Genomic DNA, 72,089 nt, shown 5'->3' with positions numbered 1-72,089 from the left:
TACTAGGGTCAGCTCCCTCTCCACACACACGTTGGGCCTAAAGACACACACACACACACACTGGGTGAGCTATAGGTTGGGTTGTCAATACGGTGGCACATTAACTGAAACTTTGCTTCAACATTGTGTGTCCAGAAACATTACAGTTTTTCTCAATCGGGTCAAAGCATTTTCTGGAACAAAGCTATCGGTTTTCAGAATAGAGTCCACAAGACACAGCACTCAGTGGCCTTTTGTAAAACAGTAAATGTGTTTTTAAAATGTAGTTTCCTTCTCAAAACATAAGACTGTTAAATTGCTAATAACTACTGCTCCCCTCTCTGCTCTCCCCCAGACTATCCACACTGACTTTATTCCCATCCACAGGTCTCTACCCACTCAGAACGCACACCTTCACTGTCATTATTTCACACACACACACACACACACACACACACACACACACACACACACACACACACACACCTATGATGCTGCTAAATTTTTTTATTGATTATATTTATTATTACCATTACACTGCTGTTCATTGATTATTGTTTGCCATTACTATCTATGTATTTAACCTGCTACTATTCACTATTACTTCTGGGCAATTCCACGATAACGAATTATGCTTTCAGATTTCTCACTTTAACCCTTAGCCTACAATTTCCGTGGCCCCACGGAAATCTAATTCACAATTAAAAAATCCCCATCAAAATCTGTCTGTTTAAGCTAGAGATATCTGTTTTTGTGTATGGGCTACATCTCAATCCACTGCATCCGCCGATATGGCCCTTCTGCATCTGCGTGGAAAGGTGACAGAGCTAGAGCTGTGTTTGTCTGACCATGAGACATCCCGAAAATTGTCCTCAATTGGCCTAGAACCTAACCACTCCGGAAAGATGACTCTAACAAACACGATGGTGTTCTCCTTTTTCCTCTTCTGAAGTTGGTGCAGCCTCTTCTGTGTATAGCGTCCAAACAGTTTGGGCTACACACTAATGTGATCATTTTGTGGAAAGGTGAGACTCTCACGAACACGTTCAATTAAATATCCAGTTTGTCAACAATTGAATAATTGAAATGTCCAACTCAACCAAAAAATGTAAATTAAAGAATAGGACTAAATCTAATTAAACTTTAAATGCACTTTGATTTGATTCTTTAACTTAGATTTTTGGTTGAGACGGAGACATGAATCCAACATATTAATGATTAACTTGAAGATTGAATGATTAATCAACCAAAGCTTGAAACCCTAGGCCCATATGTAATGTACATTTTTGTTGAACCCTGGGATGAATTGAAACAGCAGCTGTTGATTACTATAGTTACATGACTTCGATAGCAACAGTGAATATATTTATTTTTAAGAGATCTTTCAATAATCATTCTCACGATGGCACATTGGTAGTATTCAGTGACAGTGACGCTGGACTTGGTTAAAATCCTGGATGGGAGGGAGACCTAATAGTTGTAGATCACCTCTCCAGCAGGAGGTGCTGCCCAGCCTATTGTTTCGTTTTTCTAATAGTGGATATAACGTTGAATCTGACAAGGTCTGACATAGTTTCAAACTTACACATTCAACAACTTTTATACAAGTTTTGCATATGTTGAAAATTGGTTGCAATAATGACATAATCCTGTGGTTTAAGATATTTTCTAATCTCTCCCTCATCAGGGAGGATAATGTAAGTTCACAGAAGTAACAAGGTAGCCTTACCAATTAGTTAGTGTTTTTACTAATATCAAGTTTGTTTATGAATTATTATGTGATTAAATCTCGCAATTCTGTTACCACATTTGTAATGGAATTACTGAAATTGAATTGGCTAAAAGGGGAAATTATAGTAGTCGCAAACGACAGTTGGGTCACCTGCTACTGTCCTCCCTTCCACTGGGATACTGTTATGTTCAGCTCATAGTGTCTCCTGCTAATGTCCTCCCTTCCACTGGGATACTGTTATGTTCAGCTCATAGTGTCTCCTGTTACTGTCCTCCCTTCCACTGACATACTGTTATGTTCAGCTCATAGTGTCTCCTGCTACTGTCCTCCCTTCCACTGGCATACTGTTATGTTCAGCTCATAGTGTCTCCTGTTACTGTCCTCCCTTCCACTGGCATACTGTTATGTTCAGCTCATAGTGTCTCCTGTTACTGTCCTCTCTTCTACTGACATACTGTTATGTTCAGCTCATAGTGTCTCCTGTTACTGTCCTCCCTTCCACTGACATACTGTTATGTTCAGCTCATAGTGTCTCCTGTTACTGTCCTCTCTTCTACTGGGATACTGTTATGTTCAGCTCATAGTGTCTCCTGTTACTGTCCTCCCTTCTACTGGGATACTGTTATGTTCAGCTCATAGTGTCTCCTGTTACTGTCCTCCCTTCCACTGACATACTGTTATGTTCAGCTCATAGTGTCTCCTGCTACTGTCCTCCATTCCACTGACTGTTATGTTCAGCTCATAGTGTCTCCTGTTACTGTCCTCTTCCACTGACATACTGTTATGTTCAGCTCATAGTGTCTCCTGTTACTGTCCTCCCTTCCACTGACATACTGTTATGTTCAGCTCATAGTGTCTCCTGTTACTGTCCTCTCTTCCACTGACTGTTATGTTCAGCTCATAGTGTCTCCTGTTACTGTCCTCTCTTCCACTGACTGTTATGTTCAGCTCATAGTGTCTCCTGTTACTGTCCTCTCTTCCACTGGGATACTGTTATGTTCAGCTCATAGTGTCTCCTGTTACTGTCCTCCCTTCCACTGACTGTTATGTTCAGCTCATAGTGTCTCCTGTTACTGTCCTCCCTTCCACTGACATACTGTTATGTTCAGCTCATAGTGTCTCCTGTTACTGTCCCCCCTTCCACTGACATACTGTTATGTTCAGCTCATAGTGTCTCCTGTTACTGTCCTCCCTTCCACTGACATACTGTTATGTTCAGCTCATAGTGTCTCCTGCTACTGTCCTCTCTTCCACTGACATACTGTTATGTTCAGCTCATAGTGTCTCCTGTTACTGTCCTCCCTTCCACTGACATACTGTTATGTTCAGCTCATAGTGTCTTTCTGTTACTGTCCCCCCTTCCACTGACTGTTATGTTCAGCTCATAGTGTCTCCTGTTACTGTCCTCCCTTCCACTGACATACTGTTATGTTCAGCTCATAGTGTCTCCTGTTACTGTCCTCCCTTCCACTGACATACTGTTATGTTCAGCTCATAGTGTCTCCTGCTACTGTCCTCCCTTCCACTGACATACTGTTATGTTCAGCTCATAGTGTCTCCTGTTACTGTCCCCCCTTCCACTGACTGTTATGTTCAGCTCATAGTGTCTCCTGTTACTGTCCTCCCTTCCACTGACATACTGTTATGTTCAGCTCATAGTGTCTCCTGTTACTGTCCTCCCTTCCACTGACATACTGTTATGTTCAGCTCATAGTGTCTCCTGTTACTGTCCTCCCTTCCACTGACATACTGTTATGTTCAGCTCATAGTGTCTCCTGTTACTGTCCTCCCTTCCACTGACATACTGTTATGTTCAGCTCATAGTGTCTCCTGTTACTGTCCTCCCTTCCACTGACATACTGTTATGTTCAGCTCATAGTGTCTCCTGTTACTGTCCTCTTCCACTGACATTCTGTTATGTTCAGCTCATAGTGTCTCCTGTTACTGTCCTCCCTTCCACTGACATAATGTTATGTTCAGCTCATAGTGTCTCCTGTTACTGTCCTCCCTTCCACTGACATACTGTTATGTTCAGCTCATAGTGTCTCCTGTTACTGTCCTCCCTTCCACTGACATACTGTTATGTTCAGCTCATAGTGTCTCCTGTTACTGTCCTCTTCCACTGACATTCTGTTATGTTCAGCTCATAGTGTCTCCTGCTACTGTCCTCCCTTCCACTGACATACTGTTATGTTCAGCTCATAGTGTCTCCTGTTACTGTCCTCCCTTCCACTGACTGTTATGTTCAGCTCATAGTGTCTCCTGTTACTGTCCTCTCTTCCACTGACTGTTATGTTCAGCTCATAGGGTCTCCTGTTACTGTCCTCCCTTCCACTGACATACTGTTATGTATAGCTCATAGTGTCTCCTGTTACTGTCCTCCCTTCCACTGACATACTGTTATGTTCAGCTCATAGTGTCTCCTGTTACTGTCCCCCCTTCCACTGACTGTTATGTTCAGCTCATAGTGTCTCCTGTTACTGTCCTCCCTTCCACTGACATACTGTTATGTTCAGCTCATAGTGTCTCCTGTTACTGTCCCCCCTTCCACTGACTGTTATGTTCAGCTCATAGTGTCTCCTGTTACTGTCCTCCCTTCCACTGACATACTGTTATGTTCAGGTCATAGTGTCTCCTGTTACTGTCCTCCCTTCCACTGACATACTGTTATGTTCAGCTCATAGGGTCTCCTGTTACTGTCCTCCCTTCCACTGACATACTGTTATGTTCAGCTCATAGTGTCTCCTGTTACTGTCCTCCCTTCCACTGACATACTGTTATGTTCAGCTCATAGTGTCTCCTGTTACTGTCCTCCCTTCCACTGGGATACTGTTATGTTCAGCTCATAGTGTCTCCTGTTACTGTCCTCCCTTCCACTGACATACTGTTATGTTCAGCTCATAGTGTCTCCTGTTACTGTCCTCTCTTCCACTGACATACTGTTATGTTCAGCTCATAGTGTCTCCTGTTACTGTCCTCCCTTCCACTGACATACTGTTATGTTCAGCTCATAGTGTCTCCTGTTACTGTCCTCCCTTCCACTGACTGTTATGTTCAGCTCATAGTGTCTCCTGTTACTGCCCTCCCTTCCACTGACATACTGTTATGTTCAGCTCATAGTGTCTCCTGTTACTGTCCTCTCTTCTACTGACATACTGTTATGTTCAGCTCATAGTGTCTCCTGTTACTGTCCTCCCTTCCACTGGGATACTGTTATGTTCAGCTCATAGTGTCTCCTGTTACTGTCCTCCCTTCCACTGACATACTGTTATGTTCAGCTCATAGGGTCTCCTGTTACTGTCCTCTTCCACTGACATACTGTTATGTTCAGCTCATAGTGTCTCCTGTTACTGTCCTCCCTTCCACTGACATACTGTTATGTTCAGCTCATAGGGTCTCCTGCTACTGTCCTCCATTCCACTGGCATACTGTTATGTTCAGCTCATAGTGTCTCCTGCTACTGTCCTCCCTTCCACTGACATACTGTTATGTTCAGCTCATAGTGTCTCCTGCTACTGTCCTCCCTTCCACTGGGATACTGTTATGTTCAGCTCATAGTGTCTCCTGTTACTGTCCTCTCTTCCACTGACATACTGTTATGTTCAGCTCATAGTGTCTCCTGTTACTGTCCCCCCTTCCACTGACTGTTATGTTCAGCTCATAGTGTCTCCTGTTACTGTCCTCCCTTCCACTGACATACTGTTATGTTCAGCTCATAGTGTCTCCTGTTACTGTCCTCCCTTCCACTGACATACTGTTATGTTCAGCTCATAGCGTCTCCTGTTACTGTCCTCTCTTCCACTGGCATACTGTTATGTTCAGCTCATAGTGTCTCCTGTTACTGTCCTCTCTTCCACTGACATTCTGTTATGTTCAGCTCATAGTGTCTCCTGCTACTGTCCTCCCTTCCACTGACATACTGTTATGTTCAGCTCATAGTGTCTCCTGTTACTGTCCTCTCTTCCACTGACTGTTATGTTCAGCTCATAGTGTCTCCTGCTACTGTCCTCCCTTCCACTGACATACTGTTATGTTCAGCTCATAGTGTCTCCTGCTACTGTCCTCCCTTCCACTGACATACTGTTATGTTCAGCTCATAGTGTCTCCTGCTACTGTCCTCCCTTCCACTGACATACTGTTATGTTCAGCTCATAGTGTCTCCTGTTACTGTCCTCCCTTCCACTGACATTCTGTTATGTTCAGCTCATAGTGTCTCCTGCTACTGTCCTCCCTTCCACTGACATACTGTTATGTTCAGCTCATAGTGTCTCCTGCTACTGTCCTCCCTTCTACTGACATACTGTTATGTTCAGCTCATAGTGTCTCCTGTTACTGTCCTCTTCCACTGACATACTGTTATGTTCAGCTCATAGTGTCTCCTGTTACTGTCCTCTTCCACTGACATACTGTTATGTTCAGCTCATAGTGTCTCCTGTTACTGTCCTCCCTTCCACTGACATACTGTTATGTTCAGCTCATAGTGTCTCCTGTTACTGTCCTCCCTTCCACTGGGATACTGTTATGTTCAGCTCATAGTGTCTCCTGTTACTGTCCTCCATTCCACTGACATACTGTTATGTTCAGCTCATAGTGTCTCCTGTTACTGTCCTCCCTTCCACTGACATACTGTTATGTTCAGCTCATAGTGTCTCCTGTTACTGTCCTCCCTTCCACTGGGATACTGTTATGTTCAGCTCATAGTGTCTCCTGTTACTGTCCTCTCTTCTACTGGGATACTGTTATGTTCAGCTCATAGTGTCTCCTGTTACTGTCCTCCCTTCCACTGGGATACTGTTATGTTCAGCTCATAGTGTCTCCTGTTACTGTCCTCTCTTCTACTGGGATACTGTTATGTTCAGCTCATAGTGTCTCCTGTTACTGTCCTCTCTTCTACTGGGATACTGTTATGTTCAGCTCATAGTGTCTCCTGTTACTGTCCTCTCTTCTACTGATACTTATGTTCAGCTCATACTACATACTGTTATGTTCAGCTCATAGTGTCTCCTGTTACTGTCCTCTCTTCCACTGACATACTGTTATGTTCAGCTCATAGTGTCTCCTGTTACTGTCCTCTCTTCCACTGACATACTGTTATGTTCAGCTCATAGGGTCTCCTGCTACTGTCCTCCCTTCCACTGGCATACTGTTATGTTCAGCTCATAGGGTCTCCTGCTACTGTCCTCCATTCCACTGACATACTGTTATGTGCAGCTCATAGTGTCTCCTGTTACTGTCCTCTCTTCCACTGACATACTGTTATGTGCAGCTCATAGTGTCTCCTGTTACTGTCCTCCCTTCCACTGACATACTGTTATGTTCAGCTCATAGTGTCTCCTGTTACTGTCCTCTCTTCTACTGACATACTGTTATGTTCAGCTCATAGTGTCTCCTGTTACTGTCCTCCCTTCCACTGACATACTGTTATGTTCAGCTCATAGTGTCTCCTGTTACTGTCCTCCCTTCCACTGACTGTTATGTTCAGCTCATAGTGTCTCCTGTTACTGTCCTCCCTTCCACTGACTGTTATGTTCAGCTCATAGTGTCTCCTGTTACTGTCCTCCCTTCCACTGACATACTGTTATGTTCAGCTCATAGTGTCTCCTGTTACTGTCCTCCCTTCCACTGACATACTGTTATGTTCAGCTCATAGTGTCTCCTGTTACTGTCCTCTCTTCCACTGACATACTGTTATGTTCAGCTCATAGTGTCTCCTGTTACTGTCCTCCCTTCCACTGACATACTGTTATGTTCAGCTCATAGTGTCTCCTGTTACTGTCCTCCCTTCCACTGACTGTTATGTTCAGCTCATAGTGTCTCCTGTTACTGTCCTCCCTTCCACTGGGATACTGTTATGTTCAGCTCATAGTGTCTCCTGTTACTGTCCTCCCTTCCACTGGGATACTGTTATGTTCAGCTCATAGTGTCTCCTGTTACTGTCCTCCCTTCCACTGGGATACTGTTATGTTCAGCTCATAGTGTCTCCTGTTACTGTCCTCCCTTCCACTGGGATACTGTTATGTTCAGCTCATAGTGTCTCCTGTTACTGTCCTCCCTTCCACTGGGATACTGTTATGTTCAGCTCATAGTGTCTCCTGTTACTGTCCCCCCTTCCACTGACTGTTATGTTCAGCTCATAGTGTCTCCTGTTACTGTCCTCTCTTCCACTGACTGTTATGTTCAGCTCATAGTGTCTCCTGTTACTGTCCTCTCTTCCACTGACATACTGTTATGTTCAGCTCATAGTGTCTCCTGTTACTGTCCTCTCTTCCACTGACATACTGTTATGTTCAGCTCATAGTGTCTCCTGTTACTGTCCTCCCTTCCACTGGGATACTGTTATGTTCAGCTCATAGTGTCTCCTGTTACTGTCCTCTCTTCCACTGACATACTGTTATGTTCAGCTCATAGTGTCTCCTGCTACTGTCCTCCCTTCCACTGGGATACTGTTATGTTCAGCTCATAGTGTCTCCTGTTACTGTCCTCCCTTCCACTGGGATACTGTTATGTTCAGCTCATAGTGTCTCCTGCTACTGTCCTCTCTTCCACTGACTGTTATGTTCAGCTCATAGTGTCTCCTGTTACTGTCCTCTCTTCCACTGACATACTGTTATGTTCAGCTCATAGTGTCTCCTGTTACTGTCCTCCCTTCCACTGGGATACTGTTATGTTCAGCTCATAGTGTCTCCTGTTACTGTCCTCTCTTCCACTGACATACTGTTATGTTCAGCTCATAGTGTCTCCTGCTACTGTCCTCCCTTCCACTGACTGTTATGTTCAGCTCATAGTGTCTCCTGTTACTGTCCTCCCTTCCACTGGGATACTGTTATGTTCAGCTCATAGTGTCTCCTGTTACTGTCCTCCCTTCCACTGGGATACTGTTATGTTCAGCTCATAGTGTCTCCTGCTACTGTCCTCTCTTCCACTGACATACTGTTATGTTCAGCTCATAGTGTCTCCTGTTACTGTCCTCTTCCACTGACTGTTATGTTCAGCTCATAGTGTCTCCTGTTACTGTCCTCCCTTCCACTGGGATACTGTTATGTATAGCTCATAGTGTCTCCTGTTACTGTCCTCCCTTCCACTGACATACTGTTATGTTCAGCTCATAGCGTCTCCTGTTACTGTCCTCCCTTCCACTGACATACTGTTATGTTCAGCTCATAGTGTCTTTCTGTTACTGTCCCCCCTTCCACTGACATACTGTTATGTTCAGCTCATAGTGTCTCCTGCTACTGTCCTCCCTTCCACTGACATACTGTTATGTTCAGCTCATAGTGTCTCCTGTTACTGTCCTCCCTTCCACTGACATACTGTTATGTTCAGCTCATAGTGTCTCCTGCTACTGTCCTCCCTTCCACTGACATACTGTTATGTTCAGCTCATAGTGTCTCCTGTTACTGTCCTCCCTTCCACTGACATACTGTTATTGTTCAGCTCATAGTGTCTCCTGTTACTGTCCTCCCTTCCACTGACATACTGTTATGTTCAGCTCATAGTGTCTCCTGCTACTGTCCTCCCTTCTACTGACATACTGTTATGTTCAGCTCATAGTGTCTCCTGTTACTGTCCTCCCTTCCACTGGGATACTGTTATGTTCAGCTCATAGTGTCTCCTGCTACTGTCCTCCCTTCCACTGACATACTGTTATGTTCAGCTCATAGTGTCTCCTGTTACTGTCCTCCCTTCCACTGACATACTGTTATGTTCAGCTCATAGTGTCTCCTGTTACTGTCCTCCCTTCCACTGACATACTGTTATGTTCAGCTCATAGTGTCTCCTGTTACTGTCCTCCCTTCCACTGACTGTTATGTTCAGCTCATAGTGTCTCCTGTTACTGTCCTCCCTTCCACTGGGATACTGTTATGTTCAGCTCATAGTGTCTCCTGTTACTGTCCTCCCTTCCACTGGGATACTGTTATGTTCAGCTCATAGTGTCTCCTGTTACTGTCCTCCCTTCCACTGGGATACTGTTATGTTCAGCTCATAGTGTCTCCTGTTACTGTCCCCCCTTCCACTGACTGTTATGTTCAGCTCATAGTGTCTCCTGTTACTGTCCTCTCTTCCACTGACTGTTATGTTCAGCTCATAGTGTCTCCTGTTACTGTCCTCTCTTCCACTGACATACTGTTATGTTCAGCTCATAGTGTCTCCTGTTACTGTCCTCCCTTCCACTGGGATACTGTTATGTTCAGCTCATAGTGTCTCCTGTTACTGTCCTCTCTTCCACTGACATACTGTTATGTTCAGCTCATAGTGTCTCCTGCTACTGTCCTCCCTTCCACTGACTGTTATGTTCAGCTCATAGTGTCTCCTGTTACTGTCCTCCCTTCCACTGGGATACTGTTATGTTCAGCTCATAGTGTCTCCTGCTACTGTCCTCCCTTCCACTGACATACTGTTATGTTCAGCTCATAGTGTCTTTCTGTTACTGTCCCCCCTTCCACTGACATACTGTTATGTTCAGCTCATAGTGTCTCCTGCTACTGTCCTCCCTTCCACTGACATACTGTTATGTTCAGCTCATAGTGTCTCCTGTTACTGTCCTCCCTTCCACTGACATACTGTTATGTTCAGCTCATAGTGTCTCCTGCTACTGTCCTCCCTTCCACTGACATACTGTTATGTTCAGCTCATAGTGTCTCCTGTTACTGTCCTCCCTTCCACTGACATACTGTTATTGTTCAGCTCATAGTGTCTCCTGTTACTGTCCTCCCTTCCACTGACATACTGTTATGTTCAGCTCATAGTGTCTCCTGCTACTGTCCTCCCTTCTACTGACATACTGTTATGTTCAGCTCATAGTGTCTCCTGTTACTGTCCTCCCTTCCACTGGGATACTGTTATGTTCAGCTCATAGTGTCTCCTGCTACTGTCCTCCCTTCCACTGACATACTGTTATGTTCAGCTCATAGTGTCTCCTGTTACTGTCCTCCCTTCCACTGACATACTGTTATGTTCAGCTCATAGTGTCTCCTGTTACTGTCCTCCCTTCCACTGGTCTCCTGCTACTGTCCTCCCTTCCACTGGCATACTGTTATGTTCAGCTCATAGCGGTTTTATTTCTCTTTCTGTCATCTGGTGGTCAAAGCAAGACTGTGAAAACAGTCTAGGTGACATCCTACTCTGCCACTCTCTCTTCAGTTAAAGTGGAAATCCAGTCTCCTTTTCACATCAATGAACACCTGATTTACTTGAAAGGTCTCAATAGGTGGTCCAGGTATGTCATCATGACCAGTGGAGGCTGCTGAGGGGAGGACGGCTCATAATAATGGCTGGAATGGAGTCAATGGAATGGCATCAAATGGAAACCATGTATTTGATACCATTCCACTCATACTGCTTCAGCCATTACCACGAGCCCGTCCTCCCCAGTTAAGGTACCCCCAACCTCCTGTGATCCTCGAATGCCCTACTCCTTGAAGTTTGCAGTTGTGTCTAATAAAACACTATTTTGCTCAACACGTATGTTTTTTTAAACCCTGTGTGTACTTTACTGTATATATATATACACTTGGGATTTCGCTTTTCAACAGTAAAAGTAGAAACAACTCACTGGTGACGTCTTTAATGTCCCCTCTCGCAACTCTTACTGACACCTACCACGACACCTACCCTCTATCCATTGACTGTAACCAGCATCCTCACCCACTGAGCACCAGCATCCTCACCCACTGAGCACCAGCATCCTCCCCCACTGAGCAACAACCCACACCGGATGTCCATGGACGTTTAAAAGTAGTTGACATTTGGTCATTCCACTCTGGCCTGGACCAAATCTGAACCAATCATAGACATCTATGTTTCACAAGTTTGGACAGCACAGTAGAGAACAGTACAGTAAAGAAAAGTACAGTACAGTAGAGCACACTAGCCTAGAGTACAGTACTCTGCTGTACAGTACTCTAATGTACTCTACTGTACAGTGATGAACATATCTACTGTACTCTATTTTACTCTGCTGTACTGTGATGTCTATGACTGATTCAGATATAGGTCTGTATCAACCAAGTGTGGTCATGTTTGGGGGCGAAGCTCAATAGAATAATAGCCAGTGTGTAGTATAATATCCAAGTATGAAAAAGGATATTATACCCATAATGCAATTTCATTACCCTAATTCCGTTGCCAGATGTAAATCCACTTCCCCTAGGTTTCATGTGATAGCTGACACCCCATTATTTCTGCAGACATCTTTGAATATTAAATTGGAACAGATATTTAACAGAGTTTTTGGGAAACGTGGTAGCATAAAAAACTGATTATGTTACCAAACTTTGCGTCTGCAATGTTCTTCCAGTAATTGTATTTTTGTAAAATATTCTGTGTAAATTGTTCAAAGTAGTCATTCTGTGGTTTGCTAAACTTTCAAATCAATGTTTTTTGTTTCGCATACATTTTAAGTTACTGTATAAATACAAAATATCTGACATTGTATTCCCATTTGAACTTTGTTCCATTTTGGGCCATAGGATCATGGGAACCATAGTACAGATACTTGGACACATCAGAGAACTATGTATTTCACCAAACCTGCAACATGAAGTTAGAATTAGGTAAAAAATAAATTAACCCTAGCATGTGTTTTAACTGAACAAATGTGTGTTTTGACTTGTCAAAGACTCCAGTCACCCAAGTCATAGACTGTTCTCTCTGCTACCACACGGCAAACGGTACCGGAGCGCCAGGTCTAGGTCAAGAATTTATGACCATCTATGTTATCTACATTAATAAGTGTCCATGTGGGCTGTGTTATGTAGGTAAAACCTCTCGTTCTCTCAAACAGAATTAAGGAACATAAAAGTTCAAATCAGGAGAAATGACAGATTATCCAGTCGCAGTATATTTAAATGACCAAAAACATAACATTTCTACCTTTAGATGTGGCATAAAGAAAGTCAAGATATCAGGACAGGGGAGGTGATATAAATAATACTCTGAGCAAAAGATTATGTTTTGAGATTTTCATCCTCCAGACATTCCCAGAAGCTCTTAATGATTAAGACACACTATGCTGCAATAGTTTGTGTCGGGGGGCTAGGGTATTCTCATATCTGGAGTATTTCTCATGTCTTATCCGGTGTCCTGTATGAATTTAAGTATGCTCCCTCTAATTCTCTCTCTCTTCTCTAGGACCATGCCTCAGGACTACCTGGCCTGATGACTCCTTGCTGTCCCCAGTCCACCTGGTCATGCTGCTGCTCCAGTTTCAACTGTTCTGCCTGCGGCTATGGAACCCTGACCTGTTCATTGGATGTGCTACCTTGTCCTGGAACTGCTGCTTTCGACTCTCTCTCTACCGCACCTGCTGTTGGCTATGAAAAGCCAACTGACATTTACTCCTGAGGTGCTGACCTGTTGCACCCTCTACAACCACTGTGATTATTATTATCTGACCCTGCTGGTCATCTATGAATGTTCGAACATCTTGGCCATGTTCTGTTATAATCTCCACCCGGCACAGCCAGAGGAGGACTGGCCACCCCTCAGCCTGGTTCCTCTCTAGGTTTCTTCCTAGGTTCCCACCTTTCTAGGGTGTTTTTCCTAGCCACCGTTGTTCTACATCTGAATTGCTTGCTGTTTGGGGTTTTAGGCTGGGTTTCTGTACAGCACTTTGTGACATCAGCTGATGTAAAAAGGGCTTTATAAATAAATTTGATTGATTAAATGCCCATGCATGTTATGTTGTAAATGTGAACATGAGTTAAGGCTGCCACTTCAGACTACTCTGACGTTTTTTCTTGCACCGTATCCAATGATTTATGAAAACTTACTTGATAGGTCGATGTCCTCATTGAGGTTTTACAGACTTGTTTAATGCGTTTTATGTACACACTTTATTAGAATACTTTTGAATTGTTATATTTGGTAACACTTGCTTATTTTCCCTCGACTGATACCCCATTCGATGCATTGAACGGATGTGGGTGGAGCAATGTCTACATAAGGGTGCAAATTATAAACACTCACAAAAGCTCTAAGGAAGGCCTTGAGGCCAAGACATCGGGCTTAATAAAGAGCAGTAATACTAGCAAGAGCAGTGTGCTTTTTTCTTATTATTTTCTCATTGTGTTGAGTGACAAAACTGCACTATTAACAGTGGCCTTTTATTGTCCCCAGCACAAGGTGCACCTGGGTAATGATCCTGCTGTTTAATCTGCTTCTTGATATGCCACACCTGTCAGGTGGATGGATTATCTTGGCAAAGGGGAAATGCTCACTAACAGGGATGTATACAAATTTGAGAGAAATAAGCTTTTTGTGCATATGGAAAATCTCTTTGATCTTTTATTTCAGCTCATGAAACATGGACCAACACTTTACATGTTGGGTTTATATTTTTGTTCAGTATAATTTGGTTGTTTTTTAGATGGATGAAAGCATAGTGATAACACATTGGGACTTCTATCTTTTGAGTGGGTGAATAAAGGTCAGTAGAAAACTGATTGATCAATCTCAACCAAATATCACAAAAATGTCCACGTCGAAATGACAGTGTGCCCAGTGGGCTAAGACATTATTTTTGACAGGGATCATTGAATCATTGTTTGAAAATACATGCAATGCATGAGTGATGTGGTCTAGGCTACTGTATCACAGAAAATAAGCTAATAGTGTTGTGTTATTTCTTTACTTACCTATTGTTCACCTAACACCTTTCTTGCACTATTGGTTAGAGCCTGTAAGTAAGCATTTCACTGTTGTATTCGGCGCACGTGACAAATAAACTTTGATTTGATTAGCAATAAATGCAATAAAAATAGTTTCAAAGTGATTGTAAAATAATGATGCTATTGGCTCTACCATGCCCGTCTTGGACCAGTGGAGATTGCACAGCAGTGTTTTAAAAATAATATATTGGGTTGAGCCATGTATGCATATTTTGTAGCCTATCATAATATTATGAATAATGAAGTATGGTTACTCACATGAAAGGTTGAAGATCTCCTAATTTTCTCATTGACGTGAAAACAATGCTATTTTCTCCTAATCACACATTTTTTTTTTACACGCAAAGCCATGATGTCCGAAATATTGTCCAAACTAACAAATGTCCAAAAGTTTACCCAACCTTAAAAACACTAAGTTTGCGTATTTACGCTATTGCAGAGGTCTTCCAGGTGCACCGTTGTGCCATGCGCCACCTCCAAAAGCACCTAGCCTACAACTTTTTGACTTGGAGGATTAGTTGATGTGTAAACTGGAAAAAATGGTGTTTCACCAGATATAATGCTATTTTACAGTAAACAAATTGACAACAGAATTTCAGCATGCTTATAGGGAAGGACACTCAACAAGCACTTACACAAATGACTGATGATTGGCTGAGAGAAATTGATAATAAAATGATTGTGGGGGCTGTCTTGTTTGACTTCAGTGCAGCTTTTGACATTATCAATCATAGTCTGCTGCTGTTTAAACATATGTGTTATGTCTTTACACCCCCTGCTAGAATGCGGATAAAGAGTTACTTGTCTAACAGAACACAGAGGTTGTTCTTTAATGGAAATCTATCAAATATAATGCAGTTAGAATCAGGAATTCCCCAGGGTAGCTGTTTAGGCCCCTTGATTTTTTCAATTTTTACATAGTCGGGTGACACAGACAGTTAATTAACTGACAAGTGAACAGTATTTATAAATTTAGGCAGTTTATACAATTTTAAAACATTACAATACATGAACAGATTTCACAACACACTGTGTGCCCTCAGTCCCCTACTCCACCACTACCACATATCTACAGTACTAAAGTGTATGTATAGTCATATCTTATTGTGTGTGTATGCATGTGTCTGTGCCAATGTTTATGTTGCTTCACAGTCCCCGCTGTTCCATAAGGTGTTTTTTTTAATCAGTTTTTTAAATCACATTTTACTGCTTGCGTCAGTTACTTGATGTGGAATAGAGTTCAATGTAGTCATGGCTCTATGTAGTACTATGTGCCTCCCATAGTCTGTTCTGGACTTGGGGACTGTGAAGAGGGACTCTTGTGGCATGTCTTGTGGGGTATGCATGGGTGTCCATGCATGGGGTGCATTCAACATGTTAACACCTCTCATATATAAAAGTAGTGATGAAGTCAATCTCTCCTCCACTTTCAGCCAGGAGAGATTGACATGCATATTATTAATATCAGCTCTCTGTGTACATCCAAGAGCCAGCCGTGCTGCCCTGTTCTGAGCCAATTGCAATTTTCCTCAGTCCTTTTTATTGGCACCTGAACACACGACTGAACAGTAGTCAAGGTGTGACAAAACTTGAGCCTGTAGGTCCTGCCTTGTTGATAGCGTTGTTAAGAAGGCAGAGCATTGCTTTATTATAGACAGACTTCTCCCCATCTTAACTTTTACTGCATCAATATGTTTTGACCATAACAGTTTACAATCTAGTGTTACTCCAAGCAGTTTAGTCATCTCAACTTGCTCAATTCCCACATTATTTATTACAAGATTTAGTTGAGGTTTAGGGTTTAGTGAGTGTTTTTTCTTCCAAATACAATGCTTTTAGTTTTAGAAATATTTAGGGCTAACTTATTCCTTGCCACCCACTCTGAAACTAACTACAGCTCTTTGTTGAGTGTTGCAGTCATTTCAGTCGCTGTATTAGCTGACGTGTATAGTGTTGAGTCATCCGCATACATAGAAACTCTGGCTTTACTCAGTCAGTGGCATGTCGTTTAGTAGGTTTTGGGAGGAGGAAGAGAGGTGGAGGGGCACCAACCCAAATAGTTGATTTTCAATTTCATTTTGTATTGTGTTTAGCACCCTGGGGGGGGAGAAAGCTAATACAGGGGGGGAGAAAAAAACACCACTAAAACATTACATGTAGGTGTTTACAGAGTTAGACCTACAATTATTTTTAGTTACATTACCAATTAATGAATGTGCTCTCAATCATATCTAGTAGCATTTACATTCGATAGATTTAGCATTTTTTTTTGCATAATGATCCTTTTATACTTCACTGTATCTTTCATGAGGACATACACACACTGACCCACAAGCACACACACCATTTCATTTAGGTCCTCTAGGTCAGTGTCAGCATAGCAACATTGCACAATCAGTTGAAGCCTACTTTAATGTGATGGTGGATGTGAATTGTATTATGGGCTCATGTTAGGGCTAGAAGTTTATACTGGCCATAACCTGGCCTCGAAAGAATTATGCCAATTAACTGCTGCTGTGATAATAGCATATCCCACTGCACTCTATTTCTTTCTCTCTCACACACACACACACACACACACACACACAGTCTTGCATTTCTAACCAATTTAGACTCCTCACATTTACATACCTTTTTAGGACCCTGCTTTCCAGACATCATAGAAGCACAGAAATTACACTCATGAGCTAGAAAAAAAATCTAATATGAGGAAATCACCGAAAGTTGCTGACTTCTTGAAAAAAGTTCACTTGTAATTTTACCACCTACTTGAGACCGCACATTGCAAATCAAATCAAATCAAATTGGTCAAATACACATGGTTAGCAGACGTTAATGCGAGTGTAGCGAATTGCTTGTGCTTCTAGTTCCGACCGTGCAGTAATATCTAACAAGTAATGTAACAATTTCACAACAACTACCTTTTACACACAAGTGTAAAGGAATGAATACGAATATGTGCATATAAATATATGGATGAGTGATGGTACAGAACGGCATAGGCAAGATGCAGTAGATGGTATAGTGTACAGTATATACATATGAGATAAGTAATGTAGGGTATGTAAACATTATATAAAGTGGTATTGTTTAAGTGACTAGTGATACATTTATTACATTGAATTATTAATTATTAAAGTGGCTAGAGATTGAGTCTGTATGTTGGCAGCAGCCACTCAGCCATCGAGAGAATGCCTCCTATAAAATCTATAAAAGCTATCCAACTGCCTACATTGTACCTAATGGAAGCGTAAAATAATTAACAAGTTTAAATTCTCGATATTTGATGCATTCATTCTATTTTATGACTGAAAATATTGCATGTAGAATGCCACAATGATGCAACACGGATGGCAATTCAACGGCTGTAGTGTAGTTCTACTGTAGTGTAGTTCTACTGGAACAACCATTTCAGTAATGGAGTCATTATATCCAAGTAACAGATTAATAATTTAGAAAAATGTATTTTATTTTTCTGTAACATTCAAAGTCAGCAGGCTTTGTATTCTTGAGACCTTAGTCACTCCAAAAGTGAACAACCCACCTGGGAAAACTTCCCCCAAACAGAGTGAGATGGAGGACATTCATCAACTGCCTATGAGCTTAAGTCAAGTAAATCCCATTAAATCCTCAGAGGTACACCAAGATAGAAGCATCCATTTATTTTCTCTGATCTGCAACTATTCTGTTGTGTACATAGAACTTTACTGCTCTTCAGTCCCTGTTTACTAGCGCTTGGCCAGAAGCAGCAATGCATTTCTCACAGTCTTGTTTTCCAGGCGTTTTTCCCAGTCGGATAAAATTCATCAAGGTATCTTCAACTGCATCCACCTCTATTGTCGACCAAAACCTTTTTGTTCCTTTGGCACCTTTGGAAAGAGATGACATTATGAATGACTACATTAAATAAAGGTTGACTACAATACAGTACTTGAACATCTCTCTGTATTAACTCTACCAGGTTGCAGCTGTATCTGCAGAGAGTGTTGAGGTTAAACTAACAATCCCAACTAAATAACTACATAGAGAAGGATGTGAGAGAAGAATGTGCAATGCTGACATCAAGGCAGATTCAATCTGTATGAAATCTAAGCCCATCAAAATGTTTGCAATGTAATCCTTCTAATAAAAGCAATACTTATTAAATTAAGTTCCCTCACCCAGGAAAAACAATGTAAAGTGTGGTAATCCTTCTGTGTTATCATCTATCCTGACACACTAGTTCCAGATCTAACGTCTTGACTTGTGTCCAATCCAAACTGATCCGTTCTGTGTTATCATCTATCCTGACACACTAGTTCCAGATCTAACGTCTTGACTACAATCCAAACTGAACCGTTCTGTGCTGGCATGGTTGGAAATACACTAACTGATGAAGACAGGATTGATCTGGACCAGCACAGCACCATAAATTGACACTACAGAGTGAAAACGCACTGACTGAAGGCAGCAGGAAACATGCTTACTGTGTGAGCCTCTCCTTTGCCCCAGCTTTCCCTTGGTCATTGGCTGTTTGGCCCGAATCTCTCTCTCTGACATCTCTCCTGGAAAACATCAGTGGAAAACATGTCGAAAAGGACATTGTAATTAAGAATACGTCCATGTCTATGTAAGGTGTAGGCATACCGGTCAGATTTTCTTCATAGGATTCTTCAGACGACTCCTCTCTCTCAGAGTCATTCTCTGATGAACTATCAGTGGCCGCTGCATCCATTTATTCAGACATAACAGTTTGTAAAAGACAATAAAAACAAAATCAAATTGCAGCAAGTTAAATCAATGCACAACCAATTAGAGTCAGCATTTTTCCCAGAGGGAAAATGCACTGACTGAAGACAGCAGGAAACATGTTTACCGTGTGAACGTCTCTTTTGTTCCAGCTTTTCCTTGGTCATTGGCTTTTTGGCCCGAATCGCTGACATCTCTCCTGGAAAACATCAGTGGAAATCATGTCAGTTTCACCCAATCCAACCTATCAACCAATCCATAAGCGATAACTGTTGGAAAAACTCAAAATGCAGGTTTATAACAGCTGTGCCATTCAAGCCTATTGAATATGGTATGAGAGGGACGGCTACAGCCACCCAAACCCTACAGATACAGCCATGTATTGAGAGGGGAAAGCACAATACCATGCTGAAATGAAGGCAGACTCCATCCTAACCTTTTTCACACCACTGTACAATCCAAACTGAACCGTTCTGTGCTGGCATGGTTGGAAATACACTAACTGATGAAGACAGAACAGATCTGGACCAGCACAGTACGGCCAGAATACTTATGGCACCGACAGAGATGGTCGCCTCGCTTCGCGTTCTTAGGAAACTATGCAGTATTTTGTTTTTTAATGTGTTATTTCTTACATTGATACCCCAGGAAATCTTAAGTTTTATTACATACAGCCGGGAAGAACTACTGGATATAAGAGCAACGTCAACTTACCAACATTACGTCCAGGAATATGACTTTCCCAAAGCGGATCCTCTGTTTCGACTACCACCCAGGGCAATGCATCAGATCCCAGCCGGCGACCCAAAACAACGGCGCCACAGAAGGGGCAGATGGCGCGGTCTTCTGGTCAGGCTCTGTAGACGGGCACATCGCCCACATCTCACGAGTATACTACTCGCCAATGTCCAATCTCTTGACATCAAGGTAGACTAAATTCGAGCAAGGGTTGCCTTCCAGAGAGACATCAGAGATAGTAACATTCTCTGTTTCACGGAAACATGGCTCACTCGGGATACGTTATCAGAGTACGTAGTCACCCGGTTTCTTCACGCATCTCAGAAACAAACATCTCTCTGGTAAGAAGAAGGGCGGGGGTGTATGCCTTATGATTAATAATTCGGGGTGTGATCATAACAACATACAGGAAACTCAAGTCCTTTTACTCACCTGACCTAGAATTCCTCACAATCAAATGCCGGCCGCATTATCTACCTAGAGAAATCTCTTCGATTATAATCACAGCCGTGTATATCCCCCCCAAGAAGATACCTCGACGGCCCTGAAAGAACTTCATTGGACTCTATGTAAACTGGAAACCACATATCCTGAGGCTGCTTTTATTGTAGATGGGGATTTTAGCGAGGCTAATCTGAAAACAAGCTCCCTAAATTTTATCAGCATATGGAATGCGTGACCCGGGATGGCATGATTCTGGTTCATTGCTACTCTAACTTCTGCGACGTATACAAAGCCCTCCCTCGCCCTCCTTTCGCAAATCTGACCACGACTCCATTTTGTTACTCCCAGCCTATAGACAGAAACTAAAACAGGAAACGCCTGTGCTCAGGTCTGTTCAACGCTGGTCCGACCAATCTGATTCCACGCTTCAAGATTGCATTGGTCACGTGGACTGGGATCGAGTTTATTTGAAAGTGCATCAGTGATGTTGTACCCACGGTGACTATTAAAACCTTCCCCAACCAGAAACCGTGGATTGATGGCAGCATTCGCGCAAAACTGAAAGCGCGAACCACTGCTTTTAATCATGGCAAGGCGACCGGAAACATGACCGAACACAAACAGTGTAGCTATTCCCTAGGCAAGGCAATCAAACAAGCTAAGCGTCAGTATAGAGACAGAGTAGAGTCGCAATTCAACGGCTCAGACACGAGACGTATGTAGCAGGGTCTACAGTCAATCACGGATTACAAAAAGAAAACCAGCCCCGTTGCGGACACCGATGTCTTGCTCCCAGACAAACTAAACAACTTCTTTGCTTGCTTTGAGGACAATACAGTACCACTGACACGGCCCGCTACCAAAACATGCGGGCTCTCCTTCACTGCAGCCAACGTGAGTAAAACATTTAAACGTGTTAACCCTCACAAGGCTGCTGGCCCAGACGGCATTCCTAGCCGCGTCCTCAGAGCATGCGCAGACCAGCTGGCTGGTGTGTTTACGGACATATTCAATCAATCCTTATCCCAGCCTGCTGTGCCCACATGCTTCAAGAAGGCCACCATTGTTCATGTTCCCAAGAAAGCTAAGGTAACTGAGCTAAATGACTATTGCCCCATAGCACTCACCTCCGTCATCATGAAGTGCTTTGAGAGACTAGTCAAGGACCATATCACCTCCACCCTACCTGACACCTAGACCCACTCGAATTTGCTTACCGCACCAATAGGTCCACAGACAATGCAATCGCAATCACACTGCCCTAACCCATCTGGACAAGAGGAATACCTATGTAAGAATGTTGTTCATCGATTACAGCTCAGCATTTAACACCATAGTACCCTCCAAACTCGTCATTAAGCTCGAGACCCACCGCCCTGTGCAACTGGGACCTCGACTTCCTGACGGGCCACCCCCAGGCGGTGAGGGTAGGAAACATCTCCACCCCGCTGATCTTCAACACTGGGTCCCCACAAGGGTGCGTTCTCAGCCCTCTCCTGTACTCCCTGTTCACCCATGACTGCGTGGCCATGCACTCCTCCAACTCAATCATCAAGTTTGCAGACGACACTACAGTGGTAGGCTTGATTACCAACAACGATGAGACGGCCTACAGGGAGGAGGTGAGGGCCCTCGGAGTGTGGTGTCAGGAAAATAACCTCACACTCAACATCAACAAAACAACCTCAGGAGGCTGAAGAAATTTGGCTTGTCACCAAAAACACTCACAAACTTTTACAGATGCACAATCGAGAGCATCCTGTCAGGCTGTATCACCGCCTGGTACGGCAACTGCTCCGCCCACACCGTAAGGCACTCCTGAGGGTAGTGAGGTCTGCACAACGCATCACCGGGGCAAACTACCTGCCCTCATGGACAACTACACCACCCGATGTCACAGAAAGGCCAAAAAGACCATCAAGGACAACAACCACCCGAGCCACTGCCTGTTCACCCCACTATCATCCAGAAGGCGAGGTCAGTACAGGTGCATCAAAGCTGAGACTGAAAAACAGCTTCTATCTCAAGGCCATCAGACTTGCACTGACTGAAGGCAGCAGGAAACATGCTTACCGTGTGAGTCTCTCCTTTGCCCCAGCTTTCCCTTGGTCATTGGCTTTTTGACCCGAATCACTGACATCTCTCCTGGAAAACATCAGTGGAAAACATGTCATTTTCAAACAGGACATTGTAATTAAGAATAGGTCCATGTGTATGTAAAGTATAGACATACCTGTCAGATTTTCTTCATAAAAATTGCCTTCCTCTGATGATCCTGGGACATAACCATCTTCACTGTTGTCAAAGCTGGTTATTGAGTCATCAGTCTTGTATCCAAGCATAGCTTTGGTCAACTGTATTGAAGAAAAAAATTATATTGGATAACTAGACAGATGACAAAGTATTTGGACACCGGCACATTTTGATTAGTTACGACTGTGCTCCTCTACTTGTTTATGTTATAATACTATGAATATGGGATGAAAGTGCAGACTTGCCCATCTTTGATTTACAAAGCTGATTCACAAGAACTTACAGTATGTGCTGGTGTTGAATGACACTTTAACTTACGTATATACTGTCTGTTCTGAACAACGGTGGTGCATCATCCAACACATTGACTATCGACCCAGAAGTACTGGCAGCCTCAGAGGTACTGGCAGCCTCGGTGTCTGACATCTAAGGATACAATAAAATGATATTAGTCATGTGCAAATTAGGCAATAGGATATGATAACGATTCAACCATCCCCAGTATCCTCATTCTAAACAACTGACAAACCTGCGCTTCGGGATTTATCTTTTCCTTTTCAAATCTGGCCTCACAAGTTGAACTATGCTTCTTTAGATTTTCCATGCGCCTTCTTAGCCTCTGCAGTGCCTTTGTAAAGGAAGACAAAAAGAATAGTTGAGACTTAATAGAATGACAAGATTGCTCGGCACACAACAGGGGATGGGCTGGGGGACACCAATGACTGTTATCATTGACTAATAGAGGTCCAACAAACATCTATTACAATTTCTGTTTTTTAAAACTACTTTCAAGGTAAAAAAGCAAGTATAAGCATAACATAAGCACATTATGCAAGTTCCTGCATGCAATCAGTATGATTGGTTTGGCTAAAGCAAGGCAAGCGTACTCTAAATACTAGGCAAATCAGAAAACATACCGCATTGGTTACTTTGTAGCTTCCTGGACTCTTATCTTCCATTATGTTTTAGATCTTAAAAAATGTGTGTAAGAAATAGGGATTTGGTTAAAGAACCTGCCAATATATGTATGTATTGTATGTATGTATTTTTCAAGACAGTGAATTGTCACAGTCCTACCAAAATGGACACTTTCCACAACCCTTATTCTTGTTGTGGTGTTTCACTCTTTTATGTGCAAAAAAAAGAAGAACTAGGAACCCCACCACGCCCCTCCCCCCACCCAAACTAATGTCCATGGTTTTCAATAAAAAAAATCTGGTCACTTATTTCTTAATTAGTTTAACATATTTCTTTTCATATTTCTTTTCATCTGAATTATTTCAATGTAAAAAACGGTATTTGGGTAAGAAAGGGCTATAAAAAACGGGCGCAACTTCAATACATGAATTTAATGAGGGGGTTTAAATATTTTAACACGCATACAGGCTTATAACTTGACAAAATAGATGAAAAGGAACTGGCTTTTCTTGCTAGCTTGTTACACTATAGCAATATTATTTTCCAATGCATGTAACATTGTTAACCACAATCATGTATTCTGAATCAAAGACACGTTTACCAATTATGCTAAACTTATTAGCTAGCTTGCAACCATAGCTAGCATATAATTTTTTTTAAACTAGCATGGGTAGCATGCAAACCGTTAGCTAGCACGCTAACCGTTAGCTAGCACGCTAACAGTTAGCTAGCACGCTAACAGTTAGCTAGCACACTAACCGTTAGCAAGCCACAAATAACTATAAGGTAGAAACATGCAAAGTAACAATTGCGCATTAATGAATTGTTTGGATAAACCTGCCAATTTCAATCTGTCATGACGCAGTATATCTGACACAATGCAGCTTTCAGACATGTCAATGCATGTTGGATTCCACCGAAAGACATACATGACTGACATTAATTCATTAAAAATAAAGACAACGAGAACATGCATTGCTTGTCAATACACCAAATACAATTTTAGCTAAAATATTGGTTAACAGTTTAGTTAATAGCTTACCTTCTTGCATGAATGCAAACATCTGCAACCATCCTCCTCTTCCTTAAAACACGTGCTGCACAGCTACTTCAGTGGTGATCACGCTCAGGCAGGGACAGGCTTGCCAGGTCAATTTCAAATTTCTAGGAGTCTGCTCAAAACCAGACTTCAAAACCCACCTTCACTAGCACAATTTTAGCAGAATACAGGGAAATTAATGATTTTTTTAAAATGCCATGTTGGTAACGTTGCAATATAGAAGTAGTATAACAACTTCCACCTAGCGACCAAAACCTTTCACCTGCCGCAAAGTTTTAAAAGTACATCAATAAACCACAAAATAGTGTACATGGCAACCTTGGGCAGAGATTTATGCTGCAACATGGGGGAGGGGGAACTGTGTATCTTTTATTATTATTATATTTTTATTAACAACAAATCAATACAGGAAGTACATATGGGAACACAAGTATATATAAATAATATACAAAGGACAGGGGAGGGGGGAGACTGTGTTGACCTATAAAACCTTTGATAGTTTGGTACTTTTGTGCACTTTGCAGTGGGGGAGGGGCAGGACCTCAAGCGGAAATTATGGCCAGTAGATATGCATAACAATGATTCCATCAGCCCAGATTTCTGAATATGTCTGCAATGTTATTACTGTTAGCCACATTTCCTTAGACAATTTGGGTTTGTAGCTTACACAATCAGTATCAGTGAGGTGTTAAGTGCGGCTACTTGAATGGTCTGTACATGAGAGATGGAGTGGTGGATATGTACATTTTTCACTGGGGAGACTTGCTGACACAAAAGTAGCTTATGGCAGGTTAATATTCGATCTAGCAACCTAACCCATCAGCAATCAGATTAATTACCTGCCCACAGACCACTCAAACAGCCTACTGATATTAACAACAGAGAGTTATGGGGAGGGAGGTATAATCAAAATGTCTGCTTAATGCTTTTGAGGGAGCAGCAGAAAAGTGTACCCAACCTGGGGTACAACTTGCTAGAATTGGTAGTTGAAGCAGTAGTAGTAGCCATGCAATGGCAGTAGTGTTGTAGTTGAGTCACAAAAGTCAGAGTCAATTCACAAGACCCTATGGCTACTCTGAGTTGAGTCAAAGTCACCAATGTTGGAGTCAGGAGTCGAGTCACAAGTCCCTATGGCTGAAATCAGAGTCCCACTGTTTGGTCCAAGAGTTCAAGTCTAAGACAATGGGTCCATATTAACTTAATATGAAGTTATTAACCCAGTCAGATAGTGGCAGGAGGAATTTGATCAATCATTTTTCATATCCCCTTTCTTTCTGTGCCAACAAATGTTTATATGCTACAGGTCAACCAGATTGTCAGCTAGCTAGCTAATTAGGTAACATGTTGAACATGGTGTGGCTGCACAGCTTCTTCATATTTGATGTAGTCTAAATAGAAACTGAAAGACACAGACAGACAGATACACCTCTATAAACTATACTGATGTCAGATATTAGTGGCTAATGGAGGTCAACTAGATCTGTTAAAAGGTCTACAGCAACAACAACAACACATTTTATGTTTGTGTTAGAGAGCACATAACATGCCTATCTGAATTTAACTTAATCATTTGAAATCACATATTTCAATGTTAAGCTTTGATTTGTAACATATTAACTGTTTTTCAGTGCATAGTAGTCTACAAGAGTCTGTAGAACAGGTTCATATTAGTGGTACAGTTGAGTGAGAATTCCAGCCAGCAGTTGAAATTTTGATACATTGTATGACACACCCTACACTACAGCCAATCATTGAGCAGCCTCCCATCCCCTTCTCTGCTCCCATCCCCCTCTCCTTTACCAGGTCATATGCTGTATATTAAGGCCACATATAAGTATTAATGAACAAACAGCTATAGACTGTACTGAAGTCAGATATTAGTGGCTAATGTTAACATTCTGTGGAGGTCAACTGCTCCTAGATCTGTTAAAAGGTCTACAGCAATAACAACACATTTTATGTTTGTGTTAGAGAGCACATAACATGCCTATCTGAATTTAACTTAATAATTTGAAATCACATATTTCAATGTTAAGCTTTGATTTGTAACATATTAACTGTTTTTCAGTGCATAGTAGTCTACAAGAGTCTGTAGAACAGGTTCATATTAGTGGTAGAGTTGAGTGAGAATTCCAGCCAGCAGTTGAAATTCCCCCCCCCACACAACCACAGTCATATACACTGCTCAAAAAAATAAAGGGAACACTAAAATAACACATCCTAGATCTGAATGAATGAAATATTCTTATTAAATACTTTTTTCTTTACATAGTTGAATGTGCTGACAACAAAATCACACAAAAATGGTCAATGGAAATCAAATTTATCAACCCATGGAGGTCTGGATTTGGAGTCACACTCAAAATTAAAGTGGAAAACCACAATACAGGCTGATCCAACTTTGATGTAATGTCCTTAAAACAAGTCAAAATGAGGCTCAGTAGTGTGTGTGGCCTCCACGTGCCTGTATGACCTCCCTACAACGCCTGGGCATGCTCCTGATGAGGTGGCGGATGGTCTCCTGAGGGATCTCCTCCCAGACCTGGACTAAAGCATCCGTCAACTCCTGGACAGTCTGTGGTGCAACGTGGCATTGGTGGATGGAGCGAGACATGATGTCCCAGATGTGCTCAATTGGATTCAGGTCTGGGGAACGGGCGGGCCAGTCCATAGCATCAATGCCTTCCTCTTGCAGGAACTGCTGACACACTCCAGCCACATGAGGTCTAGCATTGTCTTGCATTAGGAGGAACCCAGGGCCAACAGCACCAGCATATGGTCTCACAAGGGGTCTGAGGATCTCATCTCGGTACCTAATGGCAGTCAAGCTACCTCTGGCGAGCACATGGAGGGCTGTGCGGCCCCCCAAAGAAATGCCACCCCACACCATGACTGACCCACCGCCAAACCGGTCATGCTGGAGGATGTTGCAGGCAGCAGAAGGTTCTCCACAGCGTCTCCAGACTCTGTCACGTCTGTCACATGTGCTCAGTGTGAACCTGCTTTCATCTGTGAAGAGCACAGGGCGCCAGTGGCAAATTTGCCAATCTTGGTGTTCTCTGGCAAATGCCAAACGTCCTACACGGTGTTGGGCTGTAAGCACAACCCCCACCTGTGGACGTCGGGCCCTCATACCACCCTCATGGAGTATGTTTCTGACCGTTTGAGCAGACACATGCACATTTGTGGCCTGCTGGAGGTCATTTTGCAGGGCTCTGGCAGTGCTCCTCCTACTCCTCCTTGCACAAAGGCGGAGGTAGCGGTCCTGCTGCTGGGTTGTTGCCCTCCTACGGCCTCCTCCACGTCTCCTGATGTACTGGCCTGTCTCCTGGTAGCGCCTCCATGATCTGGACACTACGCTGACAGACACAGCAAACCTCCTTGCCACAGCTCGCATTGATGTGCCATCCTGGATGAGCTGCACTACCTGAGCCACTTGTGTGGGTTGTAGACTCCGTCTCATGCTACCACTAGAGTGAAAGCACCGCCAGCATTCAAAAGTGAACAAAACATCACCCAGGAAGCATAGGAACTGAGAAGTGGTCTGTGGTCACCACCAGCAGAACCACTCCTTTATTGGGGGTGTCTTGCTAATTGCCTATAATTTCCACCTGTTGTCTATTCCATTTGCACAACAGCATGTGAAATTTATTGTCAATCAGTGTTGCTTCCTAAGTGGACAGTTTGATTTCACAGAAGTGTGATTGACTTGGAGTTACATTGTGTTGTTTAAGTGTTCCCTTTATTTTTTTGAGCAGTGTATATTAAGGCCAAATATAAGTCTTAATGAAGAAACTGCTATAGACAATACTGAAGTAAGATATTAGTGGCTCATGTTAACATTATGTGGAGGTCAACTGATCCTAGATCTGTGACTTTAAGTGCCTAAAGCCAACTCTAATATACAGTACCAGTCAAAAGTTTGGACACACAAACTCATTTAAGGGTTTTTCTTTATTTTTACTATTTTCTACATTGTAGAATAATAGTGAAAACATCAAAACTGAGAATAATACATATGGAATCATGTTGTAACCAAAAAAGTGTTAAACAACTCAAAATATATTTTATATTTGAGATTCTTCAAACCCTTTGCCTTGATGACAGCTTTGCACACTCTTGGCATTCTCTCACCCAGCTTCACCTGGAATGCTTTTCCAGCAGTCTTGAAGGAGTTCTCACATATGCTGAGTACTTGTTGGTTGCTTTTCCTTCACTCTGCGGTCCAACTCATCCCAAACCATCTCAATTGGGTTGAGGTTGGGTGATTGTGGAGGCCAGGTCATCTGATGCAGCACTCCATCACTCTCCTTGGTCAAATAGCCCTTACACAGCCTGGAGGTGAGTTTTGGGTCATTGTCCTTTTGAAAAATAAATGATATCCCCACTAAGCGCAGACAAGATGGGATGGTGTATCGCTGCAGAATGCTGTGGTAGCCATGCTGGTTAAGTGTGCCTTGAATTCTAAATAAATCTCTGACAGTGTCACCAGCAAAGCACCACCACACCTCCTCCTCCATGCTTCACGGTGGGAACCACACATGCATAGATAATCCGTTCACCTACTCTGCGTCTCACAAAGACACAGTTGGATCCAAACATTTCAAATTTGGACTCATCAGACCAAAGGACAGATTTCCACCGGTCTAATGTCCATTGCTAGAGTTTCTTGGGCCAAACAAGTCTCTTCTTATTTTTGGTGTCCTTTAGTAGTGGTTTCTTTGCAGCAATTCGACCATGAAGGCCTGATTCACGCATTCTCCTCTGAACAGTTGATGTTACTTGAACTCTGTGAAGCATTTATTTGGGCTGCAATCTGAGGCTGGTAACTCTAATGAACTCATCCTCTGCAGCAGAGGTAACTCTGGTTCTTCCTTTCCTGTGGCGGTCCTCATGAGAGCCAGTTTAATTATGGCGCTTGATGGTTTTTGCCACTGCACTTGAAGAAACTTTTAAAACGTTATTGACATTTTCCTCATTGACTGACCTTCATGCCTTAAAGTAATGATGGACTGTTGTCTCTGTTTGCTTACTTGCGCTGTTCTTGCCATAATAGGGACTTGGTATTTTACCAAATAGAGCTATCTTCTGTATACCACCCCTACCTTGTCACAACACAACTGATTGGCTCAAACGCATTAAGAAAGAAAGAAATTCCACAAATGTACTTTTAACAAGGCACACCTGTTAATTGAAATGCATTCCAGGTGACTACCTTATGAAGCTGTCTGAGAGAGTGCCAAGAGTGTGCGAAGCTGTCATCAAGGCAAAGGGTGTTTACTTAAAATAATCTCAAATCTCAAATATATTTTTATTTGTTTAACACTTTTTTGGTTACTACGTGATTCCATATGTGTTATTTCATAGTTTTGATATCTACAATATTATTCTACAATGTAGAAAATAGTAAAAATATAGAATCCCTTGAATGAGTATGTGTGTCCAAACATTTGACTGGTACTGTATATATATTTTGCGGTTGGCTAAAGACTCAAGTATGAAGGTAGGGTGGCCACGCCCATCTCGTTTATGAACTTTATGGGGCCTAAGGCCATTTCTAATATATAGATGCTGCTATTGGCTCAGTATTTAAGTATGATGTCGGGAGTGCCACGTTGTGCCACCCAGTTAAGTTACAAGTGTCCAGGGGCAAGCCTTCTTATATCAATGGTCTGATTAGCTCGAGACTCACATACGCATCTCCCCTCATTACCATAGACATGTTTAAGCTATGACCCCCTAGACAAATCCCCTCAATAGCTTTGAAGACTAGAAATGTATGAATACCCTTAGTTAGATTTGTAAACGTTCCAAAAAGGGCCAAACAAAACAGATAAAAATCTGTTTTTATAATATGTACCGGTTCATGAGGGTTGCCTAATCACACACATGACATTTTAGAAAGATGTGACCTTTTTAACCCTTTGAAACAGCCCCTATGACCCCAATTCAAGGCACTTCCGGTTGTCACAGGAAGCTGAAAATAAACACATATCCTCAGTGGGGTAGGCTTTTACAGAATCCTGAGTTTCAAGTCTTTACGTTAAGAACTGACTGATTTACAGAGGGTTGAACTCAGTGTTTATACAAACTGCAGGTTGGGTATATCAAAACCACGTTTAGGGTCCCTTCTTGCTTCTCCTTGCTTGCTTTGTCAGTAGCAGTTGGTGACAGCATAAAAAACTCTCCTTTCTATGCACATATGCATGTTGACGATCGCAAAAAATCTACAGTCAAATCAGAAAAATCAAGATGTTCTCTGCCATCCAATGAGTTTGCTTACCGCCCCAATAGGTCCACAGATGATGCAATCGCCGTCACACTGCACACTACCCTATCTCAACAGGACAAGAGGAATACCTATGTAAGAATGCTGTTCATTGACTACAGCTCAGCATTCAACAACATAGTACCCTCCAAGCTCATCACTAAATTTGAGGCCCTGGGTCTCGACCCCGCCCTGTGCAACTGAGTTCTGGACTTCCTCTCAGCACCCTCCTGTTCACCCACGACAGTGGTGGGCTTGATCACCAACAACGACGATACAGCTTACAAGGAGGAGGTGAGGGCTCTTGGAGTGTCGTGTCAGGAATATAACCTCTCACTCAAGGTCAGCAAAACAAAAGAGATGATCGTGGACTTCAGGAAACAGCAACGGGTGCACCCCCCTATCCACATCAACGGGACAGCAGTGGAGAAGGTGGAAAGTTTCAAGTTCCTCAATGTATATGTCACCGATAAACTAAAATGGTCCACCCACACAGACAGTGTGGTGAAGAAGGCGCAACAGCCTAAATACAGCGTTCGCCACAATCGCAATAACATCTGCTAACCATGTGTCTTTATATACGGTATGTTATACCATATATGGCATCTTGCCTATGCCACTCGGTCATTACTCATCCATATATTTATATGTACATATTCTATTCCATCCCTTTACTTGATTTGTGTGTATTAGGTAGTTGTTCTGGAACGGTTGTTGTTGAATTGCTAGAATACTTGTTAGATATTACTACACTGTGTCCTAAAATGGTTACAAATACAAGACTGTGTGTGTGTGTGTGTGTGACAAGAACATTTGATTTGATTCGATTTGATACGCTGCAGTATGGTATGTTACCACCAGGTGGCTTACAAAAATACCCCCTTCTTAGGACCCTGACAGTTTTATGTGATTTTCAAACCAGGCATATTAGCATGCTATTTGCAGGCTATTCCAATGGTTTCCCTAGTGAAGACCATGGTTTTGGACCTAACTTGGTCAAAGGTCCTAATATGGAAGGTGTTTATATAAGTTGAGGTCCTAATACGATCTCAAAAACGAGAACACACACACACACACACACACACACACACACACACACACACACACACACACACACACACACACACACACACAAGTAAAGCAAAGAAAGAGACAGTGTGATGTAATGAAAACTAAATAAAGCGGGATCCATTTAAATAATATAAGACTGAATATATTCTCTGGAAGTCTAAATTGCCCAGTCTATGGCTGCTCTCACAAAATACATACTCAAGACTACACTACCACCTTGTGGACAATGTCTTAGCCAGGTTCAGCATTTTGTGAGAGCAGCCATAGACTGGGCAATTTAGACTTCCAGAGAATATATTCAGTCTTATATCAGGGCATCAGTGTTGTTGAGAAAAGCAGCAAAACCTTTGCAGTTCTCAATGGCTGATGTTATACACTATATATACACACAAAGGTATGTGGACATCCCTTAGTGGATTCAGCTATTTCAGCCACATCTGTTCCTCACAGGTGTATAAAATCAAGCACATAGCCATGCAATCTCCATAGACAAACATTGGTAGTAGAATGGCCTTACTGAAGAGCTCAGTGACTTTCAACATGGCACCGTCATAGGATGTCACCTTTCCAACAAGTCAGTTCGTAAAATGTATGCCCTGCTAGAGCTGCCCCGGGCCAAATGTAAGTGCTGTTATTGTGAAGTGGAAACGTCTAGGAGCAACAACGGCTCAGCCGCGAAGTGATAGGCCACACAAGCTTACAGAGCGGTACCGCCAGGTGCTGAAACGAGTAGCGCGGAAAAATCGTCTGTCCTCAGTTCCAACACTCACCACCAAGTTCCAAAGTGCCTCTGAAAGCAACGTCCGTCCGGATAAGAACTGTTCGTCGGGAGCTTCATTGAATTCTTTCCATGGCTGAGCAGCCGCACACAAGCTTAAGATCACCATGTGCAAAGCCAAGCGTCGGCTGGAGTGGTGTAAAGCTCGCCACCATTGGACTGGAGCAGTGGAAACGCCTTCTCTGGAGTGATGAATTACGCTTCACCATCTGGCAGTCCGATGAACGAATCTGGTGCCCTACCTCACTAATGCTATTGTGGCTATAGTCCCCACAGCAATGTTCCAACATACAGTAGCTTGCTTTCACCTGGATTCACCTGGCCAGTATACATCATGGACAGAGCAGTTGTTCCTAATGTTTTGTACACTCAGTGTGTGTGTGTGTAGATAGATAAATGGATAGATAAACACAAACACACAAAACATTAGAAACACCTACTCTTTCCATGACGTAGACTGAACAGGTGAATCCAGGTGAAAGCTACTGTATATTCCGGACTCTGACATTGCTCGTTCTGATATTTTTGTATCGACCACAATCATGTCGGACTACGACTTCCCACTTGAATGCCCCATCAATCTGTCTCAAAACGTTTTATCATCAGCGACAGAAGATCAGAACCCGGTTCATAAGAAGCAGGATCTAGGGATAAATGAGTCTCGAATACCGATTAACTTCATCTTCTATGAGGTATAACATCATTTGGCATCCAATTTGTTGCATTACCGCCACCTACTGGACTGGAGTACAACTCCCTTATACTTTACTTGAAAAAGAAAAATGTACTTAATAAATACCCTACCATCTAACACTATACTCACTAATTTCAAAATTATGTAAAATAAAATTAACACACCCCTACTCCACTAATTAAATGTATTTATTCCTGCCTCAAGCCATCACCCTGAAAGGATGGGACATCACCACTTAACACATTCTGTAACTCTTCTGCTGTCAAGTCTCGCACACCCAAAAACCTCTCTGCAGCTGCCACCACAACCTCAATTTTCTGAGACTTCCGATCCATCCCTGTAGTACAATTAATAACCATTGCTATAAATCCAATCTTACTGAAACTTATTTCACTTTTTGGCCTATCCCTCTGTACTGGTATATCTCTACTACTCTCACCTTAACCCATCTTCCTCTACTTTCTTCACTGCCTCAGCATATGACAACTTCTGCTCTACTCTAACCCTGGAAACATCAACCTGCCTCTTTCTCACAGGACATTTCTGATCCCCAGCTACATGGGCACTGCCTACAATTAACACATTCCACTACTTTCCCCAATACTACACATTCCTTTGTCTCATGCCCTTCGGCACATTTCTCACACCTTGGACCCTCTCTCCTACACACTGCTGCCACATGCCCATAAGCTTGACACCTGTAACATCTTAATGGATAACTAATATATCCTAACTTCACTTTGTCAGGCAAAGACTCAACTTTAAAACTCAAAAAGAACAGATAACGACTCGTCGGTTTCACCACTCTTACCCCCCTGTCTGCGTGCTTCAAACGACGAGCATCACATACACCGGGAATATTTTCCCTCACAGCTAGTCAACGTGTATATCTACTGCTACCCCAGTTATCACTCCTTTCATTGGTGCCCTTTTCTTGAGAACGAAACAATTCACTTTCCTTGCCCCCATTGGTTTTACTTCGAGCGCATTCTTCCTCTGCCCAACAGAAACACAAACAATTATCACTAGACCAACTTCTATTTACCCTAGACCAACTTCTAGTTACCCTCACCGATTCTACCTGACCCAACACTTTTCCCCCCATAGTGAAACCACAAATGGATCAGCCAAAAGGCAAGAGTTCACCTTTTCCACTTCACTCCTGTCACATACTCTTCTTCATCCTGATCCTCGTGTATACCACGGTCTCCGATAACTTTACCGTATCTACCACCTCCGATACTTCACCCTCATTCACTTCCATTTCTCCTCCTGTCTACCATTCTTCTTTGACAAACCATCTCCCTTTTCCCACAATTTCTATCCGACTCAAGCTCACCCTTTTCTAAACTCACCCTCTTCTTCCCTCACTCTTAGACCTCTTCTCTCTCTCTTTTTCCCTCCATTCCTTCTCCGTTTTCCAAGTACACATCTCCTTATGATAATACTGCCGCTCCATCCCTGACACCCATCTGGTACTTGCTTTCTCTAGGGACTCCATTTTCCCCTTCCGGAGTTCTGCTCATATCCCCAATAACGTGCATACAACAACCCCGATTAACTTCAGTTCAGACACAAACGTGACAATTTATAACTTTCTAGCTAATAAAAAACACCTTGTCGTAAAAATTCTCAACTAATTCCGACACTTCCGGTGCTATCATCCAACGTGATTTGCGGTAATTTCAGTAAACCAATGCAGAAGTGTCAACGATAGATTGGTGAGTTGCTTGAAAAGTATTCCACCTCAAAAAAGAATGAAATCCCAACTGCTAGACATAAGCGACAAATGAGCAACAATTGCACTTAATGGATTTATTGCCACGATGTGAGAAACAAATGCAGTGTCGCCTAACTAGCAGCGCAATGCTAGTTTGCAACCACCATAACTTAGCTAGCTCGCTAGGTACGTTAGCTCACGTAGCTTGTTTTGGTTAGCTTGTTAGCATGCTAACTGGTTAGATTTGACAGCAATCAAGGTTTGACATGGACATTTTAGCTAAGGTGCTGTTAGTTGGATAGCAACACAGTAGCTTGTTAGCTATACAATCTTTGAGTACCAGGTTATTAGCATCGCTAGTTAACGTTAGCTAGCTAGGTAAAGTTAGCTTAGCTACCGTGTGCATTGCTAGCTACTATAGTTGTCAACAGGAAAGACTTCCTACAAAAATAACTCAACTTAAGCGGTCATCTCCTAGTCTAACGTTGATATTGGTTAGAGAGAATGGAGAACCACCTTTGACGGTCCTGTTTTGTTTTGTTATACTGTTAATTAGGTACTATAGCTAACTACTCAAATTGCAATCTTGAGTTATAGTGACTCTAAAGCATAAATACAATGTGGCTCCAGCAAAGACTAAAGGGCCTACCAGGTCTGCTGTCAAGCAGCTGGGCTAGAAGAATGCTCATTGGACTGCTGTTTTTCCTAATCTTCTACTGGTACCTTAGCTCAGACGGCGCTTTGAGGTTGTTCAGTGGCTTAGGCCAGTCGGGCGGGCCAGCTGGACAATGCCTCCAGACTGAGATCCACAGGTGGAAGTCACTGGTGGACCGGGGCGAGGGAATCTACACTACTCCCCAGGAGAAAGCGGTCACGCCTTTCATCTCAGGTAACGGCCATTTCCTGGTGGACATTGACTCCAACAGACTGTGGGTGGCCTCGTCCTCCCAGCCCGGCTCGGCCCCAGTTTACCAGACTGAGTACTCACCCATAGTGGGCATCCACGTCCCGGGGAAGCGGGCCGAGGCGCGGGCCATCATGCTCTGGTTCCGCAAAGGGGCTGTCCTGTCCGTCCGCTGCGTCCTCCCAGGGGGAGGCGGCAGCTCCGGATCAGCCCGTCACTGCCTCATCATCCGAGAAGAGTTCATCGCCCACCGCAGCCGGCCCAATGTCTTCCTCCAGAGGATCCACATCAACAACCCCTCTGAGCGCGCCGCCACCCTGGAGGTGTCCACCGAAATGCCTTCGTTCGGGAGCAAGTTCTCAGCCGGTGTGGAGAAGGTGGAGGACAAGGAGGTAGTGCTGTCGTCGGGCCGCGTGGTTCTGCCGGAGAAGAACCAGATAGTGCTGGTGGTGGTGGCCACCAATAAGCTGGGCAGCCGCATCCAGGTGGCTGCCAAGTCAGAGTTTGCCGAGAATGTGTTGTCAGTGGTGTGGATGTCGGAGCCCATTGAGTCGGCCAAGCTGGAGGAGACCTTCACCAGGCTCCGAGACGGGGCCAAGAAAGAACTGGGAGAGCTGCTGAGGGCCAACATAGAAGATCTGGTCCAGGACCACCAACAGGCCTGGATGGACCTCTTCATCTCTGGTGAGTGAATACAAAGTCGAGGCTGAGATGCCATGCCTTTTGTGTTGCAGTGCAGAATGACGTTGTGGTATTTAGATAACTCTCACATGCTTTCTCATAGACTGTACAGGATGAAACAATTATTGGATGGTATTTGCATGCTACCTGATTATGATGAATGACTTGGCTAATGAATGATGTAGTTCTAGATCAAATTACTATAGAGCTGGGCGATATGGACAAAATTCCATATCGTGGTAAATCAAAGAAAAAAATAAAATAAATTGCGATGCGATACATTAAAGAGATATCACAATAAATGTTACTATTTTGCTCAATAACAAATACAATGCCATTATTTTGAATGGACATTTACAGGGCTCTAGACAATTTTTTGCCCCCAGTGCCAAGTAAGACTGAGATGGTAGCCTATGATTAAAAAAAAGTCTGCTTAAAAAATATTAAAATAACACATAGTGTTGATCCCATGTTTTATGGGCTGAAATAAAAGATCTCATAAATGTTCCATATGCACAAAAAGCTTATTTCTCTAAAATGTTGTGCACAAATTTTGTTTACGTCCCTGTTAGTGAGCATTTCTCATTTGCGAAGATAATCCATCCACCTGACAAATGTGGCATATCAAGAAGCTGATTAAACAGCATGATCATTACAAAGGTGCACCTTGTGCTGGAGACAATTAAAGGCCACTCTAAAATGTGCAGTTTTGTCACACAACATAATGCCACTGATGTCTCAAGTTTTGAGGGAGTGTGCTATTGGCATGCTGACTGCAGGAATGTCCACCAGAGCTGTTGCCTCCAGCGTTGTTTTAGAGAATTTGTCTGTACGTCCAACCGGCCTCACAACCGCAGACCACGTGTATGGCGGCATGTGGGCGAGCAGTTAGCTTATGTCAACGTTGTGAACAGAGTACCCCTATGGTGGCGGTGGGGCTATGGTATGGGCAGGCATGAGCTACGGACAATGAACAGAATTGCATTTTATCGATGGCAATTTAAATGCACAGAGATACCGTGACGAGATCCTGAGGCCCATTGTTGTGCCATTCATCTGCCGCCATCAAATCATGTTTCAGCATGATAATGCACGCCCCCCCCAATACAATTAATTCCATTCCCCACCCCCAAGAACCCCCCAATGCACCAACAACCAAGAGAATGAACTAAAGAGAAAAAAGGAAAAGACAGAAGAAAACAGCAAACAACAAAGCAATTTTCTTTTTACAAAATAATACATTTTAAACTAAGGACATCAAGGACAACTGAAATCTAACAGCAATGGCAACTGTATATGTTTGTGTGCATGTCTGGCACTATTACATGTATGTGTGTGTTCTTGTATGTGTTTATTTGAATGAGAGTGTGTGTATATTGTGACGGCCCTGAATTCTTCTGAACCGTCTGTGCTTCTCCTTCCAATAGGGCGCTTCCCCTTTCATTCCCAATTAAATATCCAGCATCAGCTGCCCAAAAGTGGGGTTGTGATGGAGACGTGAATGAGGATGTGTTCAACCCTCAGTTCCGAAGCTTCTCTATTCCGTTTGTTTTGTTGCTTTTAAAAGTGTGTTTTGTAGCCTAATAGCAAGTTTACCCAGGATCGGATCCACTCTTTGCATCCGTGGACTACACCTCTCCGTTGTTCTTCGTGGCCTTGTTGTTCTTCGTGGCCTTTCTCCGCTGGAGATCTGTTGGCGGATTGGATTGTCTGACTGACTGACTGACTACAACCTTTTTGTATACATTATTTCATTTGTTTTGGTGTGATGTATACCCTGATGATTTATGTAGTTAGTTGTAGTTGAGGACATATTAAGAGTTGATACGCTTGATAGTTGTGTGATAAAATAATTGTTATTTTGATTGTATGATTTGATACTGGGTTCACGCTACACTTTTATGAACGGACAAAGATTGCGTGACTAAGGTCACTTGAGTTCCCTGAACTTCTTTACCGGGCTGGACTCTTTTAGGCCCGAGGTACAGGACTTTTCTGGAGGAACCAGAGCTCATTATTTGTTATATTGTTATGTGTGTGTGATCATTTATGTTGGTAATACAACCCACGCAAAAGAATACAGTTGTTTTTGAAGTTCTATTCAATGTTTTAAGGGTTTATGAAAAGTGTATTTCCATCCTGACTTTTACATAAGTCTTTTGTATTGGTGTAGACTTGACGGACCAGATGGGACTCATTCCCTCCCAAACCAAAAGCAGAACCCAATGTTTTCTCTGGTAGGCACAACCTACCTGGCACCCATATAAATAATAACCTCAAGTCAAAACCGTTACATAAAAAATGGCGCCCCAGATGGGACCTAAACATTGAGAACTAACCAAAGCAAATATTTTGTGTGGAATTAAAACAATGGATTCACCCCAAGAAAATGTGCTCATCCATATCCTACCTGTCAATGGGAATACACAGGGCCATTCTGACCATCAAGCTGACAATACAAATCATAATGTGAATGGAGATAATGTAGTTTATTTGGGCCAGAGCCCTGGGAATCTGAATGCTCGGTCTGGACCACAGGCCACAGGAGGTCTAACCAGTTACTCACTTATTGACATGGATCTGTGTGGAAGTACTGAGCTAGCCCTCCCTCTGACGCCCACCCTTCCTCCATTGTCTGGTTTATCTCCAGAGGTTGTAGTCTTACAACTTCAAGGTGACATCCTTGATATTCGTCGGACTCAACATCTCAACTCTAATCCACCATAAATTCAAATGTCTGAGTGAAGAGCAACAACAGAGTGCCATGGAATTCAGAAACTCACTGAGCACTCTAACCCACTTGCTGACAGAGCTCAGTGAGAGTGGAAGACGGGATGTTACTGGTGCCATGGGTAGGCAGTTTGACTATCAACGAAACCAACTCACTGCCACTCTCCAGTGGCGCCTCCAACATCATCACACTGAGGACGTTAATTCTGTTTTTTCTCCCCTGGTTAAAACTGTAGACCACTTGCAGACAGAGCTCTTTAATTGTGTTGAAATGTTGGATGTGTCTGACATGGCCTCCATTAGGCACAACTCCTTGCACAGAGTTTCTCTGGTGTCCACTTCTGTTCAGACCACTGAGGGCCAAGCTGGCACCTCAGAACAGCTAAGACAAGGCCATGCTGCAGCCACACCTTGCAGGATGCAATCCACCATGCATCCTGGTGTTCATTTTCATGGTCCGATAACTCCCTCACCCTCTACTTCCTCAATCCCTCCTAGTTCTTTTGTTCATGGTGATTTGAGTAGACGTCATGTGGGAGCAATGCCCATTAAATTGCAATTTCCCACCTTTGGGAAAAAGGATGACAGTCCTGATCCGCAAATGTATCTGGAAAGATGTTGTGACTTTCTTGCACTCAATCCCCTGGCTGACGAAGAACTCCTTGCCACATTGAGGAATGTGTTGCATGGGACAGCTCGAGACTGGTGGGATGTGGCCCGTCTCACCACTACCTCCTGGGCTGACTGAGGCCAAGTTTTCCTCTGCATTTCTGTCTGAGGACTACACAGATGAGCTGGCAGACAGAGTCAGAAATCAAGTGCAAAGAGAAAGAGAGTATCCGTGACTTTGCATACGGTTACCACTCCCTGTGCAGAAGGTGGAAACCTGGCATTGAGGAGGAAGAGGTCATTAAGTTGATCTTGAAGAACATCAACCCACTACTAGCCAGTCAACTCCGAGAAAGAGTCACCACTGTCGATGGACTGGTTCGACTGGGACAGCAGTTCGAGGAGGACAGAGAATGCAAACAGCAATATGAACAGAGAAAGAAACAGACACCCAAACAGTTACCCAAGCCAGACCATAAACAGCCAGATTCTCCAGCCAAGACCCCTCCCATGTTCTGTTGGAGATGTAGCCAAAAGGGACATTCTTCAGCCACATGTCCAAGATTGTATCAAGTAAACCCTTCCAGAAACCACAAATCACAACAGGCCAACACACCGAACTCCCTTCGCAGGAACGACCATCCTACTCTGGGTGCTTTGACCAGAGCTGAAATCCCAAGAGTCACTGCCTACGCCCCCCCCCCCCCCCCCCCCCCCGCCATCCCCTTTTCAGTTTATACCACACCAACTGGTGTTACCCCTGTCCATAGGCCCATGGACAGGAAGAGCCATCCTGGACATCGGGTCATCCTACACACTGCTCAATGAGAAACTGTGGAAGGAGGTTAAAGGTCCACAATACAACTTGAAGCCGTGGACAGAAGGTCCACTGTATCTGGCTGACGGTGCCTCTAACGAGCCTCAACCCCGGATCCGGGATCACCCCCCACCCCCCCCACACTGATTAGCATCGCTAGCATAGCGTCACAATTAAATAGTAGCATCTAAATATCATTAAATCACAAGTCCAAGCCACCTAATGAAAGATACAGATCTTGTGAATAAAGCCACCATTTCAGATTTTTAAAATGTTTTACAGGGAAGACACAATATGTAAATCTATTAGCTAACCACGTTAGCAAAGGACACGATTTTTTTACTCCCAACAGCTTTTTCCTGCGTCAGTAGCTATCACTAATTCGACTAGATAAAAATATATATAGCCACTAACCAAGAAACAACTTCATAATATGACAGTCTGATAACATATTTATGGTATAGCATAGTTTTTTTTGGGAAAAATGTGCATTTTTCAGGTATAAATCACAGTTCTACATTGCAGCTGCAATCTGAAATAGTGCTGACCCAGCCAGAACAATTACAGAGACCAACGTCATATAACGAATTACTCATCTTAAAACATTTCAGAAAAATACACAGCGTACAGATATTGAAAGCCCAACATCTGGTGAATCCAAACAATATTTCAGATTTATTAAATGTTTTATAACGAAAACAAAATGTAGCGCTAAATTAGCATAGCTATACAAGGCAGATTCGGCTAGGCGCCCACGGTCAGTTCACATGCACAACAGATATGATATAACATCGTAAATTGGGTCTTACTATGGCTGATCTTTCATCAGAATGTTGATCAAAGTGTCCTTTGTCAAGATGAGTCGTTGGTTCCGTTCAGAAATCTTCCTTTCCCACTCCATTTAGCACAGGTACCGGTCGAGTGGCACAGATCTCTCAAATGTAAATAAATTGTGACAACGGAACACCGCAAAACTCCCAAAAAAATTCAAATAATCTGATTAAACTATATTGAAAAAACATACATTACGATGATATGGTCACATGTATCAAACAAAATTCGACACGGAGATAGTTTTCATCCATAACGCCAGCAAAACAGTACACAATCGCAGCTCCAACTCGTGCGAATCAGCAAACCGGAAGTTGTCGGTCACGCCAAAGAAATAGGTCTTATTTCACGTCAGTACCAGATAAACAAAGAATTTCTCCTCTGACGTCCTCTTGACACCCAGAGGAAGGCGAATGAGGTGTGTTTCGGGTCATAGGGGGCACGACCATATATAGGCAGAGCTTTGAAGCCAGCATAACACATCTTGATTTTATGTTCTTGGTCATGGAAAGTGCTGTGAAATGACTTCTGTATCACTCAGAGACAAAATTGAAACGGTTTTAGAAACTAGAGATTGTTTTCTTTCCAATGGTATTATTTATATGCATGTAGTAAGAGCAATAATTGAATAAGAGGCAGTTTAATCTGTTGAGCAAATTATGCTAATGGGAAAATAGCACCCCCTGTATTCTCAAGAAGTTAAAGGTCCACAATACAACTTGAAGCCGTGGACAGAAGGTCCACTGTATCTGGCTGACGGTGAGGCTAAACGACCACTTGGATGGAGTGAGGTGGAGTTCCGCCTGTGTAACCGCTCCTATACGATTCCTTCTGTTACCCTACAAACCAAGAACCTTGCTTTTCCTGTCGTGTTGGGAATTGATTTCATGTACTTCAGTGGTGTCCAGATTGATATCGCACACAATTGCTACTGGTTTCCATACAATCCGAGCAAGAAGCATTTCTTCCAATCAGAAGCTACAAAGTTACATGATTGGGGTCCAAATGTGTCAGGCTTCTCTGCCGTTGCTCTTGTACCACTAACCCTTGGTAATCCTTCTGATGATCTCCATTTACAGGCTTTGAGAAGAGCTCAGCTGGAACAGCCAGAGGAGTTAAGGCTGTTGGAACAGCTGCAGAATAATGCTGCTGTATGTACTTCAAAGCTAGGACGCACCGGGCTCCTGAAGCACAAAATATTCCTTACACAGGAAATGCCGATCAAGCAAAAGCCATATCGTTTGTCCCCAGCGACGCTAATCATCCAAAAGGGACTCATTAATGATATGTTGACACAAGATATAATTGAACGTTCCTCTTCTCCCTGGGCTGCTCCTGTTGTCCTCATCCCAAAAAAGACTGTTGGTCTTAGATTTTGTGTGGATTATAGGAAGACTATAGGAAGACCAACAATGTAAGCTACCGGAGACACAACTCTCATCTGGCTATACCTGCTGAATGGGGCTTACAGTAGATTTAGATTCACCACCAGCAATAGCTTTGGTAGTTTTGCTTGAAATAATATATGGTCATTTTTAGATGTACAGGTTAAAGATTAAAATGTCATAAGGACAAAAGTCACTTTTGCAAGGTGCACTGCTTGGCCGAAGAGAAGATCACTCTGTAAAAACTTCCAAACGTTCAAAACCATTCGATTTTGAGATGGGGTGGTAAAATCCAAAGTTGTGCTATATATTCATTGCCTATGTCATGGCTAATTTGTAAACAAATATTGATACATTACTAGCTAACACTTAATCTGCAAAATTACAAGTTAATTAGTGGGTGATTGTGATTTCAGAACCAAAGTGCGGGGACAAAAACCATAGGCTACAATCTGATAGTGTTAGTGGGGTGGTAGATGCCTAGTCTCCCTTAAGGGGCCTACATAGTACATATATTATTTACACCCACGCACACATGTCAGCTCAGAGAGGCCCAGCTCATGAGCGCCATCAGCAGATTTTAATTTATAATGGAACATTAATGTGTTTATGCAACAAATGGTAGTGCATCGAACCGAATTGCACCGATTCGTTCGCTAATCAAACTGAATCGTTTAAACTAAAACATATTGTTCCTGTGTTGATTTGTATCGAATCATCTAGATAAATGGGCACGTTCACATCCCAAATATATCAGGAGGTCTAGGCTGATGTCCTACAAAAACTTTACAGCGCTAGGCCTAGGCTACTTGGCTCTGCTCATTGGGCGCATCAAATAACATTTTATTGGTCACATACACATGATTTGCAGATGTTATTGCGGGTGTAACGAAATGCTTGTGCTTCTAGCTCCGACAGTGTAGTGATGTCTAACAAATTACATAACATGTACCCAATACACACATCTAAGTAGGAATGAATTAAGACTATATACATATGGACGAGCGACGTCAGAGCGGAACGGACTAAGATAGTATAGAATACAGTATGTACTTATGAGATGAGTAATGCAAGATATGTAAACATTATTAAATGAATGAGATACTATAGAATAGTATAGAAAACAGTATATACATATGAGATGAGTAATGCAAGATATGTAAACATTATTAAATGAATGAGATACTGTAGAATAGTATAGAAAACAGTATATACATATGAGATGAGTAATGCAAGATATGTAAACATTATTAAATGAATGAGATACTGTAGAATAGTATAGAAAACAGTATATACATATGAGATTAGTAATGCCAGATATGTAAACGTTATTAAAGGGACAAGTCTTCCATTCCTTAAAGTGGCCATTGATTTCTAGTCTATGCCTATAGGCAGCAGCCTCTAAAGTGCTCGTAATGGCAGTCTGATGGCCTTGAGATAGAAGCTGTTTTTCAGTCTCTCGGTCCCAGCTTTGATGCACCTGTACTGACCACGCCTTCTGGATGATAGCGGGGTGAACAGGCAGTGGCTCGGGTGGTTGATGTCCTTCATGATCTTTTTGGCCTTCCTGTGACAACGGGTGCTGTAGGTGTCCTGGAGGGCGGGTAGTTTGCCCCCGGTAATGCGTTGGGCAGACCGCACCACCCTCTGGAGAGCCTTGCGGTTGCGGGATGTGCATTTGCCGTTGCAGGCGGTGATACAGCCCGACAGGATGCTTTCAATTGTGCATTTGTAAAAGTTTGTGGGTTTTAGGTAACAAGCCAAATTTCTTTAGCCTCCTGAGGTTGAAGAGGCTCTGTTGCGCCTTCTTCACCACACTATCTGTGTGGGTGGTCGATTTCAGCTTGTCAGGGATGTGTACGCCAAGGAACTTGAAGATTTCCACCTTCTCCACTGTAGATAGGGGTTGTGCAATCCCCCCCCCCCCATCTACAGTTTCCTGAAGTCCACAATCATCTTCTTTGTTTTGTTGACATTGAGTAAGATGTTTTTTTCCAGGCACCACACTCCTAGAGCCCACACCTCCATGTAGGCTGTCTCGTCATCATTGGCAATCAAGCCTACTACTGTTGTCGTCTGAAAACTTGGCCGTCATGGGTGAACAGGGAGTACAGGAGGGGACTGAGCTCGCACCCTTGTGGGGCCCCAGTGTTGAGGATCAGCGGAGTGGAGGTGATGTTTTCTACCTTCACCACCTGGGGGCGGCCCATCAGGAAGTCCAGGACCCAGTTGCACAGGGCGGGGTTCAGACCCAGGGCCTTGAGCTTAATGATGAGCTTGGAGGGTACTGTGGTGTTGAATGCTGAACTGTAGTCAATAAACAGCATTCTTACATAGGTATTCCTCTTGTCCAGATGGGATAGGGCAGTGTGCAGAGTGATGGCGATTGCATCGTCTATTGGGGCGTTAAGCAAATTGAAGTGGGTCTAGGGTGGCAGGTAAGGTAGAGGTGGTATGATCCTTGACTAGTCTCTCAAAGCACTTCGTGATGACAGAGGTGAGTGCTACAGGGCGATAGTCATTAAGTTCAGTTACCTTTGCCTTCTTGGGTCCTGGAACAATGGTGGCCATCTTGAAGCATGTGGTGACAGCAGACTGGGATAGCGAGAGATTGAATATGCCCGTAAACACACCAGCCAGCTGGTCTGCGCACGCTCTGAGGATGCGGCTAGGGATGCCATCTGGGTCGGCATCCTTGCGAGGGTTAACATGTTTAAATGTTTTACTCACGTCGGCCACGGAGAAGGCGAGCCCACAGTCCTTGGTAGCGGGCCGCGTCGGTGCACTGTGTGCCACCGAAGAATGTGTTTAGCCTGTCCGGTCTCGGCAACTTGGTTGGTTTTCCTTTTGTAGTCCGTTATTGTCTGTAGTCCCTGCCACATACGTCTCATGACTGAGCCGTTGATTTGCGACTCCACTTTATCTCTATACTGACGTTTAGCTTGTTTGATTGCCTTGCGGAGTGAATAATTAGGCTGTTTATATTCTGCCATATTACCAGTTGCCTTGCCATGGTTAAATGCGGTGCTTCGCGCTTTCAGTTTTGCACGAATGCTACCATCTATCCACGGTTTCTGGTTACGGTAGGTTTTACAGTTACTGGTTAGGGTGGGTACTACATCTCCAATACACTTCCTTATAAACTCAGTCACCGTGTCGTTGTATGCGTCTAGATTATTTTCACAAGCTACCTGGAACATATCCCAGTCCACGTGATCAAAACAATCCTGAAGCGTGGATTCCAATTGGTCAGACCAGCGTTGAATAGTACGAAGCACGGGAACTTCCTGTTTGAGTTTCTGCCTATAGGACGGGAGGAGCAAGATGGAGTTGTGGTCAGATTTGCCAAAAGGAGGGCGCGAAGAGCATTGTAAGCATTCCGGAAGTTTGAATAGCAATGGTCGAGAGTCTTAGTAGCGCGAGTAGTACAGTCAATATATTGATAGAACTTCGGCAGCCTAGTCCTCAGATTTGCTTTGTTAAAATCCCCAGCTACAATAAATGCCGCCTCAGGATATGTGGTTTCCAGTTTGCATAAAGTCCAGTGAAGTTCTTTGAGGGCCGTCAAGGTTTCGGCTTGAGGTGGGATGTAAACGGCCGTGGCGAGAATTGTCTTGGGAGATAATATGGTCAGCATTTAATTGTGAGGTATTCTAGGTCGAGTGAACAAACGTACTTGAGTTCCTGTATGTTCTTGGAATTACACCATGAGTTGTTAATCATGAAACACACCTTCTGCATCCCGGAGAGATATTTATTCCTGTCTGTGCGATGTACTGAGAATTCTGCTGGGTTTACCGACTCCTACAGAGTATCCCAGGAGAGCCATGTTTCTGTGAAACAAAGTATGTTACAGGCCCCGATGTCTCTCTGGAAAGAAATCCTTGCATCAAAACCATACTAACTACAGCCTACTCTGGTTGTAAAGTGGTGCCATGAACTCCATATTAAGAGGTGAGAAATGCATTCTATACTCATTACTCTTTTTTCCGTAGTAGCATTTTGAGCAACGGTCATATGCTTGTGCTTCTCCTCCGTGCACACAATGGGGAGAGGGAGTGGCTCGCTCACACAGCAGCTAACAGCTAAAAGGGGACAGGCAGACACTTTCATAGCAGTAATCATCATAATTTGTAGGCTATTACTGTTGACCAAATAATGTTTTTAGAACAATCTACAGGAACGTTGTGTTGCAAAATCACAGAACGTTACCGATGCACAATGCAATGTAAGAGGAAGGCAATGTCGGTTTCTGTAATTTTTGTTTTGTTGTCCCAGCTCTACTGTGCGTCTTTCTTTTAACTGGGTTATTTGTATTAGAGGTCGACCGATTATGATTTTTCAACGCCGATACCGATTTATTGGAGGACCAAAAAAATATTATTTTTTATATATATTTTTTAATTATTGTTATTTTTTATTTATTTTTATTTAATTTTTAAATTAAAATTTGTAATAATGACAATTACAACAATACTGAATGAACACTTATTTTAACTTAATATAATACATCAATAAAATCAATTTAGCCTCAAATAAATAATGAAACATGTTCAATTTGGTTTAAATAATGCAAAAACAAAGTGTTGGAGGAGAAAGTAAAAGTGCAATATGTGCCATGTAAAAAAGCTAACGTTTAAGTTCCTTGCTCAGTACATGAGAACATATGAAAGCTGGTTGTTCCTTTTAACATGAGTCTTCAATATTCCCAGTTAAGAAGTTTTAGGTTGTAGTTATTATAGGAATTATAGGACTATTTCTCTCTACCATTTGTATTTCATATACCTTTGACTATTGGATGTTCTTATAAGCACTTTAGTATTGCCAGTGTAACAGTATAGCTTCCGTCCCTCTCCTCGCCCCTACCTGGGCTCGAACCAGGAACACAAGGGGAACAACTACTCCCAAGTCTCAGAGCGAGTGACGTCAGCAATTGAAACGCTATTAGCGCGCACCCCGCTAACTAGCTAGCCATTTCACATCGGTTACACCAGCCTAATCCGGGGGTTGATAGGCTTGAACTCATAAACAGCTCAATGCTTGAAGCATTGCGAAAAGCTGCTAGCAAAACGTACGAAAGTGCTGTTTGAATGAATGCGTACGATCCTGCTGCTGCCTACCATCGCTCAGTCAGACTGCTCTATCAAATATCAAATCATATACTTAATTATAACATAACACAAAAATACGAGCCTTTGGTCATTAATATGGTCGAATCCAGAAACGATCATTTCGAAAACAAAACGTTTATTCTTTCAGTGAAATACGGAACCGTTCCGTATTTTATCTAACGGGTGGCATCCCTAAGTCTAAATATTGCTGTTACATTGTACAACCTTCAATGTTATGTCATAATTATGTATAATTCTGGCAAATTAATTACGGTCTTTGTTAGGAATAAATGGACTTCACACAATTCGCAACGAGCCAGGTGGCCCAAACTGCTGCATATACCTTGACTGCTTGCACGGAACGCAAGAGAAGTGACACAATTTCCATAATAATAAGAAATTCATGTTAGCAGGCAATATTAACTAAATATGCAGGTTTAAAAATATATACTTGTGTATTGATTTTAAAGAAAGGCATTGATATTTATGGTTAGGTTTGGTGCAACGACAGTGCTAAATCATCACCCGTTTGGCGAAGTAGGCTGTGATTCGATGAGAAATTAACAGGCACCGTATCGATTAAATGCAACGCAGGACACGCTAGATAAACTAGTAATATCATCAACCATGTGTAGTTAACTAGTGATTGTGAAGATTGATTGATTGTTTTTTATAAGTTTAATGCTAGCTAGCAAACTTACCTTGGCTTCTTGCTGCCCTCGCGTAACAGGTAGTCAGCCTGCCACGCAGGCTCCTCGTGGAGTGCAATGTAAGGCAGGTGGTTAGAGCGTTGGACTAGTAACCGGAAGGTTGCAAAAACGAATCCCCGAGCTGACATGGTAAAAATCTGTCGTTCTGCCCCTGAACAAGGCAGTTAACCCACCGTTCCTAGGCCGTCATTGAAAATAAGAGTGTGTTCTTAACTGACTTGCCTAGTTAAAAATACTTAAAAAAATCGGTGTCCAAAATACCAATTTTTAATTGTTATGAAAACTTGAAATCGGCCCTAATTAATCGGCCATTCCGATTAATCGGTCGACCTCTAATTTGTATGACTTGTTCTGGCAGACCACGTGGAGATGCACCTGTTTTATAATGGTTGCAGAGATTGTGGTGCCTACAATGGTGCGGCTTGGTGCCTTAGTACAAGGATTGATATTCTGATAGGTCATCGGTCAGGGGCTCAGGTATTTCTCTTAGCCCTAGCTATTGTAGCATGTCTAGAAGGCATGTGCAACTAGCTCAGGATGTCTATTTCTAGTCCACAGGATGAGAGAGGATGTCCTTTTATGTTCAACCTGTGGGAGTTGTGCAAAAATTGCTCTCATTGTCCTGCAACGTCACATAGTTTAGTTTCATATTTTTACAGTGGGGAGAGGGAGGGAGTGAGAGTCAGCAGCCGACAGCGAAACAGGAACCGGCAGATACTTTCATAGCAGGAATCAACATAATGCATAACTTTTTTTATTTGTCTTGCGTTGTTGGTGGTAGGTGCACTTGATTCAGAAGCCCTTCGCGCCGGGTAGGCAAAGTGTTCCCATTTTGAACCATTTAATTTGTCTGAAGGGACAAACGCCGCCTACCCTGAAGACCAGGAGAGCTGTGGTTAAATCAAGTGCGTCTCCTCCACTGTCCAATCCGATAGCTCAAACCACTGTGCCTACGGCTTCCACAACCCTACAGGCACGGCAAAGTTTGATACTAGCCTACGTGAGATTTCCTAACTTTTAAAAACATGACCAGAGAGAGACTGTAAAAGAATACAGCAAAGAGCTGCTATTTTATGAGTGAGTTCATGTTTAAGTTTTTATTCAGCACTGCTGCTCTCTCCCTCCCTCCGCTGAGACTGACCATCAGATGCAGGTACCCATCAGTCCTGCAAAATAGAAACGCTAATTATTTCCATTTATGCTGTGATTAATGTATTAGGCCTACTGCCAAAACCTCATTCCTATAGAACTGTTTTATTCAGTTAAGGAATGTAGGCCTACGCTACATTAAGTCATGTTTATAGAAACATTTGCCTGCTTTTTGACTGCTAAAGTGATCTTGACTCAAAGGTTGGTGACTTCTGAGCTACAGGAACGTTGTGTACCAAAAATCACCCCAAACAATTCAGACTGCTTCGGTAGTAAGAAGGCAATCTCTGTTAACTTTTGCAGAGGCATCAGCTATTCTTCCTAGGGTCCACAAAAATAGAAAACACCAAACATTACAAGTAAAACACTGATAGACAAGGACAGCCACACTTGAAATACAACAAAAAATAATACAACTACAACAATTGTGTGTGTGTGTGTGTGTTTGTTTCTGTGTGTGTATCCCCTTCACAGTCCCCGCAGTTCCATGAGATGTTCTAGAATGTCGGTGTCGCTACTTTTCAGTTGATCGTCCCAGCTCTACTATGTTGACCTATTCTGTTCCCACATCTGCTGTGTGTGTCTGTCCTGCAGGGGTGGAGATGCGTAAGATCACCGACGCACACACGCCATCCAGCGCCACGGTCAACACCACGCTCTACTACGTCCTCTCGGCCTCGCCGGCTCCCCTGCTGGACCGCCGTCTTGGCACTGAGGAGCGCGCCCGTCTGGAGTCCAGCCTCAACTACGCCGACCACTGCTTCAGCGGGCATGCCACAATGCACGCTGAGAACCTGTGGCCGGAGCGGGTCAGCAGCGTGGCCCAAGTCCTGCAGCTGGTCAACCTGTGGACCCTTACCCTGCAGAAAAGGGGCTGCAAGGTGCTGGTGGCGGCGGGCGCCCATGGCGTTATGCAGGGTGCCGTGCTCAGCTTCGGAGGCCTCTCATTCAACGAAAACCACTTGCAGTTCCAGGCGGACCCGGACGTGCTGCACAACAGCTACGCGCTGCGGGGAATCCACTACAACCAGGACCTGATCAACTTAGCTGTGCTGCTGGACTCCGAGGGCAAACCCTTTCTGCACGTGTCAGTCAAGCCCCAGGAGAAGCCCGTGGCACTGTACGCCTGCGAGGCGGGCTGCCTCAACGAGCCGGTGGAGCTGACGTCGTCGCTGGTGGAGGCCAAGGGCCACGTGTTCCCTGTGATGGTGACGCAGCCCATCACGCCGCTGCTCTACATCTCCACGGACCTGCGCCACCTGCAGGACCTGCGGCACACGCTGCACCTCAAGGCCATCCTGGCGCACGAGGAGCACATGGCCAAGCAGTACCCCGGCCTGCCCTTCCTCTTCTGGTTCAGCGTGGCTTCACTCATCACCCTCTTCCACCTCTTTCTCTTCAAGCTCATCTACAATGAGTACTGCGGCCCCGGCGCCAAGCCTCTCTTCAGGAGCAAGGTATAAAAACACAAACACAACTACTTTGAACTGATGAACAAAAAACTGTCCACAACAAACTGATTTGAACTGATGAACAACAAAACTGTTAGTTGTCCTCTTCTCAATTTGTTTTTTTTATGTGTGGTGGCGAGAATTCTCTTTTTCTTTAATGCCTCTTCGGGTGTCTGTCTTAGCAGAGATATAGTTTGGATTTGTGTGTGGGATGTTGTCTTTGGAGTTGATTTGCATAATTGCTCTGCACCCCCTCACCCATTTTCCTGCTCTCCTCTGTACAAACCAGAAATGATTTGGTGTGTTGTCGTTTTCTATGTATGAATGGAATCAGTTTGAGGAGTCATTTGACGACAAATTATCTAATTGGAAAGTAATGCACAATATTTAGTGGAAATTATTGACACCCTTGTTAAAGATAACCCTCGTTAAAGCAATAATCACTGTATAAAATAAATAACTCCCAATACTGAGCTATATCGTATGCTCAACAAAATTGGGAGGTTGTATTATTTTTATATTAATACAGTTGCTCAGAGATTTTGTTTCACAAGTCATACTTTTTTTTCTCTCAAAATGAGTCCTAAATTATTGACTTCCCTAAAGATTCTTATAAATAAAGTAGTCAAAAGTTTAGAATTTGGTCCCATATTCCGAGCATCCAATGACTACATCAACCTTGTGAATCTACAAACTTGTTGGATGCATTTGAAGTTTGGTTGTGTTGCAGATTATTTTGTGCCCAATAGAATATGAATGGTAAATAATGTATTGTGTCGTTTTGGAGTCACTATTATAAATAAGAATATAATGTTTCTGAACACTTCTACATTAATGGGGATGATTACGGATAATCCTGATTGAATCGTGAAGTTACAGAGGGTCAAAGATCATACCCCCAAGACATGCTAACCTCTCACCATTACCTATAACTGGAGGTTAGCATGTCTTGGGGGTATGATCTTTAACCCTCTAACTTTCTCACTCAACATTATTCACGATTCATTCAGGAGTATCCGTCATCATGGTAGCATCAACATTAATGTAGAAGTGTTTAGAAACATATTCACAATAAAAGTCACTCCAAAATGACACAATACATCATTTATTATTCATTTCTGTTGAAAACAATCTGAAACGCAACCAAAACGAGCTGCAAATGCATCCGACAAGTTTGTAGAGTCACAAGCTTGATGTAATCATTGCGTGCTAGGAATATGGGACCAAATACTAAACTTTTGACTACTTATTTATTATTTCTATGAATAATTAGGGGTGTCAATCATTTTGACTCCTACCTCTTTGAGACGAAAAACAATTGTACTTGTTAAACATTTGCTCAGAGAAAAATAAGTTGCATTAGTATAATATAATCTCCCCCCCCCCCCCCCCAAAAAAATGTTGCATACAATTAAAATAATAATAATTAATAATAAAAATAAAAACTCAGTATTTGAATGATTTATTTTATACAGTCATTATTGCTCATCTTTATCAAGGATGTCAACCATTTCAGACCCCACTATTTTTTGCAGTGACTAGCCTTTTAAGCCTGTATATGAGATATGCACATTTGATTAGAAAACTTCTATGTCATTGAACGCAGCAGTATAAGGAGTCCTCATTTAAGATGGCGGACCACAAAATCCCAGTTCTGTTACTGAAGCTTTAACTATATGCACTAGCGTTGACATAAAACTAGTATCGTGTTAAGGAAAAAACAAAACATGAAGCGGACTTCATTTCTCGAGAATAACTGTCCTAATGTTGAGAACCAAATAAGTAGGTTTTTCAAGGACCATAGTTTCATCATTTTCATGTTTTCTTTTTTGCCATGGATCTGGTATCGTAGTATTGCAATACTGGTGTTGTGACAACCCTTACATACACTAATGCATCAAATATAGTCTTGTTTCCTGATGCAAGTTGTTTTAGTCCATCGGTTTCAGAAACAGTGCAAGCAACCTCCTTTTGTTGTACCTTATCAGAGAGGATGAGGCAAAGTGAGGGGGTTTACTCCAACCAAAATCTGTCCACGTCAAAGCAGATCGTTCATTATTAATCACGTGGAGTTTTTGTGTGAGGGCTAATGAGTGTCGAATTTAGTCTAGTTAAAATTCATGCGTGAGACTTATTTCATCTAATAAGGTTTCGTAATGCTTAGGTTGTTACAAGTGTACTGATATCAAAGACGTGACTTTGAGAAAATACACTTTATATCGGAGTTGTCCCGGTTGAAGTTCGAGGCTAGCATAGAACCTCTCTCCATTGAATAAAGGCGGTTGACGTCACCTCATCAAATCTAAATCAAATTGTATTGGTCACGTACACATTTAGTCGCTGTTATTGCGGGTGTTCAAAAAAATATTTAAATAATAAGATGTATCCACCAATCCAAAGTCAGGAATAGGCGGGAGCTTTGACAGCCTGCCGTTCCGCTCTGTGGACAATGAATCCCATTGTTAGTGGAGACACGAGTATCTCGTCATTTTCTCCATTATCTTTGACCTTATAAATATTTCCAAATGTAGGCTGTAGCTTTTCCTGTCCGTGTGGATGCAAACGAGGTTTCCCCCCAACCTTAAGCCTCTGGTATAGCTAATGATGTGTTTTGTTTAAGCTCAGTTCCCCCTTTGTTCAATCCCTTTACTGGTGCCTTCAAGTCTCTCAATCAACAATTGTGCGAATGTGGGTTTTGAATCTTTTCAGTTCTGTTCGCTTCAGTACTATCCTAATTTCTACCACCTCGATTTGACACGCGGCATAATAATTTCAGCCTGAAATTACTGAGCACAGATTGACCCAAGGTTGAGCTTCTTGTGGTCCGCTATCTTAAATGAGGACTCCTAATACTGGTGCATTCAATGACACAGAAGTTTTCTAATCAATTGTACATGTCTCATATTAGACTACAGGCCTAAAACACTAGTCGTTGCAAATTATAGTGGGGTCTGAAATTCTAGGCTTTGTCTCAAAATGAGAAAGAAAATATGCCCATCAGGCATTTAGCCAAAGAGAGACCAAAACTGGAAAACGCTAACGTGTTAAACGAGGTGGTACTAGTCTGGGAATTTTCCAAAAGCTTCTTGATACTCATCTATCTACAGTATTTGAGGCAAAATTAGATGTGTGTTTGAAATAATGGGCACTACAAAGGATGGACATTTCTACTGTAAGTGGTTGTGCTTTGATTAACTATGACTGAGCGCCGCCAACTAATCTCTTTTCGCCGTGTGGCATCGTTTTGGTTTGTCTGTATTTTTTTGGATGGTGTTTTCTTTTGTTTCACTCTGATTAAATTGACAGGAGGACTTGGTCTCTATTTGATATCCAATCTAACAATAAGCTTGCTGTTTACTCATACCCATGTGTGTATAGGCACTCATCCTATCCCCAACCGACTTCTAGCTCCTAGGCACTTGTAGAGATTTCTGACAGTTCCAGTAGCTCCACATTGTCTTCTGATAGGCCAGGTGGAATTTCTGCCATATTTCTTACACCTTTCCAATCCTCTCAGATCACCACATTTGCCCTGGGGTTAGAAGCTCAACCTTGGGTCGATTTGGGATTGGGGTAAATCCATATGAATTCAATCACTTTTTGACAGCATCCTTTTTGATTTAAACAAAACGTTGCATATATGTTTGTCCATGGCAGGGCTGGCGTTATGGGCGTTATACCTCCTCACTCGTCCAAATTCAATATTGATCATTTATCTGACCGCGCTCAGACAGAAAGACGCATCAATCTCAGTTAAAGCATCCGGGCGAGTGAAACAGCGCCCTCTGTCTCAGTATGTGTAGCCCATGTATCTGATGCTTTCTGGACCAAAAGAGTATAGCATGTCATACAGAGAGAGAGGCAACGCGAGAGAGCGGTCACTCTTGCCAAAATCTGTACAATGCGTTTCTATGGGAATAATATGCAGACCTAAGCTTTTCGCCTGCCTTCCCACCTTTGGGACAAAGATTCCCATTGTTAGGGCGGAGACATGAGCATCTCATCATTATATACAGATCTCTGATTTGAGTGAGGGGAGGAGGGGGGAGAGAGGGGAGGGTCATTGTTCCTGTGTAATGTCTGAGTGTGCATCACACATATGCACACCTGCTGTAGAAAAAGGTATAAGGAAATTAAACTGTTCCACGAAAATGTGCACATTAATTACTGGCATGTAGATCGGTAGAAATTGTAGGATAAATTGTAAGCTTCCTCAAACTTGAAACTTCTGAGCTGCGTATAGTCTTTACTATTACACCCATTTAGAACATGCGTGCAAGCGCATGCACACACAGGAGGTCCTGGGGAAAAATGGGCGAGCCTATGGAAATCAAATGCCCGTCCAACTGATTCATTCTGGCCCATGGAACAATTGTCAGAAAGTGACTTTTTGGACCTGAATGCCAAACCATTCAGGAGATACAGGTGCTCAAAGTTGAACCATTTTGCATACCCTATCATATCCATGTCTTCATCACTGGATAATATAAACAGTTCAGTTTGATATCATTTAAAACCTTACAAACAGGGTTTTCAAACTTATAATTTCTTGAAAATCATGTTTTTAATTAGAAAATATATTTTGTTTTACATTTAACGTAAATTATCTGAAAACGCATAAACATACATTTCTCATTTGGATAGGTTGTAGCTTAGACCTGACTTTATATCATCTGGGGTTTTTGTGTTGTGCCCTCCATCTGTTGAGACACAACATGCTCTTGAATACAGGGTGGGTGTAATTTCAATCATATAAATCAAATTTATAGAATGGACCTATCCCTTCAGACCACTGCGATTTAGCTGGTACACCATTGAAATGTGAATGTACATTTTAACTTCTAATTACTACCACAAAGATGTCTGCTAGTCTACCCACCATCGAACGTCAACTTAAATGGTCATGTCTATTCTATTATCTATATTTCTATGATTTCAATTGGTTTTCTATGGAGGATTGACTGTATAATTTAAAACGGATATTCCCATTCAAGTCAACATTCTCTGATGTGTAGACCTCCAACCATCTTTGTGGTGCCATTTAAAAGTTGATATTTTAATTATATTCCCATTTTAGTACATTTATCAGCCCAAGCATGACACCCACCGTGTATTCAAGAGCATGTTGTGTTTCAACCGATGCCGGAAACAACACAAAAACCTCAGATGTCAAATGGGCTCTAAGCTACAACCTATGCAAATAGGACAAAAATCTGAGTTTACACGTTATTGGATAATTGACTTAAGGTTAAATTATTATTTTTTTATTGAACATTTTCTTAAATAAATTATGGAACAGTTTGACAACCTATTTGTACGTTTTTAAATGACATAAATCTCAACCGTTTATCTTTTCCAGTGATAATGACATGGATGTCTTATGGTATGTGAAATCAGTCAACTTTGAGCACCATTATCTCTTGAATGTTTTGGCATTCATGTCCGAAAGGTCACTCTCTGATCACTTCTACAATGGGCCAATATGTATGGACGGTTTTGTTCAAATCAAAAGGTGCTATCAAAAAGTGATTTAGTTCAAATGGATTTGTCTTGCATTTCCTGTTTGCTCTTCCTGTTTATAACCCTCCCCTTTAACCTCACCAGGTGACGAAGCCAAGTGAGGAAATGGAAGCTTAGGAAGCAGCCATGACATCACAGGTGCAGAGTAGCAGCCAGCGAAATACATTGCCATAAAGTGTGTTACTGTTCATGTCATTATTTGACAATGATATTTGTGTTGATGGTCAACATGTTGATTTGACTTTCGACATGTTGGAGCTGAATTCAGAGAAAAGCTCACATCGCCTGATGACTTCTTTCATTGGCAAGGCTAGTGAAAGTCTGTCATTCTTTACAATGCTTCCATTCATTTTGGCAGGACGACCTGTCGGTTTGAATGAATACTATCATCAAAAACTATGGGTGAAAGATGCCAACCGATTGGTTGTCACTCACTGGCAAAACTCCAAATGGAGGCTCAGGTCTCAAAGGTTGAAGTATGAGCGTGATTGAAAGGAATTGTCTTTTCTTTCACATTATTGGTCCTGTTGGTAAATGTTAATATCCATCATTGCTTTCTTACTTGGAAGTCTAACATGGTCTAAAATGATTGTATTGGTAAAGGCAAAAGTTCCACTATCTAGCTTTCACCAATGTTGTTGTTACAGGGAATGGGGGGATGGATTTTCAAATAATTTAAACAGGTCAATTTCCTATACCCCTCTAGTCTATTTTCTGCAAAGCCTAATATAGTCAAAATTAAGTATTAAAAAAATCTGAGGATCAACTTGTTGCCGAGCAAGTGTCAATTTAGTCTTAAGACCCATTGATATCAAACTGATGCTAAATTAGCAGGTCCGTCCGGCAGTGTGCATTGGGTGTTAATTTCCTAGTGGAGTCTGCCACTCAATGCACTTCTTCAAGACCTCTGCTTCTGAACACCAAACATTGCTAAGGTGACTCAAATATATTCACTTCCTGATCTATTCCTGTCCCTTTACGGAAGATGTAGTAGTCATAGAAGTAGAATCCTAGAATAGGGATAATATTTATATGGTTCTAGTCACTGCTTTGTGCTGTTTCTACCATATAGAATTCTGGAATATGTGAGTTTTCCCTTCCCTTCCCTGTTTTTCATGACATCTCATGACTGAAATGATTGGCACCCTTCATAAAGATGAGCAAGAAATTATATAAAATAAATACATATACTGAGCTATATTGTATTTGCATTTTTTGTTGAAATTATATTTTATACTAATACAATTTCTCTGAATTTTGTTTTTCTAACAAGTAATACAAAATATATAAAAGATGGGTCAATTTTTGGCACCCCTGTTTTCAATACCCCGGCACCCTCCCCTTGTGAGGATAACAGCACTGAGCCTTTTTAGGTACTGGGTTATTTTCTGTGTATCACATCCTCCTTTCAATACCAAACCCACCACTGGTGTGTGTGGCCAAAGAGCTCTATTTGCATGTCATCTGAACATAGCACCGGTTCCAATCCAAGTCAGTGCCAATGCCGTTTAACAAACTCCAGGCGTTTACATTTATTGAATGACATGAAAATTAGAGCTCTTTGGTCACGCACACCAGTGGTGGGTTTGGTGTCAAAAGAAGGCTGTGATGAGCAGAAAATAACCTCATACCTCCTGTAAAATACGGTGGTGGATCTTTGTTATGGGCCTATTTTGCTTCCACTGGTTAGGGCCAACGGCATCATGGACTTTACCCAGTACCAGGACATTTTAGCCAAAAACCTGGTTTCCTCTGCCAGGAGGCTAAAACTTGGCCACAAGGGGATCTTCCAGCAAGACAATAACCCCAAGCACACATCAAAATCCACAAAGAAATGTTTAATTGAACACTAAAATGTTTTATTGCAATGGCCATCGCAGTCTCTGGACCCCATTGAAAACCTGTGGTATGAATTGAAGAGGGCAGTCCATAAGCGCAGACTAAGTATATCAAGCTCTAGACTCTATTATGCAAATTCATCTACCATGATTGAGTGAATTTATGTGCTTAATGTTGTTTTTAAATACTCCAAAATTACTAGATAGACTGAGTCTACCAATCCGATTTGTTGTGAAGTGTGAATTGTTTTCTTGAGTTCATATTTATTTTTCATCTTTGTTCATATAGAATTTAAGGGCTTTTTTGAATCCATTATTTTGATTGTAACTAACTACTGAGTGTGCCTTTTTTTAAATTAATTTATTCTGATTACACCTATAGTTTGGTTGGATTGTACTTGAATATGATGTGATTTGAGAGAAAATGTATGTGTATGTTATTGTAAATTGATTTGGATAAATTACAAATGTATACATAAAGACTTTGAATTATGATGTAAATTTGTTATATTAAAGTATGCTGTCAGAGAAATTGTTAAACTACTTTGTCAAATCTATGAAGTTATATTTGTATTCAACAGTGATTGACTTGGTCCGGAGCTGTCCGGAACGTTGTACCGGCAGTTCTAGGTTTGGGGGAATTGCGTACCTTCTCCTCTATTAAAAACAAGGTAGCCTTCTCCTCTATTAAAAACAAGGTAGCCTATCGCTGGCCCAGATTCACACACCGAGGTAAAAAAAAAAAAAAAAAGTCTGATCAAAGATTAATGAATAGCAATGGAGAGTGTCATTCATTTCCTCATTCCGCTTTGTTCCTGTTTATTTGCCTCTAGTATGTGAATCTGTGAAAGACAGTATGTTGTTCGAGATTGCGCAGATTGAAAATGTGCCAGACTGAATGACATGATGCGCTGTTCCAAGTTGTCAAATGAGGGTTTGTAAGGTCATGGAAATTAGTTAAATAATGTAATTCATGAAAGCACACTTTTAAATATAAACTACATATCAGCCATTATCGAAATGACCCTAACGTGTATGTCTGTCGTGCTGTTTGTGTGCCAGTGTGAGTGGTCCGTTGCCCGAGGAGAGGGAGCGCGACATTTCAGCAGCAGGTATAAAATAATGACAGACAGACCTAACTAGATCACCAATTCAAAACGTAAATGTAGCAGTTATCTCGCTAGGTAATTATAGTTACCTAAGTATTCATTTAATTGTTGCCTTTCCACCGGCACTGTAGAGCCTAAATAAATATGCACCGTTGGAAAGCTGGGATTCCCCTCTATTAAATACTAGTCATGTAATTGCGACAACGTTAAAAATATAAGAATAGCGTAATTGACAAATAACTTGCTGTGCATAGATCTCCCCCGAAACATTATATATAAAAACATGTCTAGTTAGTTAGCTTGATTTGAAGCAGTGGCTTGTATTCCTGGATGCCAGGGGAAGCCAGGCATCCACATTTTTTTTTAAATAAAATAATTTAGCTTTCGTCTCTCTGATTTCATAATTTAACTTCAATTCGCAAGAAGCTGAATGTATCTCACAGGAGAAATATTCCTGAGCATCAAAACAGAACCCCTTTGTCTCTACATATAGGCCATCTATCTGATGCTGTCTGGTCCAAACGAGTATGGTAGCGTTGAAGACAAGGAAAGCCAGCGAGCATTTTGCCTCACTTGATTAAAAAAAAAAGTATAAAAAGATCTGCATTGAGCTGAAACTGGCGCACCAAAAAAAAGTGTCAAGGGAAGCCAGCTTGGATTTTGAACCCATTGAGAGCATAAATAATTGACAGGAAAACTTGCATCTCGTTGTATATTGTTTTTTTTCTGGTGGCTTTCCTAAATTAGCCATGGATGGAGATAGGGATTTAGACTTTTTACTTAATTCTCAGTACTGGCCAATGATTATAACGTCGATTCTGATCCAATGATTAATTCGTACATTGTTGTGCCCCTGGCCTGAGGATGGAAATTCAATATGTAGCTAGATGTAGAAGGCTTATGTTAACTAGCTAATGTTGCCCATGAATGGAAGTTAGGCTACCGAGCAAGCATTTTAGCCAGGTGGCCAAGGACAATAAAAAATAAACTGTGTACTGTATGACAGTGATAGGCTGTTTTGTCAACATATGAAAGAGGATGGCGTTTCTCTACAAGTAGGGTGAGTCAACCATGCTTTTCTACTTACAGGAACGTGCAAGCGCACACCAGTGGCGACCTGTCATTCAGGGCAGGTGGGACAGAGCCCCACATTTTTGGCAAAAAATGGTTTGCATGTTATTTTGGTATTAGTACGTGTCACATATCAGTTTGTAAAAAATATATATAGAGTTAATAAAGCTACATACAAACATGGTCTCTCGTTTTCTTGAGTAAGGCAGCTCCAAAATGCAGGTGTTTCAGCCTAGCTCAGTGCTTTCGGTGGTGGTGGTGGTGGTGGTGGTGGTGGTGGTGGTGGTGGTGGTGGTGGTGGTGGTGGTGGTGGTGGTGGTGGTGGTGGTGGTGGTGGTGGTGGTGGGGGAAGCCAACAGAAAATAAGGAACGTTGCTCTGTGATTGGCCTAGTTTTCTGTCACTCATGGGGACTTTACGTCACTGCCAAGTCTAAGGGTAGACCGCGAAAATTCTTTCCTCTTTGGTGCTGCCATAGAGTTACGTTAGAAGTGCCCATCCAAGAAGGCTCAAGGTTATTGGCCACAGATAAAATGACATCAAATCACGTTATATGTACAGTAGCATTGATTAGACTAATTGTGTCAACATCATACTTTCAAAATCTTACCTAGTAGTCAATATCATGAATCAAGTTGACAATCTACTGGTAAATCCTTGTTAATGCTTGTCATATGAAGAGAAATAACGAAGACAAATTATAGATAAACCGTATCGGTGCTCATCGGCCAATGGATATAAACATTACACAACAAGTTGGAAATCGCAAATTCAACAATGAGTGGTTTGGGTGCATTGAAAACCAATCATTGGCCTGCTATTCAGTGGAGTGGCTGTGTGGTCCCAAGTCTAAGATTAAGGGTCTCTTTTCCTAGTTAAAAATTATAAACATTCAACATTGGCCATGCTGTCAATGAGGCATGATTTGTGCCATGCTCAAAAACAACTGTTAACTCGGAACTGCAAAATCTGAGTTAAAGACAACTGGGAACTCTGGGAAAAATGAGCTACAACTGGGAAAATAAGTTTTTAACTTTCATCCAACTCGAAATTGTAAATCAGGAACTCAGGCCTCTTCCTAGAGCTACAACCTGAGATCACTGACATCATCATGATTATACTTATTTTTTTCTTGAGTACCCACACTAAGACTTTTCTGTAATTTCAACAGTAAAACACTGTAGGATGCACAGTATTGTAGCGACCCACACAAACAGCTGTGTCTTATGCGTTAGGCTATTAGTTGGTTGTGTTGTACTTACCAGTACCCAGTGTTCGCGGGGTCCGACATGCCAATCAACCTGCTATCTGCCAATCACGGGAATGCCTGGAATGTTCTGATGCCGGGCATCCTGGTGGTTGGCTGAGTGGCATAGAGGGGGGTTGGGCAGGGGGATGGAGCATTGGAAGTTAAGACCAGGTTTAGCCATTGTTCTCTCTTACGTCTGGCCTTCACAAGAGAAGGTCACAGTAGTTTTATAGGGTATCCTTCATTTATGTGGCATGGGCTACGGCCAAACAGTAGCCTGTGTGAAGTTGGGTTAATAAACCGTAAATTCATAAACTCAAACCTCTGTCTGGACAATTGTTCCTTTATGATCTAGTCAGGTCATTACATTGGTGTCAGAAGTAGAAATGTTGATAAGTTAGCTAGCTGACTTCTGTGGCTAGCTAACGTAGGTGAGAACAGGGGTTAAAAATGCTTTGAGGGAATCTGAAAGTGAAGGTGGAGATAGGGGACGATTATGGCCAAGGAGGTGCGTGTGCATGGACGTCGGAGGATCTGGCTGAGGAAATCGCCAGGGCGTCGGAGCCCAGAGGCCGCTTGAGGGAGGATGTTAGAATGATGGCGGCTGACGCGGGCATGAGTGCCTCGTCGACCGTGCTTCGCGCGAATTCTGGTGGGCGGATCGAAGGGGTGACGTCGACGCGGCAGGATGAGGAATCTGGTGCTCAGGATGTAAACAAACATGGCGGCGCCCAGTTCCCGGTTGCGTCCGTTTCTGTTAAGACCCCGAAGTATTCCGGTAAGGCGGATTGGGAAGCTTTTCATGCTCAGTTTGAACTGTTAGCTCATTATAGGGGGTGGTTGAATGAAGATAGGGCACTGCAGTTGGCTTTGTGCCTCACGGATGATGCTCTGGCATGTTTGATATTGATTAGCCACCACGACAGACGTGATTATGGTGCTTTAGTGGGAGCACTGGGGAGGCGCTTTGGACAGTGTGTACAGCCCGGGCTGCTGCGCTCCGAACTGAGTAATAGACGCAGGCAGCCCGGAGAGCCACTACGGGTGCTAGCTAATGACATTGAGAGCCTCTCTTGGCAGGCATATGCTCACATGCCCCCCTCCGTGCAGAGCGAGCTAGCACAGGACCAGCTCATACAGGCGCTCTCTCCTACGGAGCTGCGCATACAGACCCAGCTGGCTCATCCTGAGTCATTGCAGAAAGCCTTGTAGATGGCTTTGGAGAGGGAGCTGGTTTGGGCTGGGGCTTTCGTGGGGGGCAGAGCAGCCCAGAGATGGAAAAGCCTGCATGGGTGGCTGAAATGACTGAACTCATTCATGCTGTGTCGCTACAGGCGGCACAAAACACACGCCCTGGTCCCAGGGTCTGCTGGGGTTGTGGCCAGCCAGGCCATCTGCGCCGGGATTGCCCCATGTCCCCCAGAGCTCAGGTAAACGGCTCGGGGTCCGCATAGACCGGGTAGCGCGGACCCCTGGCTTTCTTTCCCAACCACCATCATCTTCAGGAGGAGCCCACAGGCACAGATGGGGAAGCAGGTCTCCACTTCCCCCAGAAGCAGACGAGGGCAAGCGGATCGAGCCTGTTGTTGTGGTGGGCCGGACCTGTGTTGGGGACTTTTGTCGTGTCCCTGTCACTGTGGAGGGGGTGCCCTGCTCTGCCCTGGTGGACACTGGGTCCACAGTAACCCTGGTGAGGCCGGATATTGTGCCAGGTTGGACCCCGTGTGAGCCCACAACTGTGCAGATCCGCACAGTCACAGGTGAGCTGGCACCCATGAAAGGGAAGGGAATAATGACTCTGACCGTAGGGGGCAGGTCTGTGCGTCATCCTGTGTGGGTGGGGGCTGTGCAGGACCCTTATATCCTGGGGTTGAACTTTCTTAGGAGCTTCCAGGGAGGTCCCACAGGCTGCCAGTTAGACCTAAATGGGGGCACACTGAGCTTCCAGGGAGGGCCGGCAGTCACCATGGCTCCCTCTGTCACATTCACTCAACCCAGCAAACCCTTTACTCCAACAGTTAAAGCAGCAGAGACTCATGGCTGCCCCCCCCCCCCCCCCCCCCCCCCCCCCCCCCCCCCCCACATCTGTATGTGACTCTTCCCCAGCCCCTCTGTCACCTACGGCTGTGTGTTACATTCCCCCAGCTACCTCCACAACACATTCCTCCGTGAGCCCTGGCCGCGGCTCCCCAGCCCAGCTACCCCAGATGGGAGAGGAGAGGACACTGCAGTGATGGAGATATGGGGGAGGAACTGTGTTGGTCTTGACCCCGAGCAGCAGGAACAGTTATGGCAGTTGCTGTTTGAATTCAGAGACAGCTTTGCGCTGAGTGAGGAAGAGGTGGGTCAGACTCATCTGGTGCAGCATGCGATCGACACAGGTGATGCTTGACAAAGGTGATGCTCGAACCATCAAGATGCGTACTGGCCGTATCCCGCTGGCACGCCAGGAGGTGGCAGACAAGTCTGTGTTGGAGATGCAGCGGACAGACTTCATCGAGCCCTCAGACAGCCCCTGGGCGGCGCCAGTCATCATGGTTCCTAAGAAGGGGGGCAAGCTGAGGTTCGGTGCGAACTACAGGTGGCTGAATGAAGTAACCAGGAAGGACTCCTACCCCATACCACGTATCGATGAGTCGATGGACCTGGTTAGGGTCCCCCTCCTGGTTCTCTTCACTAGACCTGCGCAGTGGCTACTGGCAGGTACCCCTCTCCCCAGAGGCCAGAGCCAAAACGGCGTTCTCCACTAACCGAGGACACTGGCAGTTCAAGGTCCTGTACTTCGGTCTGTGCGATGCTCCAGCTACTTTTAAGCGTTTGAAGGACAAGATGCTGGATGGCATCCCTCCACAGCAGTGTCTGGTACGCCTCGATGACATCCTGGCCCATGGCAGCTCCTTCCAGTCAGCCCTGGTGACGCTACAGCGTGTGCTGGAGCGGGTGGCTGCCACAGGTCTGAAGCTCCACCCCGAGAAGTGCCACTTCATGAGGAGAGAGGTGTCCTTCTTGGGCCACCGAGTGGGGAAGGAGGGTATCAGCACCATGGAGGACAAGGTGGGGGCTGTCCGAGACCGGCCAACCCCCACCGACCAGCGTCAGCTGAAGAGCTTCCTGGGCCTGGCCTCGTACTACAGGAGGTTTGTACGGGGGTTCTCAAGCGTCGCTGCTCCCCTGAACCGCCTGCTGCCGAAGGACAAGGCTTTCACTTGGACAGTGGAGTGTGAGGAGGCTTAGAACACCCTCAAAAGTGCACTGATCGAGGCCCCCGTGCTCGCCCCCCTAACCTCACCTTGCCTTTTATCCTGGACACAGACGTGAGCAATGTGGGCATGGGTGGGGTGCTGGGCCAGAGGGGGGGAGAGTGGTGGCATACTTCAGCAAAACATTTGACAAACATGAGCGTCGCTACTGTGTCACCCGGCAGGAGCTCTTGGCTGTTGTGGCTTCCATCAAACACTTCAAGTACTACCTGGGTGGCCTGCCCTTTACTGTAAGGACTGACTACTCTGCTCTCCAGTGGCTCATGTCTTTCAGAGGGGCAGGTGGCTCGCTGGTTGGAGGAGCTTCAGCAGTATGACTTCACAGTGGTGCACAGGGCAGGGGCACGCCACTCCAACGCCGACCCCATGTCCCATCGGCCCTTGTACTGCAGATGGCTGCCGCCACTGTGAGCGGAGAGAGGGACGTGAGAGAGAGAGAGCTGTGTGCACAGGAGGGGGTCTGTGCCACAGTGTGTCGTGCAAGCGGGCCTGTCTGCTGTGAGCTGCAGACTGTCGACGTGGCTGAATGGGGGCAGCAGCAGGGACGGGACACAGACCTACAGCCAGTGCTACAGTGGGTAGAGGCGCAGGTGAGGCCACCGTGGGAAGAGGTGACAGCGCTCTCACTCGCAACCAAAGGGTTGTGGTCAAAGTTTGAGAGACTGCGGCTGGCTGACGGCGTGCTACAGTGGGCATGGAAGGAGTCAGCTACGGGAGAGGAGAGGTGGCAGGTGGTGGTCCCAAAAGCGATGCGGGAGGCTGTGCTCCAGAGTAGTCATGGGGGGGTGGGGACTGGACACCTTGGGGTCACAAAAACACTCCGCCGCCTCCGTCAGGGCTTTTACTGGGGGCAGCACAAGAGGGATGTGGAAGACTTTTGCCGCCGCTGTGACAACTGCACAGCGAGAAAGGGCCCCCCAGGCCATGCTCATGTTCAGCTCCAACAGTTCCCAGTGGGGGCTCCCATGGAGAGGGTGGGAGTGGATGTAGTTGGGCCGTTCCCCTCCACAGACAGCGGAAACCGCTGGGTGCTCACGGCCATGGACTATTTCACAAAATGGCCCGAGGCCTATGCTCTGCCTGACCAGGAGGCAGAGACCATTGTCGACGCCCTGACAGCGGGGATGTTCAGCAGGTTTGGAGCTGCAGAGTCCATCCACAGCGACCAAGGCAGAAACTTTGAGTCCCATGTGTTCGCCACCATGTGTGAGAGACTGGGTATGCACAAGACCCGCACTACTCCTCTCCATCCTCAAAGTGATGGCCTTGTGGAGCGCTTCAACAAAACGCTTGGACAGCAGCTGGCCATCGTCTCTGCCAAACACCAGCATGACTGGGACAAGCACCTGCCTATGGTCCTCATGGCATGCTTCTCCGCTGTCCAAGACTCCACCTCCTGCACGCCTGCCCTCCTCATGCTGGGGAGAGAGATCCGCACACCTGCGCAGATGCCGTTTGGTCGGCCCCTGGATAGCCTTCATGTTCCCCCGGGCCCGGAGTATGCCCGGAGACTCCAGGACCGCCTGGAGACAGCCCACACCTTCGCCAGAGAGCAGCTGGTGAATGCAGATGTGAGGCAGAAGAGGAACTATGACGTGCACACCCGGGGAAGGCACTTTGTGGCTGGGGAGCTGGTCTGGGTCTACAGCCCCGTAAGGAAAAAAGGCAGATGCCCCAAGTTGGACAGTCACTGGGTGGGACCCTGCAGCATCCTGGAGAGGGTAGGGGAGGTTGTTTACTGGGTGCAGCTTCCTCCCAGGGGGAGAAAGGTGACACTGCACCGGGACAGGTTAGCCCCATACAGAGGGGCCTCTTCTCCCCAAACCCCAGGGACCCCCACAATTCCCCTCTGGCAATGACATTCTCCAGGCACCCACCCCCAGGTGCCGCAGACAAGGCTTCAGACAGCCCACTCCCCCTGTCTCCCTCCCTGTGTCACCGCGTGGTTCCCCAGAGCCACGGACTGTATTCCCCCGTTCCTGCATCCTTGTCCCCCATATCCCTGCCTTCATCCCCTGGGTCCCAGAGGGGCAGCCCCCTGCCACAGATGGGAGCCCCGTTTCACACCTGGAAGCTCTGCGACCATCACGGCCACAGGCAAAAAAAGACCTCTGGGTCGCTTCAGAGACTTTGTTTGTTCCCTTGGGGATGAGGGACTTTGTGGTGGGGGGGGGCTGTGTAGCGGCCCGCACAGACAGCTGTGTGTTATGTGTTAGGCTATTTGTTGGTTGTGTTGTACTTACCAGTACCCAGTGTTCGCAAAAACCAGTAGTTTGCAATAATTTGGTGGCACAGCTAAAAAGGAAAATGTTGTGAGTCTGGTCAAATAATCTGTGATATTGTGTAGGCTATAGCAATGTTGTATTAGTTTGCAAGGGTTTGAAGTAGGTGTATCTAGCTGTCTTATTTGTATTTGTTCAATGCCTCAATTGATTTAATAAACTATATTGGATACAGTGGTGTAAAGTACTTAAGTAAAAATACTTTAAAGTACAACTTAAGTAATTTTTTGTGGTCTCTGTACTTTACTATTTATATTTTGACAACTTTGACTTCTACTTCACTACATTCCAAATGAAAATGATGTACTTTTTACTCCATACATTTTCCCTGACACCCAAAAGTACATGTTACATTTTCAATGCTTAGCAGGACAGGAAAATGGTCAAAATCACATACTTATCAAGAGAACATCTCTGGTCATCCCTACTGCCTCTGATCTGGCACATTCATTTAACACACATGCTTAATTTGTAAATGATGTGCCCCTGGCTATCTGTAAAAATATATATATAAAAATGTGTCGTTTGCTTAATATAAGCAATTTGAAATGATTGATACTTTTACTTTTGATACTTAAGTATATTTAAAACCAAATACTTTTAGACTTTTACTCAAGTAGTATTTTACTGGGTGACTTTCACTTTTACTTGAGTTAAGGTATCTTTACTTTTACTCAAGTATGACAATTGGATACCTTTTCCACCACTGATTGGATATATGCTGTATGTTCAATCAACTCAAGATGGAACAAAGTACATGACAATGTTGTCCAGAGGAAGACAGCTTTTTGTCAATCCTTTCCTTGCCCCATTCTTCCAAGAGCTCACTGAGTTTGAATGAAGACCTCTAGTGAGGTAAGTACACATACACACGACTCCAGCTTGATATGTCCCTTGTCCCCTGTCTTTTTACCCACAGTGTAACAGCCCTGGTGCTCTCTGTCTCTCAGTCTATTCTTTCTTTTTCTATGCGTGTCCTAGGGGTGAGAAGAGCTAACAAATCAGAATTGAGGAGGTTTGTTAAAGAGCCCCATCAGGAACAACTGATGCTGCGCTGACTTCTCTCTCCTGGATGCTCTCCGGCCCAAATTGTCCTGTTGTGCGTTTCACCTCCTCTGGACCCACTTAACCCAAACAGAGTTGCCCCTGATCATAGAGCGGGCTGCATCACAGCCTGGTATGGCAACTCCAGCACCGCAGACAGCAAGGTGCTTCAGAGGGTGGTACACGCAGCCAAACGCACCATTGGGTCCAGGGTCCACACTGCCTGCCATCCAGGACACCTACAATACCTGGTGGTCCCAACACCCCCTTCAATGGCCATTTAGCCCCAATGGACATTAATTTATTCATCACTGCTACAGTTGTTATTATGTATATAGTACTATTTCTATTTTTCTTATTACCATTTTTATTGTTTTAGTTCACTTAGTTATGCATGTTGGAGTTCTGAATTGGAAGATCTAGGATTGTACCCAATCCCAGTTTTAACTCTGTCTCTTTGTCTCCCCCACAGCCCATAGGCACACAATATAGTTTCACATTAGTGTTGTAATGATTCTCTTATTTGGTTACATATGCGTTAACTTCTTGTTACTTCTATTGTCAATTCTGTTAATTCATTTTTTAATGTTACCAATTTGAATAAATGTATTTTATGTACAATTGTATTTTTCTTTCATTTAGATTTCAGGTAGAATTCCACTGTAAATTTACAGCATTATCCTGGCACCAGAGTTGCCAGCTTAATACTGTAATTTTGCTTTACAATACTATTTTCCTTACCTAAAACATTACAGCATCCCTGCACATTTACAGCAAGGATGCTGTAATATGTCTTTACAGTAAGGAAAATAGTACTGTAAAACATATTACAGCATCTCTTCTGTAAAGCAAAATTATAGTATTAAGCTGCACTGTGGTGCCATGTAATGCTGTAAATTTACAGGGAAAAGTTTTGAAAGCACCATACATCCAGAGAATGCCAGACTTTGATGACAAAATTTGCCCACGAAGGACCACCATGCCACCTTCCTGTTCTTAGTGAGCACAGCACATCAAGTTGAGTCCAAAAATGTATTGTATGCTACTGCATACATTATGTAATATGCCAGGGAGATATGTACAGTATACTGTAGCACTAAGTGTATGTTGTGTAGTAAGCTTTTAGTGGCCCATGTGCCTTGTGCTAATAATTTGGTCTATTTTCACCTCTTAATTTCACCTACTGTTCTGACTTGGTGGTGCATATGTAGCCTATAACCTTTTTTTGAGAAATGTAATCATTGAATATTGTAAGAGCTTTCATTGTCTGCTTATGTCCATCCTAGCTCACACATTAATGTCTTAATCGAAATTACGGATTGCCTCTTATCCACTTATCGTCCCCTTATGCCATAGTTTGTACATCTCAATTGTCAGTAGAAACCACATTTGTTTAAGCAAGTCAGCCATATTAGCTATGTTTTTTTTAAAGGCTGTAAATGAGGCTGAATGAACTGTTTCGCTGCCAGACAAGGCTCCGATGATAGCCAGGTGTAGCAGTGGTATAGTGCAATTAATGTATTGTTTAGTATTGTGTAACAGTATAACTTTAGTCCGTCCCTCGTCGGGCTCGAACCAGGGACCTTCTGCACACATCAACAGCTGACACCCACGAAACATCGTTACCCATCGCGCCACAAAAGCCACGGCTCTTGCATATCAAGGGGAACAACTACTTCAGGTCTCAGAGCGAGTGACGTCACAGATTGAAACGCTATTAGCGCGCACCACCGCTAACTAGCTAGCCATTTCACATCCGTTACAGTTGCGTAGTAGCTTTGCTGGCATGGATCCCACATATATATATTTTTTGCCCTACCAAGATTTACATGCTAAAATCGCCGCTTACACACACACACACACACACACATAAATCAGACCAATGGACAGCACGTCATATTTAGCTTACATTGATTAGACTAAATCGTTTTTGGTATCTTTTAGTTGTCACTGTATTAGATTAAGCAGAAGTGATTTGTTGCAGCTGAAATGGTCCTGGAATAGTGGAGGCAGCTCCTGTTTTCTTTGCGACTTGCGGTATCTCCCTGTGGTTCTACTTGAACATGTAGGCTACGATAATAGTAATGAAAATTGTGTTAAAAGTCATGGAAAATGTGTATGAACCATTTACAGTGAATAATCAGAGGTAACATAATGTCATTTGTGAATTTCGGTGAACATATTCTAATGAACCGACTTGGATAAAGACAGCTCCTGCGCTTCTCTCATCTGAAGTCAAGCACTGGTAATCAACCTTAAATAAGTTCGTTTTTGTTTTCAAGCTAAGGTAATGTCCTTTGCGTTTTCTCACCACACCAAAACAAAGGATATTTCAAGAAAGGGTGAAAACCCACATAAGCCATGAACAGTAATTCAAAGGGAGTTTAAACGCATGGCAAGAAGCATTTCTTATTTTTTCATGTTATTATGGAGCAGACACTAAATTAGGCAAATCAATAACTGGATGGAGCCTACAATTTCCCTTGTTCCCTTATTGTTGCAGCCCTTATTTTGCATACAAAGATTTACCGTATTTCCCTTTATTTAGACTCTCTCAAATATCGATAGGCTAAGCCTATGCTCAAGGGTGGACACAGCTGTCATGGAGTCCCATAAACAAAACCAATTACGCAATATTAATTCATTCCCCCGTTCGTGGAAACGCATATTTTTCAACCAACTCTTCCCGATAAAGGAAAATCTCTTAATTATAGATATGAGTGAAAATCAAATAATCAATTAAATGAGAATCCAACTCAATTGGAGTCCATAGGATATTTTTGTACGCTAATAAGATTGTGCCCATCATTTTGGAGTTCGTGTTAAACATGAAACGAATGAATATTGTTAATGAGTGTAATAATACAGGATACTTTAACTATTTTAAGATGATGGGCAATTGTTGAGTGTGCTTTTTGTAAATAGTCATCGAATAAAAATGTCAATATGAAAATGTAATACATTTAAAAGAGAAGCATGATAAAATTACAATATAATGTATTACTTTTTTTCTGTTTAAAAGCCTGGGTGAAACGAGGTGAGATTTGATTGGCATGTATTCCCTCCCTTGGCAGAAATTAAACCTCACAATTATCCAACACACGTCACTAGTTGCGACCAATAATAGATATCCTATGAGTCCTATCTGATAGCTGGAACATGCGATATTCCAGGTCCAAATGACAGACATTTTTGTAAATAATAGGTCACAATGTTCACATTTTATTCTCTTGAAATTACTTCATAATTATTATTTTTTATATATTCGCGATTTACTTTCGAACGACG

At 43.3% G+C, this 72,089-nt stretch overlaps 1 protein-coding gene and 1 long non-coding RNA gene across 2 annotated transcripts; one reads left to right on the top strand and one right to left on the bottom strand.

Annotated features, from left to right (window-relative positions):
- Positions 1–17,830: 17,830 nt before the first annotated feature.
- LOC120060601 lies at positions 17,831–18,902 on the bottom strand. The gene is made up of 2 exons (XR_005478249.1): positions 18,846–18,902; positions 17,831–18,248 (listed from the first exon to the last, which is right to left on the bottom strand). It is a non-coding gene; the product is annotated as an uncharacterized LOC120060601 (long non-coding RNA).
- A 16,118-nt stretch (positions 18,903–35,020) lies between these two features.
- On the top strand, positions 35,021–59,538 carry kiaa2013 (KIAA2013 ortholog). The gene is made up of 3 exons (XM_039010411.1): positions 35,021–36,639; positions 50,573–51,435; positions 57,034–59,538. The coding sequence occupies exons 1-3, from the start codon at positions 35,670–35,672 to the stop codon at positions 57,064–57,066; spliced, it is 1,866 nt and encodes a 621-aa protein (XP_038866339.1). The 5' UTR covers positions 35,021–35,669; the 3' UTR covers positions 57,067–59,538.
- The last annotated feature ends 12,551 nt before the right edge of the window (positions 59,539–72,089 follow it).

This window comes from Salvelinus namaycush, chromosome 16, assembly GCF_016432855.1.
Source record: "Salvelinus namaycush isolate Seneca chromosome 16, SaNama_1.0, whole genome shotgun sequence".
Lineage (NCBI taxonomy): Eukaryota > Metazoa > Chordata > Actinopteri > Salmoniformes > Salmonidae > Salvelinus > Salvelinus namaycush.
Note: the sequence above shows the minus strand (reverse complement) of the source record. Positions and strands in the feature narration are given on the sequence as shown.

What these genes read in the sequence shown, in the direction of transcription:
- kiaa2013 (XM_039010411.1), top strand. Translation starts at nt 35,670, where the DNA reads ATGTGGCTCCAGCAAAGACTAAAGGGCCTACCAGGTCTGCTGTCAAGC. An exon ending in GATGGACCTCTTCATCTCTG is followed by an intron (nt 36,640 to 50,572) that starts GTGAGTGAATAC and finishes TCTGTCCTGCAG; the next exon opens with GGGTGGAGATGCGTAAGATC. An exon ending in AGCCTCTCTTCAGGAGCAAG is followed by an intron (nt 51,436 to 57,033) that starts GTATAAAAACAC and finishes TAACCTCACCAG; the next exon opens with GTGACGAAGCCAAGTGAGGA.